Below are 72089 nucleotides of genomic sequence, written 5' to 3' on the forward strand. Positions count from 1 at the left end.
AATTTGAACTACAGCTTCATGTCACAGTGGCTACTGAACAGCTGTGAGATGGCAGCAATTTTTGGTCACCACCAGTCTTGGCCAGTTTTGAGCTAGTGCCCTAGAGTTAAAAGTCCTGTATCCCATAACCAATTTATTATATCATTCAGGCTTTTTGTGAGTATAATTGAATGCCTTATTGCTTTTTAAATATAGACACCAAAAATCACTAGTCACTTTTGAAAATTTAGCTCTACATGTTTACCTTTTTTTTTTTTTTTAAATTTTTTCCAGACCAAGGAAACCGCATTCAGTCTAACATGCTGCCAGGTCATCCGGTTTATATTAATCCCAACTTCCTGCTCTGTTACCATCTATGCTCTTTATTTTACCATTTGTTTTTCCCTGTGGGATACATGGTGGGTATAGTGCTGCTTCCAGTGTTTTGGGCACTTATACTTCAGGGTCTGTTCCATCCCTCTTCTTACATTCTGCCCATGACTGTGGTCCCTGAGAGTCTATGCTACGCACCTAGAACTCTGTTTAAAAGAAATTCACAGGAAACAGACCCCCGCTACTGCTTGAAACTGATAGGCTGTGGGGTATATCTAGCTCACAAACCATTCATATAATATAGTTAATACTTACCAGCTAGAAGAGAGGGAAAGGCAGCAAACAACAGCCAGTTATAAAATGGCCACTTTAGGGCTAAAGCTGCCTGACTCTGCCAAATTTAAAGAGCCAGCTACAGAAAGGCATACTGGGAAAAATGTTACTAATGTAGGAATTCCTTCCTAGAGTGAGCATTAGGAAGACAGAAAAGAAGATGCATCTAGTAGAGAAGCTATTTATGTATTGCAAGCTATCATATTACTATCATTGCAAATAATGTATATTTTAGTTTATGCATACTTCTACAATGTGCTTGGCAGTGGGAGAAGCAGCACTGATGTCACCAATTAATATTAAAGAAGATGAGGTGAAAAATACATTACTTTTCTCCAGAGAGTTAATATAGCTTTTAGCCTCCCTGGCTGCCTTTATCAAATGTACATAAGACTCTTCCACTCTCCAAAAGCAGTTGAGTTGGTTGGGTAGAGATTAAGGACAGAAATGATGCTCTAAAAAGGCTAAAGTAAATGCAGTCCTGGCTCCAGAGTATCTGTCAGTTACTTCAGGGGCTGAATACCCAGTTCACTCACTGCTGCAGGCAAACATCACCTTTCTATAGCCAAAGTAAAATCCCCAATTTTCCGTCTCAGCACTTTACCCTAACTAACTTTAAAACTCACTCTAGAGTTCCACAATATCCATATATATTCTGGTTTCTAGAGTGTTACCTGGTGATCTGTAACACCATCTACACAATGGTATGCGGCATTAGAGTCCACTGCATTTATACCTAAGCAGAGTCAGGATGAGCTCTACTCTGACATCTGGTGGCGAGTCATGGTGGGTTGTGGAAAAGAACTTCAGGGGCTGATCTCATTTGCAGAGACACACCCACCCCGCCTAGATGGTCACTTTGGCTGCTGTAGGAGCCCCAGTTTCTCTGTTATTGGGGCAGGAATAACCTGTTATTATCCTGATTATGTGAATCAAGGACAGTGGAACTGTACTTGGCCTTTTGTTATGATGGAGGAACTCACCATCAACTAAGCAGCACTCACTAGTCAAGGGTCATGGGTTCCAAAACCCAGTGAATGGAGAGAGGCTGGGGACAGGTATTGATACCTGGTGGTATGGGTCCCCTTACATGCTAATTACACTTCCTTCTCTCTCCACTGTGGAATATCAGAACTAATTTTGATTCCATTAGGAGTTTAGTTACGGGCTGCTGAGCTGAATTCACATTGGGCTGATGGTGCACCAACACTGAGGCTCCCCTACTACAAGCTGAAATCACAAGAACTAAACTTACTAAGAGCTGAAATCACTGAGTGTTGTGTTAAGTAGTGGGGGAGCCTGAAGATATAGTGCGGAGCAGTTTGCGGGATGGCTGGCGGAGCAGAGCAGTTCGCAGGATGGCTGGAGCGGCTCATAGGATGGCTGGCAGAGCAGAGCGGCTGGTGGAGTGGAGCAGTTTGTCGGATGCCTGGAGCAACTCATGGAGGCGGCTGGCAGAGCGGAGCGATTCGTGGGACGGCTGGTGGAGCGGAGCGGAGCGGAGCGGAGCCCCGCCCTGCCCCAGGGAGAGGTGGGGCAATTGGCTTTGGACCATGTAAGGTGCCCCTTTACCCCCCCATCTCCACCCAGGTTGGGAGGTAAAACTCTGCAGATAAACTTTCAAACTCTGGAGCTGCACTGACCAGGGGCAGAGACTTTTGGGACTTTGGGTTGCTGGACTCAAGAACCAAAGGGAAAGGACACGCCCCAATTTGCTTGGGGTGGGGTTTTTGCTCATGGGTTGTGTTATGAATCCTGTTGGTGGTGTTTCCCCAACATAATGCCACATTGTTTCTCTCTGTTATTAAAAGGCTTTTGCTACACTCAGACTCTGTGCTTGCGAGAGGGGAAGTATTGCCTCGTGGAGGCACCCAGCTGGGTTGGTATATATTTGTCCCAGGTCACTGGGTGTGGGCTCGAGCCGGTTTTGCATTGTGTTATTGGAATGGAACCCCTAGATACTGAACCCGGCCCTTGTTGCTGCCAATTCTGATGGGCAGAAGGGTTACATATAACTACATCAAAACATAGTCAATGCTGTCTGATGCTATGATGTCATTTATTGATAGCATTTTAAGCAATTCTGGTGCTCCCAACTTTAGAAGTAGGCTCGAAAGACAAAATACCCAAAGTATCTGTGAGCTGGGTGAAACAATCTTTAAATAGTTATAATTTCTCAAACAACAGCCAATAAATACAGTGAAATGAAAAACATATTTCCCTCTTTAAAATTATATCAAATTATGTAAAAATTAAAACATAGAAAACAACTATCAAAGTCTATAACTTTTCAATAGACTGAGCCTATTGACTGCATAAACCAGAGTTCATCTCCCATAAAACAAAGAAACTAATATGATTTGCTCATCTGAATTAGACAGTAATTGCTGGAAGGCTCCCAGGAAAAAAACAAAAATCTAGAAAATTAGAAAATCTAAAAATACGTTAGACATTTGGAAGTTCACTATTTTGTCTGTCTAAAGTTCAAGTCTAGTAGGGCTGTAATTAATGAACACACTAGTTCACTGACAAATTAAGGTATATCAAATACCGTCCCATCTCTCTATATTCTTATTTTCTTCGCCGAGTCATCCAAAGGCTTAACAGTGAAAATGACTGTGAATTTCAGCAGTCCTTGGAAATTGGAGAAGGATAAAGAGAAATGCTTAATGTGCTTAAAAAAATAAAAAATAAAGAAACCAAAAGTATTTAAAGACAAATACCCTGAAAACTTAGTTTCTGTGGTAGCGCCTGAGTCTGCTTTCTACTGGGCAATTTGGAACAATTGCAGCAGTCTCATATGGAAGTTAGCCGGGTGCTGCTCTGAAACAAGCTGTGCTAGAGCTGTGTACCATACCTGCAAACGCTTCCAACCTGATTTAGTTAAGATAATGTAGAGAATCTTTCTGACTCTGAAACTTTTGGAGTCTATTCTCAGAACATTATACAATGCATTTTCTACTTAACTTGAACACAGGACATTAATTTCCGTTCCTCTTGGGTAGAATAATAGATCAGGTATGCCTTCTGGTCCATATTCTAGAGGACAGTGTCACAGTTTCAAGGCAATTTCACCTATAGTCCCCCTCTGAGGTCCACCAAAGGCACTCACTTAAGGCTTCTGGCTCCTACCCGGCCGTCACCTCTCTTGGGTGGCAACCTGTGTCTCACTCAATCCTGATTGAGATTTTAAGGCTGCACAGCTCCCTGCCTTACACTATGATATCCCCAGTAAGCCAGACTGCCTACAGGCCAGCACCTGTGTTTTGCTTTCTCTCCAATGTTTATGACCAACATATTGCTGGCAGTTATGAGTGACACACAGCTCCTTCTAAGTAAGCACATTTATTCTTAAGGTAAAAACATTACAAAGGAAACATATTACAACAATAAAAGAAACTACACACATGGTAAAAATCAGAGGTCATCCCCAACTCCAACCTAGGGCTCCGGTAGGTTTTAGTCCTTCAAAACCCACAACAGTTTTTTCCCCATGGTCACAAGTTCATCCATCTTAGATCCAGAACCAGATAAACGGATGGGCAGATCAGCCATTTCTTTGCACAGCTTGGGCCTTTGATCTAGCCTTCTGTAACAGGTAATCAGCAGACAATGATCCGTTCCCCAGGGCATAGCTTTGAAAGGCTGGGGTTTTGCATAACCAGCGTTGGGGAAATTGCATTAACTTTTCCCTAGGGATTCCCAGGAAACCCACTTAACATTTATTGTCCCCAAAGTCCCTACTTGTCTGGCAAATTTTCAATATAGTCTTCTGAATTCCCAGGTCTTACATCTCTCACATCTGCCCCCTAGAGAGGTTACATAAAATCCCAGCCCACAATAATACATAAACATAATACAATAAACTCTTTCAAGGATATTGCAGGAAATTGTCATATCTGTCATAGATGGTTTATATCTGTGGGAGATGGCATAGCATGGTATGTACCTCTGGCTGCATCTAATAACTGGAGCAAGGAGATGGAAATAAGTTCTTGTGGGGCTTTGGAATTTCTATGTAATACTCTTTAGCTATGGTCTGCAGGACAACTTGATGTATGGTTTTGTGCACATATGCTAATAAATGCTGCTGAGCTTTTTTTGACAGTGAAAGAGGTGCCCCTCTGAATCCTCCTCTTTGGTCACGTAAGGAAATACAATGGCTATAGTTTATTGTCAGTCGGAAGGTAGAATCATCTAGAGGTAGGTAAGTGAAGCATTCCCGATCTGTTGCATGGAGGAGAGAAGCTTGTTCTGGGCAGTTTGTGTTGGGGTAGCCCTGTATCTGATATTTAACAGCTTCTTACAGAGTAAAAAAATGTAAAAAAATGTTAGTGATCAGCCAAACATTGCCTGAGGCATATTAGAGACCCCAGAGCCATACAGTGCATGCACTTGCAAAATTTTCAAATACTCTTTAAAGGGAAGTATCGACTTTTCTTTCTGGGAACTCTTTTAGAAAAGTGCAGGTACACCACTGTCTGCTGTGACTATGCTTCATCTCTCAAGCAATGCCAGGCTATGTATTTTTACAACATCTAGCATAAGAGCTCTCCTCATGGATGCTACAGTAATACAAATAATATGTAAGATGCTGGGTTGGGTCAGTACCTGGAGAGGAAACCACGCAGGATGTGATGCTGATGACCCAGTAGGCTATAGTGCTCCTGCATGTGTCCTGAATGTTTTATGGCTGCTAAACCTATTCATCAATATTATGCTCACAGTTTTGAATTATTCCTGGCTGTTTGTTTGTTATTGATGGCTTAGCTAAAAAAATTGACAAAGTTAGAAATTTACAAAATGACTTTTAACTAGAGCTGGTTGGTGATTATTCAGTGAAATGTTTTGGGGTTTTTTTGTTTGTTTTTTTACTGAAAAATGTTACAGCACTCACCTGTGATCTGGGAAATCTACGTTCAAGTTCCTGTGCCTAACAGGGAACAGGCAGTTAAACCTGGGTCTCTTACAGCCTCGGGGAGTAGCTGAATCTGGCTATAGAATCTCTCCTTGGCTTTCTGTTGAAGCTGTTCCACTTTGAATAAATAAAATATTCACTGGGCCAAGGTGACTGAGAGTAACTCTTTTGCCTAATGGTTAGTGCATGCCCTTAGGGAGCTAGAAGATCTAGGTTCAAGTCCCTGGTTTGACATCTGGGCTCCTAGCTGAGTGCTTTAACCCATTATCTTTTCTGGGGTGCAAGTCTTGGTTTCTTTTGTTTTGTTGTTTCTTACCCCCACCGCCACCTCCACCCCCCAAAAAATAATCTAAAGCTCTTGTTTTGTTTCTGTTGCAGGATGAAAACAAATTTTGAAACATCAACATTTTCCCCCACATGGAATTCTTGTTTTCTGGCCAGCCCTAATCTTAATACATTGAGAACATGTGAAACCAGGTAATTAAACTTCCCCCTTTTTAAACAGAAGATGGATTCTCCATTGCTCTTCACCACGCGACAAAATTCACACTGCTGCAAAGTGAGTGCAATGTGTATTACAGTTCTGATTTGTCACCATCTTACCCTCACTTTCACTGATGTACCTGAGTAGACACAGTGCAGGACAACAGAGAATCCGGCCCAACATCAGGCAGGCTACCAAAGGTATTTTGCAAAGAGTTTCCTAACAATGTCAAAGCCTCATACATGAAGGGACTCATCCAATGAAAACTGAAGTCAATGGGAGTCTTTCGATCAACTTAATATTACTATTATTAATCAAGTTTATTACAGTGGTGCTTAAGGACGAACTAAGAATAAGGCTCCATTGTGTTAGGCACTGTACAAACAGAGTGGCAGACAGTCCCTTCATTGAGAGGTGCCAGAACAGGCCCTAAACAGGCAGTTGAGATAAATATAAAATCAGCTGTTTTTAAATGTTGAATTCTTCCATTTAGAGTGCAGATGTTTCCTTACAAAACAGACAATATTCTAAAACCCCCAGCCTGATCTTAAAACTTTTATTTTGAAACTTCAGTGAGGAATTGAGATTTAATCTTGTCCAAATTGAATTAAGCTCCTTAAATTAGCAATACAGATTCAGTATTCCTGAGCCGTCATGAATCTAAGTGACAGGTAAAGAAAGACCTCCAGCTCAGACACACAGAGCACTTGATCAAGACAGAAGTGAACACAGCTCACTCATATTTAAAACATTCTTTCATATATTTTTAATAAAACAACTGATACAAATTCAAAACCAACTTCATAAATCAAACATTATTCAATGTATGAAGCTTCAAGGTTTCCCCAGCTATGGCTGCAAGCGTGCCTGTCTCTGAGACAAGGGTTTTGCACTTGAATGCTTGAGGTTTTATGAAAGGTTTATTGGATTTCATAGTCCCTTAAGGGGAAACCCTTTAAATGCCTTTGCAATTATAAGTCTAATAACACTTTCAGCTCTTGGACAGAGCCTTGACTTGACAAAGATAAGGAACTGGAAGTTGCTCAGTCAATACAAAGCTATTAATCTCTGTCACCCCACTGTCATTGTGGCTCAGGGAAACAATGTAGTTTCTTGACCTACGTGAAGTCATGTAGTGATTTTATTCAGGATGTCAGCATTCATCAGTGCAGATTTTGTCACACCTCGACTCACTTGAAGAACTCCCAGTTCTTTATCTTGACTGTGTTGACACCCTTCAGATAGCAGTAGTTTGTTTCAGTCTCTGCTTATAATTATTATTTAGCACTTATTCATGTGTAAAAACCTTTAAGAATAAATTTTAAGCAATAAAAAGACTTGGCACATAAGCAGTTTCATCCCTGCCTCCAGTGACCTGAGACAAGGGCAGTTTTAAATTACCAAATGTTACATTTGTTTACATATTCAAATCAAGGTTAATTTTGATCATCTTAGGCACAATTTGATTAGTATTTTTCCTTGATGGTGTAGGGTTTTTTAATATCATCCTTCCATGACCTTGAAACAACAGAAGAGTAAAGTTGATCAAACTCTAACTAGAATATTCAGACAACATTGCAGTTCACCAGCTAGAAACACATTGCTGCTATGGATTTGGACACTACATTATACTAAATGCAGCTTTTTTTACTGTCTAACATCCCATTATTAGCATGTACTTTGTAAAGATGTTACAATACACCATTAATGGGCCTGATCCAAAGCCCTTTGAAATCGGTGGAAAGATTCCCATTGACTTCAGTGGCCTTTGCATCAGACTCTGAGTTCCCAGTGTAATATATATCCATTAAACAAGGCATACAAACAACAAACTGAAGGTAAATTAACTGTAATCAATCCATACAGAATGACGCTAGCACAGAAATGTTTTAATTAAATACCTACTAAAATAATTAAATAATAAAGAAAATGTAGCAACACAGACATCTAATTAAATGACTGATTATTAATGTAAATAATTTATTAATGATGATCAGACCTGGTTAAATTTCACAAATCTGCCAACCACCAGTTTACAGCACTATGCTGCGCAAATTGTACGGTTACTAGAAAAAACTGCAGCAGGAAACAATCTTGTTAAAGGAATATTTGATAGAAAAAAGGACCACAGGTATTCTCACACTTTTGTCAATCTGGAATAATTTGTTTCACTTCAGTGGAGTTCTGCTAGATTTACAGTGGTGTAAGTGAGCAAAATAATGCATTGGAAAAGAATGAAATTGTATCCTTCCAAGTTCACATTGTTGTTCAGATTATATTATACTATTAATATGAGTGCTTAAATATATAATTATGGGGGATTTGTCTTTAAAGAGCAATTGGGTGAAAGGGACTTCGAGGGAAAACTGAAAAGGTTTGAAGAGGACTTAGGCTCCTTAGGACCTGTTGAAAATTTTACACTAAATGACTTACTCAGCTTCACCCAGTGAGTCTGTGACCATGTCAGGAATAAAACACAGATCTCCTGCCTCCCAATTCTACGCTGAAACCACAGAGTAATTTGTATACATTTCAGAGGCCTGTATTTCTTGCTCTGTGCTTGCTCACCCTGCTGCTCAATGCCAATATTTTTCAGGAACTTCAGTGGGGGGATGGAGTCATTCCATGGTGGCCAGGTGTACCACATCCACTGAAACCCACAGCAGCAAGTGCTGCATCCAGCACTACAGCAGCTGCACTGTGCATATTATGGAGTGTCTGCACCGTGTCAGACAGCTAAAACATTATTGACAAGACTTCATTCTATCAGTTCCTAAAGACCAGCTGCCCTTGCCTGATGTGTTTGATGTATTAACTGTTTTGTCTGTCCAGTTTCAATTGTAATCTTCTCTGGGCAGGAACTATGTCTTCCTCTATGTTTTGAAGAGTACGGGCATTGTACTTAAATAATACAGACCCTAGTAGATGTATTGGAGATGATATAGTTCCCGTCGGAGGATTATCAGAAATGAAAAGTAAACTATCCGGTATTTTCAGCTATTCTGAGACTCTCTCATGAGCTTTCCTCTTCCCTATATCTCTTCTTCCTCATTTCCCATTCCCCTATTTGTTACTTTCTGCTATACTCTTCTTTACCCTACTGTCCTTGAATTCTCACTCTTTTTGTCCTTGGATCTCCCCTCCATTGTCCATCTGTCTCACTGAACAGCCTGCAGAAGCAAGTTATAGAATCATTTTTGAATCCTATTCGTGCACCTACTGAGCAAGCCTGCCCTTCTAGATATAGTGTTTCTTGTGTGCTAGATTGATGGGAGGTACTGCTCATTCGGCAGAGTGTGGACCAACAGAGATGAGGCTGAGCAGCTGCAATAATCATTTAAGAACTAGTTTGAAACTCCAGGTTATGGACTTTTTAGTGGGCTTGCAAGTTAGTGAGTTTTGTCAGTTTATATCAGATGACGCTAAAACGGGTGGGCAAACTACAGCCCAGGGGCCGCATCTGGCCCTCCAGACGTTTTAATCCAGCCCTCGAGTTCCCACCGGGGAGTGGGGTCTGAGGCTTGCCCTGTGCCGCACGGCTCCTCTCTGGCTCCTATGCGTAGGGGCAGCCAGGGGGCTCTGGACACTGCCCCTGCCCCAGGCGCCACCCCGCAGCTCCCATCGGCCAGGAACCGCAGCCAATGGGAGCTACAGGGATGGTGCCTGTGGATGGGGTAGTGCGCAAAGGTGCATGGCCACACCTCTCTGTAGGAGCCAGAGGAGGGACATGCCACTGCTTCTGGGAGCTGTTTGAGGTAAGCGCCGTCTGGAGCCTGCACCCCTGACTGCCTCCCATGCCCCAACTGCCTGCCCCAGCCCTGATCCCTCTCCCGCCCTCTGAACCCCTCCGTCTCAGCCCAGAGCACCATCCTGCACCCCCAATCCCTCATCCCCAGCCCCACCCCCGAGCCCACACCCCCAGCCGGAGCCCTCACCCCCTCCCGCACCTCAACCCCCAATTTCATGAGCATTCATGGCCCACCATACAATTTCCATACCCAGATGTTGCCCTCGGGGTCAAAACGTTTGCCCACCCCTGCATTAAAAAACTCAACTTGCTTAGGAGACATCTATTGATGCAGCTTCCAGTGCATCCAAAAATTGAAGTGAATGAGGAAACTGAATATCATACCAATTTCTCCTGCAGATTCTTTTATTTTAGTCTTTTTTTACTTAACCTATTCAGGGCTCATACCTGCCCCTATTGAAGTCAATGGTGCTGGTCCCAGTGATGCAGGATCTGGACCTGTAAGTGTACCTTGAATTTTTATTTCCTCCCAACTAATCCTTCATAACTGCTATTTTTTTATCCAGTCACTATTGGTTCTTTTGAGCTTACATTTTCTTTCTGCTTCACCCTGACCTTCCCCCAGACACACCCCCGTCATCATTTCCAGCCAGTACCTTTTTTGGAATTATAGTTGTTCATTTTCCACATACCTCTACATAGAAGAAATAATAATCCTTACTTTACCACACATTTTTCTTACACCTTGTATGCTTGCATCTCCTCATTTTTATAACTCTTGTGGGATAGAGACCATATTTTTGTTGTATGTGTATGTACAGTGTCTACCATAATAAGGCCTCAAACACTGGAAGCTCTAGTCATTAGACGCTCTACCTCAATACATATTATAATAATAATATAAACTCTATCTCTCTATATATATCAATCTATCAGATTATAGGGCCAGTTACTGTCCTGTTCCTTCCTCTACCTTATGTTATTTAATTTACACTTTATCAACTTTAGCCAGTAATTTTTATACATCTGGATCAGTGCCAGTGCCACACTGCAGTCTGACAAAATATACTGCAAAGTCTCTCTCGCATGCACTGATATACTGTGCACAGCTGTCATCTTCTCTTAACCCCTCTCATTGCAAATTAGATGGGATTGGCAGGAGAGCATGGACTGATTATAGGCAGTAACACATTTTGGTACAGTCTGTGCTTCCATTTTCACAGATCTGGACAAAAACATTTCCCTTTCAGGACCCATTCCCTCATCTTCACCCTGTCTATTTTCTCCCATCCACTCCCCAGTGCTATTTCTCATTTTATCTAACATCTACTTAATCTCCTTTTTCTCTGTCTTTGTTCAGCTTCTTATCTAGGACTCATCATCAATACTTTTCAGATGGTCTAAATAGATTTGCCTGTGATCCTCAAGATGGGATGTTAGATGGGGTGGGATCTGAGTTACTACAGAGAATTCTTTCCTGGGTATCTGGCTGGTGAATCTGCCCATATGCTCAGGGTTTAGCTGATCACCATATTTGGGGTCAGGAAGGAATTTTCCTCCAGGGCAGATTGGAAGAGGCCCTGGAGGTTTTTCGCCTTCCTCTGTAGCATGGGGCACGGGTCACTTGCTGGAGGATTCTCTGCTCCTTGAAGTCTTTAAACCACGATTTGAGGACTTCAATAGCTCAGACATAGGTGAGAGGTTTTTCGCAGGAGTGGGTGGGTGAGATTCTGTGGCCTGCGTTGTGCAGGAGGTCGGACTAGATTATCATAATGGTCCCTTCTGACCTTAATATCTATGAATCTGTGAATCTCTTGAGCAACTCACTGTTACTACCATGTATGATACATATGCAATTATAAAGGAGAATATTTGCTCAACTGGATGGCCCCTTTGGTGTGCAGTGATGATATGCCAAATATTTTCCGTATGATTTTTTCCTATTCTTTGCAATTTCCATCATCTTATAATGCCTGACTCAATACTATTAAAATCAATACTAAAATTCCAATTTACTACAATGGTGCCAGACTGGGAGCCTACCTGTGCCACGTCAGTATCAAGAAAACAGTTGTCATGTCACAAGATACCAACATTCTACCTAAAATCTACGTCAATAAATAAGCTCTGGACAATGTGGATCACTTCTGCTATCTCAGCTCAATTCTTACCAGCTCACTTAACCTTGACAGGGAACTTGATGCTAGAATCCACAAAGCTTCTGTTACTTTTGGCAAACTTATCTCACAAGTTTGGAACAAGAAGCTGCTAACCCTGAACACAAAAGTGCCTGTTTATCAGGCTTGTGTCTTTAGTACCCTCCTTTATGGTGGTGAAAGCTGGGTTACGTACACCAAGCAGGAGCATAGACTGAACAGTTCCCACCGCTGCTGTCTTAGAAAAATCCTTGGAGTCACTTGGGACCAACGGATCACCAATAATGAGATCCTTGAGAGAACTGGCCTACAGTCTATGCAGACTACATTGGACGTTCACAGGCTTTGCTGGTTGGGATACATGGCGCACATGCCTCAAGATGTCTGCTGAAGGCTGTGTTCTATGGCCAGCTTAAGAACCGCCAGCGAGGCAGAGAAATGCCAAAGCTCTGATACAGCGACAAGATTAAGCAAGGCCTCAAGAAATTCAGCATTCCCACTGACAACTGGGAAAATCCTGCCCACAATCGCTCAGTTTGGAGAAGCTGGGTTATGAATGGTGCAGTCACCACGGAGAGTCATCAGAAAGCCGAGGGCTGAGGCCTACAGGTGAGCCAGGAAGCAGAGTATGCTTCAACTTCCATCTGGCCAGTGGACCTGTAGCCACTGTGGGAAGATTTGCCGCTCATGCATCTGGCTCTTTCCCCATACCATTGCTAAGCACCACTCACTGACTGAATTTGTGGTGTCTCCTTTCATTTGTCAACATGGTAGACGGCCTTATAACCATATAAGCCAGACTGGAATCTTGGATTCAAGGATCTCAAAGCAATTTACTCCTCTAGTTAAAGGAGTTATTTCATTCAACACTGAAATACCAGCTACAGCTGGGTAACAATGCACTATAATGCTACAAATAGATTTAGGACAGGATATAAAAAAAAAATACCTTATCCATTTGAAATGGCCAGAGGAATTTTAGGTTGTGGAATTATAAAAGCTGTGCAAACCTGGTGAACATTTTTTCTTAAGATTTCACTTCAAATGATTCCTGTTTTGTTTCAGATGTTTTTGCCTTTGCATGTATTTTTCCAGAGTGGCAACATTTGCATCATAAAAAGATTGAAATTTGTATTTCAAACATTGAACATTTCAAATCTGGAATCTAAAAGGAACCTATCATGCCCAGTTTTACTGGAAATGGGAGTCAGGATTTCCTGAATTTGAATCTCCACTCTGCCACTGCCTCATTGTATGAACTAAGATTTCACCTTTCTGCCTCAGTTTCTTCATCCTATCCACCTACCCCACAGGGGGCTTTTGAGGATTAACTAGTTAAGGCCTGTACAGTGCTTTGAATGTCTAAACTGCTATATAAAAGTTATGCATTATTATTGTGTCAGAATCCTTTAAATTTTGAGGTGGCTGCCTGAAAATTCAATAGTAAGTGTCATCTTAGGTAAAAATGGGTCCACATAATAATCTCTAAGTAGCACTGCTGAGATGCTCTCCAAATACTCATATGATTAAAGATATGATTTTTTTCCTTTGGCACTATGAAATTGCCTTTGTTTAAATGGACATTTAATCTCTCATCCTCTCTTGGGTTAGATCATATTTAAAGATACAGTGAGAAAATCTCAAATGCATAGCTTCTGTAAAACTGCAATATCACTGCATTTAAATTTGAGTATATGTTAATGATTTTGCCATGATAATATTTCACTTTGTAATGTGTTAATTTAGAAGCAATGTCATAAAAGTGAGATCCTATTGAAACCATTTTCACATTTTATTGAATGGAACAACAGAAGCAGATCTGGGGATGCTTCCTATGTCATGGAAGCTATAAATCAGTGGAGTAGCAGTATGTAGAATAGCAATGTGTCTCTTTCAAACTGCTTCAAGGAAAAATTGCTCCATCTGCTTGCTACTCAGTAATAAATAAAGTGGAATCAGAATAAAATGGATTTTAAAATAATCAGGGATGCATTTTAAACAATGATTTTGTAAATCAGAGGATTTCCATTCTGTTCAGGCACAAATATTATGAATTAGCAATTCCAGTAATCACAAAAGCAATCTGATGTCATATTGACTGTATATTTCCCATTACATTTTAATATGTTTTATTTATTTCACTTTTGCTTTTTGGATGTGTTTATTGTTCTGAGCTTGCTATTTTAGGACATACTCTAGCCATGGGCCTGATTCTAGTCTCTCTTATACCAGATTTTCATGAGTGTAACTCCAGAGATTTCAAGGGAGTTACTCTGGATTCATACCAATGTAAAGGAGAATCAGACTGTTTATTTCTCACTGTATCTAACACTCAGTTTGGGCTCAGTCTTTGTTCAATCTTAAACGGGACTCATCAGCATTTTTGGAACAATCTAAATATTTTGGCCCATTGTCCTCAAGACCTTTTCCGCAACTCACTGTATTATAGAAAGGGAACTGTAAAGCACAACATATCCTCTAATGGATTTCTTATTTAGTTTTCAGCTACATGATACCTCAACAAACATTTTCTTTACAATCAAGAGGCTGAAGCTCACTAGGCACAAGAGCTCTGGGGAGGATGGAAACAACAGTTGGGGAAGGATTTCAAGATTTCAAAATTTGGTTTTGTTCTGAATCAGAATGATTTTATTTTTTAGAATTCTCTATGAAGTGAAATTAAAAATAATAATGATTTGGGGTTGATTGAAATATTTTGTTTCAGTTTTGACTTATTGAAATTTTGTATTACATTATAACCATGTGTATATTATAATACAAAATGAAAAAGAATTTGAAATGAGAAGTCATTCCAAAATGAACAATGCAAACATTTTGCTACAATAATGTCAAAACTGGCCTTCCTCCTCCTCCTCCCCGTTTTGTTCTGAAACAAAATTCCAGCAAAATCAACCAAATTTTGGGAAATGTTTAAATTTTGATGGAACCTCATATGCTGATGGAATTTGGTTTCAACAAGTTTCTTCAACCCGCTCTTTCCATACACAATTTCTATTGGCTATTTTTACCATCCTGCATCATTTGAAAGAGAATAATATATTTTATAGGAGCTTGAACTAGGGTGTCTAATTCTATAGAATTTATTTCATGAAGGGAAACATATCTGTAATTATTTCTAGTGATGCTGTTATTACTATTGCTTTTTATTTCTATTATGGTAGCACATAAAGGCTTCAGTTTGGGTCTGAGGCCCCATTGTGCTAGGCACTGTACAAACTAATAGGAAGACATGCTCCCTGCCCCAGAGAGATTAAAATCTTGGTTGATGACAAAATGCAACAGGTAGAGGAAGGGAAGATGATGTAACAGGAATGCCAGTATGCTTTTGTACAGACTACCTGTGTTATTTTGGCAGAATGACTAGGAACCTAGGAATATAGAATTTTTCCTACCAGAACAGACTAAGGACCAATTCCTGGTGGCCTTGAAATCAGTTGAAGTTTTACCAGTGACTTCAGTAGAATCATGATTTGACCCGAATATTCCACCTAGACCCATAGCTTGTTTCTGGCTATGGCCAATGCTGAGTGCTTTAGGAGAAAGTAAAAGTCCCCATAACAGACATAACTTTGCAATATCAGGAAATATTTTATTAGCCACAGCTGGAAATCACCCCATGCCTTAAAGATTAGGATTTATATACGTAGTAATTTTATCTTAGTTAGTGTACTATTACTATTCATATAGGGCATCATCTAAACACTGAAGCCATTGGCTTCCATGACATGCCCATAGTTATTCATACTCAACAGTTAATATTTACCTAATCTAGATTAAGGGGAAGTGGGAATTTTGGATATTGAAAGGCAGAATGGAATTTGATTTACAAAGCAGTAATGTGGACTTGGACCTAACAAGTTACCCTCTAGCTTGGAGAGTGGTGGTGGCAACAGGGACAAACAAAAGTCAGCTCTTTGTACATTTGGAGATTCTTGCATTTCTCAGATCTCATGAGGTAGGAGGGGTTTCTTATTTTGGGGGTGGGGTTGTGTTTTGTTTTGTTTTGGGAGGAGTTGTTGGGTTGTTTGTTTCTTTACCCACAAGTTATACTTATTTACATGTTACAGTACGGATCTGATCTCATTCCGGATTATAGTAAACCATTCCAGGATGAATAGTTACTATACACTAACTCCCTTTGTATAGCAGTTGAAAGCATTTGGCTTTCACCTCATGTCTTATTATTATTTTTACTGTAAGTCTGGGGAAATAATTACCACACAATAATCCCACAGCCTACTGTGTCTCATTGCTAAAACTTAGTATCACTAGTGGGGCTTTTTCACATTTAATTCACTCCTTGACCACAGCAGGTCTGGAAGCTACCACTGTAAACACTAATGCATTTTACATTTATGCATCAGGAAATCTCGGCTCCTGAGTTCAGAATTTAAAACAAGGTTTTACAGCTTAGTAAGGGTTGCCAGGCATGAAAAGAGAATTTCTTCCTTCAAATATATGTTATCCATGCAATACCTCTATCTCTGGAAGGTGTAATTAAAGTGCTGTACTGAGTGTATGGTGCCCTTATTATACCTGGTCAGTGAAAACTGAGAACAGCTTTTGAACCCTTTGATGCAGAGCAGACAGTGATAGTTCATGAAAAGACAAAGGAGATCATTGTATTATGTTAACTTAAAAAAAATGAAACTGGAAAGTTCAAAAATGCTGTCAAAGATGGGATGTAACTATTGAGTATGAAATTATTTCACTGATTCTGTAGCCTGGTGGATGCCTCATGTTGTTCTCTGAAAGTCTTTCTTTTTGTTTACCCCTACAGCTTACATACTGTATGAAGAACTCCAGCCAGGAGGTATGATGGATTCATCTCTTTTCTCCTCTATCTGATCATCTTACTATTACCTTTGACCTCTGGGTAAATTGGATTTGATTTTAAATTGCACATATCCCGTGTCTTCATATTTACTCCTAAAGTGCACCTAGTTTGAAATTTTGATGTTTGCATTGCAAGGAAAATGCTACTCTTAGAAAGTCTTTGGGAATTATTTCATTTAAATATAAGAATTTATGTTGCCATTTTGGAAAAGGGGAAAGCAGAGGAAACGGAAGGAGAGATTGTGATATATTTGTACATTTTTAACAAAATAAAGTCATCCACCTTCAATTCAGTAAAATCACCCAAAAGATCTTACTCTGATTAACTCACTGAGGTCAATAAGAATTTTGTTTTAGTGAAAATTGCAGGGTTTGGCCAATAAGACCTGGTCTAAAGCCCACTGAATTCAGTGGAAAGGTAACCATTGATTTCAGTGTGTTTGGCCCAGACCCATAATGAGCAACCTCTGTCTATCTGAAAATGTTTTAATGTGGCATTCATAAATTTTGAATGAGTTTATAAATACTAACTGTGAACCTGGCCTGGTAGTGTTATTAATACATGAAAAGTTTGTTGTGAAGAAGTCAAGGTTGCTATACATATAAGATACCTAAAGCAAACCCACAGAAGCAAGGAAATGAAAAGGGAAACTATCTAGCAGTACAAGCCTTCTATTCCTGCAGCCAGAAGCACACACCTTAACAATATCACAACTTCTGTACATCATGACCATGCACTGCAACCTGCCCTTCTGCAGGCACTCCTTTACCAAAATACCTTTTCCTAATACTATTAGTTGTGATTCTTTGGAGTAGCAATGTGTGGTGTTGGGAAGGGGTAGTTTTGCAGTGCATGGTATATGGCAGTTGTGATGTTAAAGAATGTGCCTGTGGGTGGAAAAGAAGAGGGTATGTACTGCTAGGTGTTTCATTTTTCTTTTCCTTACCTTTGTGGATTTGCTAGAGGTGCAAAAACCCTAACTGCCTGACAACAAAGTTTTCTGTATGTTAATTTACTAGAGTTTATTTTTAATGCTTACATGGAGAGTAGAAGGTTAGGTAAGAGGGGTGGATCTGTGGGAGTGTATAAGTGCAGCTCCCGCCTGTACACACGTAAGTGCCCAGCTGTTGAATTGTAGTGTAAAATCTGACAGAAATGTGTTGCTGCTGATGGAGAAGGCTTTGTCCAACAAATATTTTATCCATTGGAAACTGCTGGAACATAAACTTTCAACTATGATTGATAACAGCTCAAAATTATTCCAAATCCATTTTTTTTCTTCATTAAAAAATCTTACATGTTGCACCTAATCTACTCAGGATACTCCTGTGAGCGATATGACAATTTCCTTCAATATCCTTGAAGAAAAAAAATTATTGAATTAAGTTTAAGTATCTCTGAAGTCTATTGTATTAAATACAAAGGTTATGTAGCATTGTGGGCCAGGGATTATATGTAATTCCATGGCGAAGGGTGACCACAGTTCCTTCAGACACTAAGAAGAGTGGGGGGTGATTAAGCAAATTCACTCAGGTTGTAACACCTCCAGAGAACCACCACAAGAAGAACTCACATAAACTAGTTCAAATTGGATTCTCCAGAGACCAACAGACATAGCAAGAACTTCTGGATAAGCAGCCTGAGTTTAAACTGACTCAGGGCCTTCTTTCTGATCCAGCAAATGGACAGGATCTTTTGTCCGAGGAGGTCCCCAGTCCTTCCTGGGAAAGGTTGGAATGACTTGGCCTGCTGAGGCCCCAAAAGATTGATAGGTGCTTTTAGCATGCATATAGGAAATATTGTTTTTATGTTTTCTCTGTAATGCTTTTACTTTAAGAACATATATTTTTGCTTATGAGGGGATGTGTGGTCACATAACTTTTAGCAATAACAGCTGTTTATAGCTTTTGGAAAGAAAGCAAAGTGTAGACACTTGCCTGTTTAGGTAGTCTGGCTTGCTAGGAATATCACAGTGTAGGCAAGAAACTGCAGCTTGAAAAAACCCAGTCATGAGGGAGAGAGATGCAGTGCTCTGCATTAGACAAGTGACAGTTGAAGAGCATAGAAAATTCAAAGGACATAAGAACTAGCACTATGCAAAATTTCACACAGATAAGCCAGCTACTTTAGAGAAAAACAAGAATTTATGCTCCATTTTAAACCTGTTGTACTCCATGCAATTTTAATAAGAGTCATTATTGTATTTGTTTTGAAGGCTCCCATCCCCACGCACAATTACACACATTTAGAATTATATGAAATTTGTTCAAGAGAAGAAATCATTTCTCCCTCTACTCTCCATTTTAAGCCACTTATTCATGAATAGTTGTATCTAGGAGATTTATACCATGGGCCACATTCCAGGCCATTCAACAACTTTGCTGTTATGGAAATGCCTGCCAAGATAGAGGAGTCTTGTATGAAGGTTGCAAAGCTTGGGCTCAGCCGCATCTCCAGTGGTAGGGAATACCACAGCCATGGGTATGTCACTGAGTGTGCCCTAGCCTGGGTTACATTAGCCATAATGTCACCAGTGAATGCAGCTGCCACAGGGAGATGTTGGCCTCAGATATCTTCAAAGCCCTAAATGGACTAAGACCTAGATAAGCACCAGGGGCAAAATCTTGACTCTACTGAAGTCAATGGGAATTTTGCCATTTCCTTCAACAAAGCCAGGATTTCACCCTTTGACTTTGAAATGGACCTTCCTTTGTAGTCAGTGGAGCTGCACCACACCCACTCACCCCAAATCTGCATTTGGGCTCCACATTCTCTAGAAATTCATTGATTTAAAGCAAATATGTATCAATGTAAACAAAAAGATATGGCTGTAATACTTATGGCTTAATACATCTTTGCATAAGAAGCATGGTCCCGAGGAACTCCTGAATTTAGTCTTAGCTCTGACACGGATTTCTTTTTGATCATTAGGTAAGTTATGTTAGTCTTTATGGGCCAAATTCAGAGATGATATAAGCAGGATTGATCCCACTGACTTCACTGGACTTGTCCCCTGCTTACACTAGCTATAAATTTGGCACTGCCTATCTCAGTTTCCCCATCTATAAAATGGGGATAATAATGTTTATCTGCCTCACAGAGGTGTGGGGAAGATTATTTAGTGGGCCAATTCCTTTGCTGGCACAGTTCCAGTGAGCCCAACCATCGGCGAATTTGACCAATGGGTCCAATTCAGCTCCCATTAAAGTCAATAGGAGCAGGTTCCAAGATGAAAAGCATTAAGTTCTAAATAGTAGTACTGTTAGACCTGCCTGCTTATATTTTTTTCCAAGGTACTCACTCTAACTGTCCCTTCAGGCTTTTATTTACAAACAGAAAATGAAACACAGGTCATTCAGAGAAGATGTGGTCAGTTATATGCAGTTACTCCTCCTTTCCCCATAAGTGGTTACAGTAGCACTGTAGAGTCTGGCAGGAGCAGTATCAGAAAACAGCCTATTACTTAAAACCTAGGTTAATCAGGCAATCAATCATATAGTTAATTTTGGGAGCAATCTGCTCTTTCATTTGGAATTTGATGCAAATGCCATATGAGCAGATGCTGGGGGCAGTCAGAGTAGAAGTTCAGCTCATTGCTTCAGTGACCTGGTGAGCTGTAATTTAAAGGGTCAAAAGCCTACTGTTATTTTCTTACAGTGCTTTTCTCTTTTGATTATTGCACTAACAGACCTTGTTCTATTTATTCAACTAAATTTATGTTTATATTCCATAGGAGAGGCTCGTCTATCTGCCAACCTGTGTCAGCAGAATTATAAACCTGTCAGTGACACAGTATTTTAGTAGTGACCTATGTTGGCTGTAAAAACAAATGCAAATGCACAGATAATGAATTATATGCAATAAAACAAGTAATTCCTAACAAATAATGCTATCAAATAAAATAGTGACATATTTTCTCATCTTTAAAATAATGAAGAACTTATATTATCTATCCTGAATCATTCAGGCATTTTAAAAAGTGTTTATATTGTCTGCTATTCTAGATTAAGGGGTATGTATCTATTTTAAATTATTATGTTTTTTAATTTACTGAACAAAATGTAAAAGTGCTGTAAAACAAGAAACAATAATTAATAAACAATTGGGCTGGAAGCTCAAGACTATTTATTAAACTTTAATAAAGACAAGAGCAGCAGGATGGTGTTAAGAACGTGGGGCAAGGTTGGAAACAGGGGAGAAAGGCCACACAGACTGTGGTTGCATAAATGAAGGATGCAGGGTGCCATAGCGTAGAGTGTTCTTGTGATTTATTATCATTGTTATAACAGAGTAAGATTGTGGTTTATAAGCCTCCTTGAAAGTGTGTTTTGAGAAGGTGGTGACATGATGGGTGGGATCAAAAAAGGGGGCTGCAGGTTTAGATCCCGATTCTCCACCATTGAAGACACTGGGAACCTTCTCATTAACTTCAGTGCATGTGGGCTCTAGCCCATAGTAAGCAACATGGAATAGGGCACAGACGTGAGCATGGAAGGAGATAAAGGAGCATGGTCATGCAAGTGTCTTGGATGTGGTGGATGTGCTAGGCAGTATCTCTATTTCCCTTTATTGCATAGACTATTAGATGCATAGAGAAGATTGGTCCCTAAAGACTATCATGGTCAGGGCCGTCCCTAGGAGGGTGTGAGGCCCACGACAAATCAGCCCCCTCCAGCTCAGAGTCCCTGCTCTGCATCAGTGGCTGGGCCAGCGGGCCGGATCCCCAGGTGCAGGGTGGCCTCAGAGCACAGGGCGGTAGCTGTGACCCCAGGCATGGGGTGGCAGCAGAGCCCCGGGCGTGGGGCTGGCAGACGGGAGCCTGGGGGTGCTGCAGCACCCTTTGCACCCCTAGTTCCTGGGCTTATGTCTTCTATGACCCCCCAAAGCGCTGGGCCCAGAGCGGTTGCCCAGATCTGCCCTACCCAAGGGACGGCTCTGACCCTGGTTTACTAAGTGTCTGATTTGAAAAGTTCCCCACTTCCTGCTGGACTGCAGTCATGTGGACTGAGTCAAGCAGACTTTCAGTAGCAGAGTGAAGGTCTCCAATGTCTTTCTATAACTATAATTATCTGATTATTTTGTTCGTTTCCAGAGCCCACCAGGAACTATCGCACATCTTTTGAATCTGAAAAAAATCCATGCGGAAGATCCCTATATTTCCCTTACAGGGGTTCTGTGGCAGCAACAATCTCAACTTTGCACATCTGTTCCAGAATGCTGTCCTGTTTGGCAGCCCCGCATGGAATAGAATTTATTACACCCCTGTTTCTCTCATGCTGAATAAAACAGGCAAGATGTGCAGAGAAAATTAATGATTGCAAAAATGCCTGACTCTCTCTCCATCCATGTCACTAATATATTAGAGTTTCTATTTCATGTCCCTTCTCACACCCAAACTTTTCTGTGATCTCCCACTAAAGTATATTGTAATTAAGGAATTTTGAGTTCACCATTTTGTAACTAACACATGTTTACTTCCCTTCAATGAAGATAATAATAAAAATGCACATATACACAAACAGTATTAGTGTGTGCACATGGCCATTTAGGTACCAACTATAAGTGGACTTTTGTGCATGTACACAACCATTTTCCATGTGCACTTTGGGTTAAGCACATACAGTTACTTGCATCTAGCTATGAAAAATGTGACTCCCGAAGCTTTCTAACGTTGTAGCATTACTAAAAAAGATGGGCAATATTTTTCAGACAATTTTTTCAGCAAAAAATGAGGATTCAGATTGATTGAAACGTTTGGTGAATTCATATTAAATTAATTGAACTGTTTTGATTAAAACAAAATCTGAAAAACTCTAAACATTTTATTTCAACATTTTCTAAATAAGACATTTTGATTTCGTGATTCAATGCAAATTTTTGTTTCAATGTTTGTTTCAATTTAGTTAAAAAATATTTTGTAAAACACCAAAAACTAAACAAAATAGAACATTTCATTACAAGTTGAATGAAACTTTTTATTCAATCAAAATGGTATTTAAAAAAAATTGATTCACCAAACTGAAAAATCAGGTATTCACAGTGCTGTAGTTACTAATTGCCATTGAAATTTTTGTCCAGGTGTCATAGTTACAGGCAAGCTGCACTTTAAACCCCTTTCAGTCCCTCTTGAGTGCACCTCTGATTTCCTGCACCTCATTCTGGGTGGAACCACATGGTCTGTCACTCTGAGACTGAATCTCTGCACTGCTGTTTACCGTCCATGTTAACCCAACAGGCCCAAGTGGGTTTGGCACCTGTATCCCCTTTTCACAAAGGAGCCCGTGACTAAAGTGACTCAGAAACAGCTGTTCCAAACAAAGCATTATTTATTCTTTCACCCAAAGGTATAAAGCACACAGAGCAAAGGTGTAAAACTAAAAAGGCCTATACACATCTCCCCTTACTTACACCTTAATCTTTCCCTGTAAGCTTTAGGAATTTCCATTCAGCCTAGTTACATCTATCTCTAGGTTTGGCGGTGTCTCGCTTAATCCACGTGTCTCTTTGTTAAAGACTTACCTCTAGTCTCTGCTGATAGCCGGTTCACCCTCTTTTTCCTGCCTTGGCTACTTTTAGGGGATTTAGTACACACTTTAATCCTAGGCTGGGCCTGGGAAGATCCTAGTAGGCATCAGACCAGGGATATTTCCCACTTAATAGCTTTCCCATTGCTTCCCCCTTGGTATTCCTTATGATAGCAGTCTATCTTTGCCATTAGAACGAGGAGTACTTGTGGCACCTTAGAGGCTAACAAATTTATTTGAGCATAAGCTTTCGTGGGCTAAAACCCACTTCATTGGATACATGCAGTGGAAAATACAGTAGGAAGATATAGATATAGATCTATACACACATAGATCTATACACACACACACACACACACACACACACACACAGAGAGAACATGAAAAAATGGGTGTTGCCGTACCCACTATAACAAGAGTGATCAGTTAAGGTGAGCTATTATCAGCGGGGGGGACAAAAAAAAACCTTTTGTAATGATAATCAGGATGGCCCATTTCCTACAGTTGACAAGAAAGTGTGAGTTGCCTGTTGCCAACTCTGTCCACATATCTATTCAGGGGACACCATCATAGGACCTAATCACATCAGCCACACTATCAGAGGCTCGTTTACCTGCACATCTACCAATGTGATATATGCCATCATATGCCAGCAATGCCCCTCTGCATGTGCATTGGCCAAACTGGACAGTCTCTACGTAAAAGAATAAATGGACACAAATCAGACGCCAAGAATTATAACATTTAAAAACCAGTCGGAGAACACTTCAACCTCCCTGGTCACTTGATTACAGACATAAAAGTGGCAAAACTACAACAAAAAAACTTCAGAAACAGACTCCAACGAGAAACTGCTGAATTGGAATTAATTTTCAAACTGGACACCATTAAATTAGGCTTGAATAAAGACTGGGAGTGGATGGGTTATTACACAAAGTAAAACTATTTCCACACGTTTATTTTTTCCTACTACTGTTACTCACACCTTCTTGTCAACTGTTGGAAATGGGCCATCCTGATCATCATTACAAAAGGTTTGTTTGTTTTTTCTTCCCCTCCCCGTTGCTGGTAATAGCTCACCTTAACTGATCACTCTCTTACAGTGGGTATGGCAACACCCATTTTTTCATGTTCTCTGTGTATATATATATATATCTTCCTACTGTATTTTCCATTTCATGCACCCAATGAAGTGGGTTTTAGCCCACGAAAACTTATGCTCAAATAAATTTTTAGTCTCTAAGGTGTCACAAGTACTCCTCGTTCTTTTTGCTGATACAGACTAACATGGCTACCACTCTGAAACCTGTTATCTTTGCCATTGTTTCTCTTCCTGTTTGCTTCTTTCTTTCAACCTCCTTTGGTTTCACTCTATGCAATCAGGCATAAGAATATCACAAAGATAAGATGAGGGGCATATAATATTTATAAAAAATAATACACATAACTCCCTCTATTCTCCACACCAGGTTTTACCATTTCCACTTCTATTTCAGGCTTTATTATGTTCAACCAGCACCATTTGCCATACAACGTTAACACAATAGATTATTTTTTATTTTATTCTGGATGACTTTTTTCGTAGTAAGGCTAACTCAGATCAGCAAGCAATGACCATGTGATACTGGAAAAAAATAAACCACAGAGATATCACACAGTGAACATATACAATGGAGACAACTCTCTCGAGAACTAAACACTTAGCACTATCCCTGTATTTATGGCAGGAGATAGACTAACATTTATGTGGCACTTTGAGCTAATGAAGTAAAAAATACATATAGTCAGTGAAGCTTTAGTTTCTGACAGTGCATTTGTGGCCAGAGTCTACCCTTTGTTACACCCGTGCAATCTTTAGAATGCATATTAAGTTATATAAGTGCCTTTTCAAAGGCAATGCCATTTTTTCATATAATAATCAATTAGTACTTCAGTTTCTAATTAGCTGTAACTGTAAATTAATTGCAACATATTAAAACTATAAACCAACACTTGTAATATGGGCTCATTTTACAGATAAGTCAAGTTAGTGTAATCGTTGCAAATTCTCTTTACTTCAGGAGTCACAAAGACAAACAAATCAGATCTTTCAGTTGCTGTATGTACTAGGCTTATGAAGGATTTGGTTTATAATAGCTAGACTAATTATATTTACACATTTAGGTCATTCTTTCCTGTGAGTTCTAGTTAACATTCAAGGACTGAAGCATTTTATTAAATGTACTGAGTCATGCAACTGTATTCTGCTAAATAGTAAAAAGGAAAAGACCACAATCATAGTGGATTTTTAAAACGAAATTTAAATGTTAAATTATTCACTTACTTTCACCAATAATTCTGTTACTGAGAATTAAACTGCTTTTCATGCAGTGTTTCTTCCCTATAAGAAGTGATTTACCAGGTTGTTCCACAAAGATTTTGTTGAGTTTTTATCTTTTGCGTTTTGGGTTTTTGTTGCCATTGTTGTTTGGTTTGGGGGGAAGGTTGTTGTTTTGAGGGAGGAGGTTCAGACATTTTTTACACTTGTAAAAATGTTGAAAATTTTGCTGGTAACTATCCCTTGAAAACAGCCTTCTTGACCATTTCATTGAAAAATGTCTGGGTTTTCAATTAACAACCTTCCCCCCTCCCCATTTTGGGGGGAATTTTTGGAGGGGGGGGGGTCATCAAATAACTTTAAAAAATTGTAAGAATTTTTAAATGAAAATTTTTCATTATAAACAATTTACACTTTTCAACCAGCAGCTCTAGTAATTATTTTTTGCTTTGCCATAAATAAAGCCCAATCCTGCTTTTTTTCCCCCCCAGACAAAATTTCCATTGGTGCAAATGTGGTCTTATTAACTTAAATTGGACTTTTACTTTGTCATTAATGGAAGCATAACTGGCCCAATGGGAGTTTTGTTTGAGTAAGGACTACAGAATGAGGCTCATCAACTCTTTGGATTGATGACTATGCCTTCAACTCCCTGAATAAATGCACACCGGAGAGCATCACACATATGAGGTGGCTCTAGCTTGGTCTGCAGTACTATCCCCTGGTTCCCAGTGCCCATGGAGAGCTCTCTGTGGTGTTGGGGTCCCGTGTGAGGAAAGGGGGGAGTAAGAAAAGTGCATCAGCCCCATGGGGAATCCACTGAGAAATTAACAAAGCTTCAGGCTGTGTGTTAACTTTGAAACTCAGACTGTCCATGCTGTGAAACCCATTTTAGGAAGGATTCAAGGGGAATTGGTGCATGGAGAAATCCCTGGCAGATGGTTTCACTGGAGCTGCACAGTCGAGGAGCTTCAAGGGGCACAGAGGTCTTCCAATGGATCCATATATATCTTGGGGCATCTCTAGATTCTGGAGGAAAGCCTTCTACTCATTTCATATAGGAATAATCTGGGGGGGAATGTTGCTAGTGGAACCATATGAAATTTCCCTCACTCCTGGATCTAAATACTATACCTCAAAGAAGTTCAGTTAAATTACACAGTTAGGGCAAGATTTTCAAAAGAGCTGAGCTGAGCATGATGAGATCTTTTGAAAACTCTGGTCATAGGTGTCACAGAGGGAGCTGCTGGCTGATGAGCACATTAGAAATTCTGGCCCTTCTTTAGGTGCATAAATGGGAGCTAAGCTCTTTTAAAAATCTGGCCCCACTAATGAAGGCTGAGCACTGGAGAAGTGTCACATTTTAGGCTGATTTTCAGGGGGGCTAAACATCTACAGCTCATATTGAAGTTCACATGAGCTGTGTTGGTCCTCAGCATCCCTCAATATCAGGCTCTTACTCAATCTCAAAATAGAGTAACTATAAGTGAAAAAGAGAGAAATAAGATGTCTCCTTAAATGCCCCCACATTTCTAGATCACATTATTTTACAGTGACTTCTGCAAAATATCTTCAAACCATTTTTGTTCCTTAGGTTCCCCTTTATTGGCGTTTTTTATTTGTTTGGATTTTGGTTTTTTGTCACTTCCCAAATTATTTCTGCATGTTGCAAAAATTCTCTAAAAGAGATGATAAGCCTCTGAAAGGCTTAGGCAAGCTAGACAGCCAAGGGACTCTAAGGTGATTGTCTTCTGTCATTTTTGACTTATGTATCTACCAAAAATCATGGACTTATGGAGGCTTGACCTTGTACAGAGAGTGATCTGTCTTCATGGAAACTGACTGTTATATGCACACGTCCCAATTTCACAGAGGAAGAACTGCAACTGTAAAACAAGAGAACCTTGGACATCTCTAAAGAGAAAAAATGTGTAAAGATTTCAGGGTCTCACCAATAGCTAAAATTAACCCTGAAAGACTCAAGTGTATGTTCTGAAACAAATTTCCCACAAGCCATACTGATAATGAATAAAACCAGTCTTCAGTGGCAACTTAAAACTGCAAATGAAGCGTCCTTTGCCTCTACCATATCTAAAATGCTACTAAGTCTTCATTAGAGCAGAACCTTTCTATTTGACTGCAAGGACAAATAAGTTGCACATGGTTTTGGAAGGCTGAGGAAGCATTCAGCATAACAAAAATGCTTTTCTGAAGAAGGTCAAGATTGTGTTATGCAATTGTCCTGGGCGGAGCAGATCTGTTCAGTTTTCCATCACTTTCATAGCACCTATATACGGCAGTAATGAGAAAAAAGGTTAAAGTAAATGTGATGTTTTAATTGCCCTATCTTTGAAATGTTGTGTACACTGTTTTTGCACAGTGCACTTGCTGACAGTTCAAAAGGAGATTTATCTGAGAATTTTGAATGTGCTTTAAAAGGATCATACACATGAACCTGACAGAAATCATTGACTGAAGTCCAATATTAGCTTATTAAAGAATATAAATGAAGCAAGGAAAGGTTCATACTTGATTTGGTATGTCCATCTGGGATCATTTTAGGATGACAGGAATAGTGGTATATTATTGGGTGCCAGAATTCAGTTATTTTGAGAAATGCAAGATTAATCAGTATTGTTCTAGGCAGAAAATAAAGAGTATATTTATTGCCGGGATCTTTCATTTATTAAATATTGAGAGCAATCTGCAATCATTGTGTTTGAAATTTAGGTAATTTTTATTTGATGAAAAGCAAGTCATATAGTTCACAGTTGAGCTTCAACTAGACACTTTTATACTAAGATTATAGCATTTCAGTGCAGGAACTGTGTTTTTATTTGTACATGGCTTGCACAATGGAGCCCAGATCTCTGATAGAGGCTCCTAGACACTATAAATAAATAAATAATAATAATAATTAATGTGGTGCTATATTATTACCAGTGAAATATATAGATTTCAGTTCATGTTACCACATTTTTAGTGTTGCAACAGATATGCATTTTTCAAAGCACTCCAAGCAAGTTGACATATAATAAAACAACAATATCACATTTCAATCTAACAAATATAGATGAGGAAAAAAACATTAAATATTTCACCATCCACTAAATAGCTGTGTTTCTATATGCTATAAAGTAAACTTCATTTTAAAATGGTAAAATTAATTACCATGATTATGGAACTGACAAATGAAATTAAAATGGAACCAGTCACATACTCAAAATGATAGTTTTTATATACCAAGTGAAAATAAATGTTTTGGTCACATCTCAGTTTTGCCTACTCTTGTGGTTTTCTTGTGAGTCCTGTGAGATTGCGTGTTTTTCTTAAAGCCCCAGCTGCTGGAATAAAGAGACCGCATAAGCAGCTCAGCTTTCATTTATTTTTAAAAAACAGAATGTTTCTAGCCCTCCTTGTTGCAGAGAAAAGTTTGAAATGTGAAGTTAATATAACCCCAAAGGCTCAGCAACCAGAAGGTAACGGAAAAAATATATTATGTTTAAAAATCTTGTGATGTGACTCTTCAGCCAATCTCATGATTTTGGGAGGCCTGAGTTACGATTTTTAAATGGTTGAAGGTGGCAATATGGCTTCTCAGGATTCCTTCCAGATCAAATCACCTCCACAACCGTTGTCCTATGCAAGCTTTATAAGTGTCCCTATTACAGAAGTTACTGCTGATTCAGGTAGCTCTGCCTAAGAAACAGCTACTTATTGCTGATTTAATACTTACATCGTTGCCCAAGACTCCACTGGGCTGGTTCTCATTCACATTAAGGCCCCTTGACACAACTCTGGCAATGTAAAGGGGCCTAAGGCCAATGTAAATGTATTTTTCTTCTACTAAAGATTTAATGTACATTAGCTACGTTTGGCTATCTTTTCAGATAACTGGCATGATCATACCATCTGTTGGGCTCAGTACCAACTCTAGATGATTAAAAGGATAACATCATCTTTTAATCTAATCAACTAAAAAAATTTCAGGTCCTACACAGCTCCCATAGTCCCTCCTGCCAATTTTATAATCATATTTTTCTGATTTTTTAAAAATATTTGCCTCCATTGTTGCATGAAAAGACCTACACAGACAAAAGGAGAAACTAGCTAATTACCTGACCATAAAGAGGGAGTGCTATCAAATGCACAAAGAGTAAGCATTTAGAAAACTATTTGTTTTCTCCAATCTCTTTCAATTTTAGGCAGCCTGGTCATTATTTGTAACAACAGTAGGTAAAATACCAGGCAGAAGTGAGATTTAACTGGACAGAGACCATTTAATGTAGTCTTGGTACCAGATTCTATAATGGAGTTCTCATCTGAGTTACTCTGGATTTATAATGGTGGAAGGGTCTGATTGAGCTACTATTAAAGCCAAGGAAAAGAAGATTCCCACTGAGCTGTCTTGTGCGCTAAATGAAATTAGAATCAATCCCTTTAACTCACCAAAACCACCTTACTCTTAGCTGCTATACTCTCATTAATAACTGTCAGTCCTTTGATTCTAATAAAGCCATTACCAATACTTGAAATAGAAAAGAACTGGTTTAATTAACATCAGTGTATCAATTTTAATATATATGGATGCCATTAAAATTAATACACTGAGGTTAATTAAGCCTCTGTGTCAGGGGTGAAAATAAGTCCAGTGACTTACCGGTACGCTGGGACCAGCTCTGGCCCCCGGAAGGGGCAGGGTTGAGGGGGTCAGAGCCAGCCCCAGCCCACCATGTAAGGTAAGTGCCCCCTCCCCACCGGGGTAGCAGCAGCGGCCCGGGGCTCCGGAGGCTATTTAAAGGGCCTGGGGCTCCCCTCTTCTACTGCCCCGACCCTTTAAATAGCCGCCAGAGCCCTGGGGAAGTGGCAGGGCTCTAACGGCTATTTAAAGGACTGGGGCAGCAGAGGCAGCTAGAGTTCCCGCTACCCCAGGACTCCGGAGGCTATTTAAAAGGCCCGCGGCTCCCCTGCCTCTGCCGTCCCAGTCCTTTAAATAGCCGCTGGAGCCCCGCCACTTCCCCAGGGCTCCGGCGGCTATTTAAAGGGCCGGGGCAGTAGAAGAGGGGAGCCCCAGGCTCTTTAAATAGCTGCCGGAGCCCTGCAGCCGCTACCCCGGGCTCCAGCAGCAGGGCTCTGGAGGCAATTTAAAGGGCCTGGGGCTCCAGCCACTACTGGGAGCCCCGGCCCCTTTAAACTGCTCCCTGGGGAAGCCAGGCTGCCCCAGTATGGTGCACCGGCTCTTGCAGGTACGCCATACCGTGGCGTACCGGCTTACTTTCACCTCCGCTCTGTGTGTGTTTCTCTCTCTCTCTCTCTCTCATATATACACATATATACTATATATGTGTGTTGTGACAAAGTTCTGAGCCTGTAATTGTGGGTCCCGCGCTTCCTGGTGGATCCAGGGGCCTCAGAAACTCACTAAGGCCCCAATGTGACCTTCCTTTCACAGTCTAGTGGCCAGAGTCACAGCCTATTGAGTTACTTACATCACAGGCCAGTATGGGAGATGGAAAGGGGAAATACCCCACAGTCTTTGTTGCTCCATAGAGCTCAGTAGGCACAGTTGGCTCTCCTGAATGGACCAAGTCTTGCTTCCCCTCTCAAGGGGATCTCTGTAGAGTATGTGGGGGGAACCCGGGCCTGTCCTCTACTCCAGATTCCAGCCCAGGGACCCTAAGGGTAGCAGCTCTTGGTGGCTTTCCCTCCACCACTAACTGCTGCTTGGATTCCCTGAGCCACTTCCCCCGTGGTCCCCTGTTCCTAGCTTCACCCTTACCTCAGAATACAGCAACGCTTCCTCCTCCAGCTCCTTTCACCTGGGCTCTCCCGAGGAAACTGGAAAGGACAGCTTTTAAGCAGTCTGAGTGAGACCTTGATTGGTTCCACCTGTCTCCATTAGCCTAATGACCTTAATTGGTTAACTGGCATCCGGTGTCTTGAATGGCCTGGAGTAGCCTTTGTTTGGCTATCCAGGGAACAGGGACCTGTTCATCCTGAGGCTGACATACCTGCCTTCCACCACTCTCTTATATCCTTAGATGTCCTCGGCCCAGACCTAGTCACCGTCTGGGCCGAGTCTTTGCGGAGCGGGGTCCTCCCTCTTTCGTGCAGGCGAGCCATGCTCGCCTTATTGCCGAAGAAGGGGGACCTCTGCGATTTACAAAACTGGCGTCCCGTCTCACTCCTCAGCACGGACTACAAAGTCATGGCAAAAGCAATCTCGCTGCGGCTAGAATCCGTGCTGGCAGACGTGGTCCACCCAGACCAGACCTACACCGTCCCAGGCCACAGCATCTTTGACAACCTATATCTGGTCCAGGACCTTTTGGAACTTGGGTGTAGGGATGGTCTGTCATTCGCCCTCCTGTCCTTGGATCAGGAGAAGGCATTCGACAGGGTGGATCACAGGTATATCCTGAGCACTCTGCAAGCATCTGGCTTCGGACCCCAGTTTGTGGGTTTTCTCCGGGCACTGTACGCCTCCACAGAGTGTCTGGTCAGGCTCAACTGGACCCTGACTAAACTGGTCAGCTTCGGGCGAGGAGTACGGCAGCGGTGCCCCCTCTCGGGCCAGCTGTATGCTCTGGCAATCGATCCCTTCCTCTTTTTCCTCCGAAGGAGGTTGACAGGGTTGGTGCTGCGGGAGCCGGAGCTGCGGCTGGTCCTGTCGGCGTACGCTGATGACGTGCTCCTCGTGGTCCAGGACCCAGGCGACTTGGCGCGGGTGGAGGCTTGCCAGGCCATCTATTCGGCAGCCTCCTCCACCCGGGTCAACTGGGTCAAGAGCTCTGGCCTGGTGGTTCGGGACGGCTGGTAGGCAAGCTCCCTCCCACCCGCGCTTCAGGCCATCCAGTGGAGCGCGGGTCCGCTGCTCTATCTCGGTGTTTACCTTTCTGCCACACATCCCTCTCCGCCGGAGAACTGGCAAAATTTAGAGGGCGGGGTGATAGAGCGGCTCCGGAAATGGACAGGACTACTCCGGTGCCTCTCCCTTCGAGGGAGAGCACTGGTGCTTAATCAACTAGTCCTGTCCATGCTCTGGTACCGGCTCAACACCCTAGTCCCGGCCCCGGGTTTCCTGGCCAACCTCCGGACATCAATTCTGGAATTCTTTTGGTCAGGACTGCACTGGGTCCCTGCAGGGGTTCTCCATCTACCCCTGGAGGAGGGAGGGCAGGGCCTGAAATGTCTGCACACTCAGGTCCATGTCTTCTGCCTCCAGGCCCTGCAGAGGTTCCTTTATGGTGCAGGTAGTCCGGCGTGGAGCATACTGGCACACGCCTTCCTGCGCTGCTTCCGAGGGCTCCGATACGACCGGCAGCTCCTTTATCTCCATCCGAGAGGTCTTCCGGTCTTCTACCAAGACCTCCTCCGGACCTGGAAAACTGTTTTCAACGACCAGGTCTGTGGCGGCCACTGAGGGGGCAGATCTCCTCGCGGAGCCCCTGCTACACAACCCCCAGCTCTGCGTGCAGGTGGCGGAGTCCCGCTCGGTGCGCCACAGGTTGGTCCTGGCAGAAGTCACAAGAGTCGGAGACCTCCTGGGCTACGACCGGGGAGACTGGCTGGATCCCCTGACGCTCGCTCAGCGCATGGGGCTCTACAGACCTCGTACTCCCCAGCGCGTACTTCAGGAGGTGAAGGCCGCTTTGCTGCCCGCTGCTCGGGTTTATCTCGACCGGGTCCTGCACGAGGGTGCGTCCCACCCACCCTCTACCCCAGGCCCGCCGGACCTTTTAATTGAGCCCCTGCCCCGTGGACCCAACCGACCCCCTCAGCCCTTCACCGTGAGCTGGCTGCACGAGATGCAGCCGGTCTGCTTCCAAACCGCACCAAGGAAACATCTATACATGCTCATGCTCCACACCCTTCACGCCCTCACCCTCGTGTCCCACCCCGATACAAAATGGCGGGACCTCCTGCCACCTTCGGAGGGTGAGGAGCCCTGGTGGGCCAGCCTATATTCCACCTTGGTCCTGAGGCCCGCCGGGGATAGCAGTTGGTGGCTCCTTCGTGGAGCCGTGAGCACGGGCGTGTTCTTGGCGTGGTTCACCTCCATCCTAGACACCTGCCCCTTTTGCGGCGTGAGGGAAACCCTGGCACACATATATCTGGACTGTGCCAGGCTGCAGCCCCTATTCTGGCTCCTCACCAATATTTTATTATGTTTTTGGCTGCACTTTTCCCCTCACCTTCTTATTTATGCACTCCCTATCCGTGGCTCCACAAAGTCACAGGATCTCCTGGTCAGCCTCCTCCTGGCCCTAGCTAAAACGGCCATCTATAAAACCAGAGTGAGGAGGTTGGCTGATGGAGTCTCCTGTGTCTGTGGGGCCTATTTCCAATCCTCGGTCCGTTCACGTATCCGGGCAGAGTTCCTCTGGGCGGCATCCACTGTCTCCCTTGACGCCTTTGTCCAGGGTTCTCTGCTCGGTGTCCCCGTCAGGTTCCCTTCATTTGACCCTTTGACCGCACTCCTGTCCCTGTTATTTCATTAGTTGTCCCCTGGATTTATTTGGTATCCAGGTCCTGTGGATCCCCCTCTTAGGCTGGGGGGGATCCTTTAGCAGTGGACGGGCTTCGCCCGCCCATTTCCTGGATCCCAATAGGACCACTCTCTTATATCCTTCTGGTCTGACTCCATCACAGTGTATATATACATACACACACACATATATACTACCTCTTGCCCATCGCCATAGTACCTTAGTGCCTCACACTATTAATGGATTCAGCCTCACAATACCCCTGTGCAGTGGGGAAATATTATCCTTATTTTATAGAAAGTTAGAATTGAGGCATAGAGAGATCAAATGATTTGCCAAGGTTACAGAGGAAGTCTGTGGCAAAGCTGGGAACTATACCCAGATCCTCTGAGTCCCAATCCAATGTCTTAACCACAAGACCATTCTTCCTTTGATAAAGACTGATCTTTATTTCTTGGTGCTGGTTGCAAGACATGGGTCAACATTACAAAAGGTTAGAGGTTTGCCACATGTCAGGGGCCAGTCTCCACTGATTCCAGTGCTTACACAATATCCATGCTTCACTAACCCACTCAGGATTAAACTAAGTACTACTGCTTAACCAATTATGTAGCTGCACTATTCACTCCACCAGGTGTATTGTGCAATTTACAAAATGTAAAATTATTTAAGATTCCAGTACTTTGCTTGTTGCTGAGATCCTGCCAATAAGGACTATTTGCTAAATGAAGGTGGACTCTTCACTGACTGTTCCATTAGAAGAGTGATTTATTTCCATATTGCCCCTCATCAGAGATAAATATCTCTTTAAGCTTCACAGGCAAAAAAAAAAGGGGGGAGGGGGAAACTGCCTTGTTTGTTTTCTCAGTGAAAGGTAGGAAAGAACCTACATAAGGTCACAGCCTGTTCTTCAGAAGGAACAGCTGTGCTCACACTACATCTCAAAGGTGAGCAAGTGAAATGTCATTAACTGTGGTTTAAGAAAATTAATTTTAGATTCTGTAGCATCAAAGCATCAACTCAACTTTTGTGAATTATCTATCCATGCTTCAGATGAGGTGTCCATTATGTATGTTAATAGATAAAGGGTCTGTCTTTTTGTAGCCTTTTATTAGGAAAAATCATGGGGTGGCTGTGATGAAAAGGGCAACATTTCTAGTTATTTTGTTGAAAATAGTATACATATCCCATATATAACCCAAAGTAACCTTTGTTTTCCAGTTTTTCTGGGAATAACTGGAACTGAGTTAACTAGAATGTGCTTGTGCTGTGAGAACAGTTGACATACACTATATATGAACAAAGTAATTGCCATACCTCAGGTGACCATTGTAAGGCCAGACTAAAGTGATGATCCCAAAAATACTTATGCACATGAGTAGTCCCAGAAGTTAAGTGTGTGCATAAGTTTTTGCAGGATCTGGGCTTAAGTCCACATTTTTAAAAGTCTTTTTTCTTCACCTTATGGAAGAAGAAACCTCACTCCTAGAGGAATTGAATCTCTTACAGAGTTCTTTGATCTGATCCTCTGAATCACTTTTTTTTTTTTTTTTGGAGCTCCTGTTTTGTATTATTGTCCTATGGAGCCTTGTGGTTTGTCATAGCAGCTTTCAAGGTCTTTAATGAAACTGATTCAGTTGTTCCTATCACATCCAGGGCTCACACATCCACTGACCCAAGAAAACAAAATCACAGAATAGCTTAAATCATAGGTTTTTTAAAAGCATGAAAATCATGGAATCCATTACCTACATGACAGCCATGACAAAAATGAAGCAATTTTAATGGGGAGTATCCAGATGAATAAAAAGTTAGTTATTCTTTAAAATATTCAGGCTATGCTAGTTTTATTACATTCTATCTGCCTATAATATAATTTATTGCACAAAATGAGTGTTCATTATTAGACGGATTACTTTGTTAAACCTATCAGAAAAGAAAGTCTAATCAGAAGGCCTTATGGTTACATTATAAGTATCATTAGCTATTTTTTTCATAAACGCCAGCATTACTTTCCACTAATATACTTTCCGCTCCTTTCAGCATAGCATCATCTCAAAGTATTTTACAAACACAAACACAAATTAAGCTGCACAATACTCCGCAGTGCAAGATTGTAACCACTACTTTGTTTGGAAATCACCTAGCACATCAAGAATATTACTGGAAAAAAATAATGAGGTGTTATAGTACATATATTGCAGATGAATAAACTGAAGCAATGTGAAGTCATAGCAGAGTTGAGAATAAAATCAAGGAATATTGACCCCTATTATTACTACTAGACAGTCTTATCTTCCTCTGTATTTAAAACTCCTGTAAGTAAACATAATTAGATGCATGACTTCACAGTGGTCTTAAACATTTTGAGTACATTAATATGATTGTCATACTATTGTTGCTCAATTTTAGGATGTTATATAATTGCTACAACTTTCTCATTTATATAAGATAAAGATGGCACTGATTTTACTAATATTTATCTGATTGATTTTGTTCATCATGGTTATTTTCAGTTGGCATTGTGCATCTAAAACTGCAATTACACTTTGAGAGGCAATCATGAAAGATAGTATTTAGGGATGTTCTCAGACAAGACAATTAGAACTAACAATGGTTACTCCAGCTAGGTTTGTGAATGATAAAGAAATGAAGAAATACAAGCCAGCATAGATATGTTGCACTGTGTCTCCTTCATGCAGAACTGTAGCAACCTAGTTAAATTCAATAATCTGATCCCAGATATGCCTTTAGTTACACAGATGACTCACATTACAGTTAATTGAATTCAATTTTTGGCCTTTCTGCTGAGACAGCAAACAAGCATGCTAGTTCTGGTGGAGTGTTTTGTCACATGGAAATCTGTCTATGGAGACTGATTCATTTCACATAACTAGGAGTAAAGGGATGAAATTAATCAAAGAGAATGTAGGCTGAACAACAGGAAATATTCCTTAACTCTGAGGAATATCAGACTATGGAGCAGTTGCCCAAAGGAAGCAGTGAAGGTCCAATTGGTTGAGTCATTTGAAGCTTAAACAAAGCACATTCATAACTACCCTCATCTCCAGGAAGTGCCCCATTGGGGGACACCATAGATATAACAGCTCTTAGCAGCAGCAGCAGCAGGAGGAGGAGGACAACTGATCCTAGCTGGCCCACCAGAAGTATAGGGTGTCTTTGTCTGGCTATACCAGAAGAAGGACCAGTTCTTTGTCTGGCTATACCAGAAGAAGGACCATGAGACACAGGATGTGGTTTAATTAAGCTGCAACTTTATTCCTAAACGTCGGGGAGTACCCAGCAGATAAAAGTGTACAGTGCAGGAAATTCCATAATATTTTACACAACCATCCCCGTTTATCCATTCTGGTCCCCAGCCAACTCGCTGCTGGGACCTCACCACCCCACATCTTGAATGAGGGATAAGGAGGACTATAAAGGAGAAGATTAAAGGAGACTACAAACATTCTCCATTTCCACTCCTTTAAAGAATGCCTCCTTTAAATTCTTTACTAATCCATTTTATCTGATCGCTGTATCCCTTCCCTACAGAGTATCTGCACTCAACAGCTGCCCCACACTTACATAATGAGTTGCGATATCATAGCCTAACCCCCATTTTATGTTTGGCCACACTAAGTCACAATCCTACTGTGGGGAAGACAAAAAACCCTACCTCACCTTGCCCAATCTGGCAATGAAGGAAAAAATTCCTTCCCAGCCCCCTAAGAAAGGAGCAACTAGCATATTGCCCACAGCGGCTCATGACAAAACCTGGTATTTAACTATTTCCATGGTTGAGAGGGTGGGTGCTGCTCTGCCTGGTCCAGGTAAAGAGGGCTTTTCCTGCACTGGTGTGGACCTAAAGAGTCTCCCTTCTTCCTGCAGGGGATGGGTCAGCATCCCCACGCTAACCTGGTCTGAAGCTGCTGCAACAAGTCATTCTGGCTATCTAGACTTTATAGAGTATGTCTACACTGGGACTCTCCAGAGTCCAGGATCCAGCCCAAGCCTAAACATCTACACCACAATTAAAGAGCCCCTTAGCCCAAGCCCTGCAAGCCTGAGTCAACCGCGGATGTTCATCTGCAGTGTAGACATATCCGAAGTGTCCACACTCTTCCCAATCCAGCCATGCCAAAACCCAGAAATCATGCTTGGTAGGAATACAATGGTTGCTGAAAGTCTATTCCTAGCCTAGATGATCTCACCTTTTCATTGCTTCTCATTTGTTTGTTGTTTTGTTTTAAATTGGTTTGATTATTCTCTCTTAGTTTTCAACCTAACTCCTCCGCATACACTTTCACACCCCAAAGTATAAATACTTCCAGGGCAAATTTAAAAATTGCTGTTCACAAATACCCAGCATGTGAGCTGAATGCTCACTTGCATAAGCATGCATGCCAATAACACTTAATCATGTCAGTGCTCACAGAATCTGAACACAAAAAGGGTGCAGGCTTGACCAAGGCAAATGCTTTTTAAATTTAAGTGAATAATCATGGGGAAATGGGGAAATGTTTGCTGTGATCACCCAGGTCCAGTAATTGCTCACACTGGAATCTGCTCACACAGGACCACAAGGTTAGCACCCTTATTCTCACAAATAGTCTGATGGGATCTTTTAATAGCCCCAAAGTTCAGGATTTCATCAGTATGTCCCATCCAAAAGATGGCACTTGAGGAAAAAAGAGCACCATTTTACACTATGCTGAGTGATTAGTTCAGTAATGACTCAGGGGGAATAGTGCTACCTTCTGAATTAACAATACATTTTTGGTTGCTCATCCTAATAGAACCATCTATCATTAGCTGGTTGTTGTACATGGTCAAGCTGCTCTCCAGTTAATTTAATAGTTAATTGTTGCAGCACAGACACTTCAAATTCCTTGGCACTAACTGTTATTCAATCCTTTACTATGAATGGATCTGAAAGGCTGATTCACAGAGCTAAAGAAATAACATTATGCCTTTCAAATATTTGCAACTATAATTTAAAGGAGCCTTACAAAAGCACAGAATACTTGGGATAACCCAAAGGGGAACTGTTAAATGTTAGAACAAAGAAAGAATAAAGGAGGAGAATGCAAGCAACTAGACAAATCAGGGAAAATAACGTCATTTCACTGCTTCTACAAATACCCAAGGAAATCCAAAATCCAGCAGTGCAAGCATATGACGTTAAAAGAAATGCGATAAAACAGATTACCAAAAGTACCTACAACCAACAAAATGACTTGCATACAAAAGCAAAGTATTTCAAAAACACAGGAGAGTGAGCAGGATGGAAGGAAGCTATGGTGATATTAAGTGAACAGATTGAGATAAATAAGGTAGGATTTAGCCACATGAATCTCATAAATAACATTGACATGGTTGTCACCAGGCCTCCCACTGAAAGCTCAGCCAATATGTCCAGAGAAGGGAGTATGATATGAAGATCAACTACCAAAATTGATACTCTGCGTTGAGATGAAAAGTAGACATGGGGAAAGCATTAACAATAAGCTATTGTAGACCATGCAAACTTAGACAATATCAATAGATTTAGTACTACTTATGTAGATAAATGAAGCCACTATGAAAGCTTGACCATTAGTCATGTCATGGGGAGATTTAGTGATACTGATTGCCATAAAAATTGCCAAATGGTTAAGGAAATGTGCATGTTCCTTTTTCTTTCACTTGGCTAAACAACCAATATGATCAGAGGCTATTCTAAAGTTAGTCACTGAAAATAAAACACTAAGGAAAATATGTTACAAATTCATAAACAACTATGAAGAATCTAATGATCATAACATCATCAGATTCAGAAATACCCTCAGGCATTTCTTAGCTTTGATAGTACCAGAAGATTGGAAGAAACACACTGTTTTCTAAAAGGATAATCTCTAAAGAAAATAAGGAATATGTTGAGAGATTTCACTTTAGGTAAAATTATCCATACATTATAGTGTTCTAGGAAAAATGAGGGACATCAAGTTGTAATTGTTGACAAGTTGTAACACACTCTTCTGGAACCTGAATCCCTTCTGTTTCTCCTGTATCCTTTCTGAGATGGGGCTACCAGAACTGAACACATTACTTTACTTAATGGCATTATGATATTTTCAGTATTACTTCCTACACCATTCCTTATTAATCCTAATACAATTTACTTATTTGGACAACTCCTGTATGCTCCTCTACATTCTGAAACCTATCTCATTAGATTCTATGGAATCTTTTAAGCACAATTGTACTCTCCCATCCAAACGGTCCTTCCTATATAGTGCATAGATGGATATTACAGTATCCCATCAATTCATCTTTCCACCTTGTATCAGTAACACTTACTATGTTGAAGGCACTGTGCTCCAAAAAATTTGCAAAACTGAGGTTCATTTCTGTAAGTCACTTGTTGCTTTGTAGGTGGAATTTAAAGATCCCATAGCAGTTTTCAAGAGGAGAAAGGAATAATCAGTGTCCTGGCCAGGAGTCCTTCACCAGTGTTCAAGGCTTCATGTTAGCACACAGGGGCTGCCATATTTATTTTTACAATCATTTCGCTATTGGTTTCTAACATAATACTGTAAAGTACTTTGAGAAGCAATGGCATATGAGAGGTAAATAAACAAAGTTTTATTCTACGCAATCAATAACAGTCTGACAAAGAGTACTCTACTGTCATATGGGTCTCCAGTACTGGGATACTGAGCTGGAGGAAATTAGCCAGTCCACACAGAAATCATAGAAATTATAGAAATGTAGGGCTGGAAAGGACCTCAAGAGGTCATCTAGTCCAGTCCCCTGTGCTAAGACAGGATCAAGTATACCTAGACCATCCCCGACAGGTGTTTGTCTAACTTGTTCTTTAAAACCTCAAATAATGGGGAAGCCTTGGAAGCCTATTCCAGAGCCTACTATCCTTAGAGTTAGAAGATTTTCCTAATATCTCCTAATATTTCCTAAATTTCCCTAAACTTATTATTTCTTGTCCTACCTTCATCGTCTTTGCAACAGCCTGCAGCAGGTTTCACTCAGAGGCCAGCAGGCCTAATGGGCAGGCTGTGGTTCAACAGTCCTCCCACCCCCAAATCCTGCGATGGGTTTGCCAAGCAGTCAGCCAGCCTCGAGGTCAAACTGCACTCCATCATTCCCCAGTGCTCCAGAATTGTCCTGGCCAGATAGGTGGGTGCGGGGATGCTACAAGAAAGCAGAGGAACCCAGGCCCTCCTCTCCACTGGGTCCTGGCCCAGGGCCTAACGGGGAGAGGTGTGGAGTGTCTCAGTTGCCTCTTCCTGGTGCATCTGACCAGCCTCCCCATGTCCACTTCCTGCCTTCTCTCTCTCTCTCTTTGCTTTGGGGTGTTATCACTGCCCCTTCCTAATAAGGAGCTTCCAATCTAGCACGTGGCAATTCTCCAAAAAAGGTCCATATTTTTGGAGCTTAATGTATCCATGCTACACACACCTACATCATATATCATTTGAAAGGTTATTTTATGCACATTTAGATGAGGAATGATGTAGAGCTATGTGTATGCCTACAGGCGAGGTGAAACAACGGTAACCAAAATGTGTCATTTTTTGCACAGTTCCAGAAACACTGCAGCATGACTATAGTTCAGTGGTTCTCAAACTAGGGCCGCCGCTTGTTCAGAGAAAGCCCCTGGCGAGCTGGGCCAGTTTGTTTACCTGCCGCGTCCACATGTTCGGCCATTCACGACTCCCACTGGCTGTGGTTCGCCGCTGCAGGCCAATGGGGGCTGCGGGAAGCGGCTCGGGCTGAGGAATGTGCTGGCTGCCCTTCCTGCAGCCGCCATTGGCCTGGAGCGGTGAACCGCAGCCAGTGGGAGCCGCAATTGGCCGAACCTGCAGACGCGGCAGGTAAATAAACTGGCCCGGCCCGCCAGGGGCTTTCCCTGAACAAGCGGCGGCCCTAGTTTGAGAACCACTGCTATAATTTTTACTGTTTAAGTAAATCTCAACACTTTAATGTGGTTCTTGGTCAAAGCTACCAGACAATGTATTAAAAGATTTTTATTGGTTTTGCTATTGGGCAAGTATTTTTTTTCCACAAATGATTAAGCTGGTCAAAATTGCAAATATCAACATTTTGCAATATACTAATACTAAATGTTTTCACATCACATGTTCTTAATTATCAAAGTATCTCACAAGTGATTATAATAGTTTTCTGTATTTCAGCAAACTGAAATTTGCTGACCAGATAAATCTCAGACTGAAAGTTGTGCACCAATAGCAATAGATTGCATGCCCACAGTTTGTACTGTATAGTGGGTAGAAATAAATGTACATGAATTTCTCATGTAATGCTTCAGGACATACAATGTAGCATCTTGTACACCTGGCAGAAGGTTTTAATTTTTAATTGCTTGTGCATGCATTACTAGCCTTTGAAATATTCTAGAAACTACCTTTTAAATTCAATTACACTTATGCACAGCTCAGTATTAGTGTTAGAGATGACAATACACAGCTTCATATTGGGCTTCAAGCAAAGAGTTCACAAAAAATGGCAATGTATAGATTTAACGTATATCTAATTCTGTAAACTTGTACATGAAAAATGGTGGTAATGGTGGTATTAATGCTAACAATATACTTTGGGAATTTTACCTCTACAGGTAAGTTACAGTATATGAAGACATAGAGGCTACAAGCCCCTTAAAGCTTACATCAAAGAGAAAAAGACTCTCTACAAATTTCAAAATAATGTATTATTTGTCAAGAAAATCATAAGAATGAAAAACTGTCAAAAGCCACCAGTGCTGGACAGATTTCTAGGATGATAGCAGCAGAAGCCATGAGAGATGAATTGTATTGGCAGCAACTGGATGAGGTTTCTAGTTTACATGATGTTCCACCAATACTCTATCACAGAAGTTGCTTTCAGAAATATACAGCTAAGCTGAATTTGGCACATATCAGAGTTGTATTGAAACCAAGAAAGCAAACAGACACTGAATCGGATAAGACAGTATCATGTTCACCTGCTTCTATAGCCACCAGAGAAAGTGCATCTTCCAGCAATTGGTGCTGTTGCACTGTTTGCTTGAGAAAAACACACAAGAAAAGACAAGAAATTTTATAAAATTGAAACACTTGAGAGAGCAACCAATCTAAGGAAAGTTGCACTTCAAAGAGGAGATGATGACATTGTACAGAATATCTGTGGAAGACTTGATTGCTAAGGATGCAGTTTATCACTCCAACATGCCTTTCTTCCTATTTGAGTAAAACAAATCTTAAAGCAAAATCATCTAGTTATACTGCACTTGATGTCATTGCATTTTATCAGCTAATTGAAGAGAGAGAGAGAGAGAATGATCTTACGTACAACAAAAAGGCTGCAGTCTAAGCTGTTACAAAGATATAAAGCCCTACTTCCCTCAGATGTAGAAACTGCAACTTATTCCAGTACAAAATCATAGCCAAGATTAGAAAAATACCACGGTTCTGGCATTTCATTCCATGCACAGCAAGGCCAGTCTACTATTGTTCTATGCAGTGCAATAACATTAGCTGATGCTATCCAAGCTGCGAGTAATCAGAAGCAGGAACTTAAGTCATCCAAATGTTTTGTAGATGTTCTTCTGGCAAGTGAGCCTGATGATCAGCTTTCAAATCAACAAGTGGTTTGGTATAAGGCCACTTCAATCCTTTGGTCTGAAATAGCCAAAATGAGAGCCTCAGAATATTATCCAAAGCCAGGTAACTGTAGTTTACAGAGGTCAGCTCCTTTTGTGCCCCAAGTGGTGCAGGAGTTTGTCCTTTGGTTGATAGATAAAGAGGCATATCATTCAGCTAGCATTTAGTTTCAGAATAGCAGCCGTGTTAGTCTGTATCCACAAAAAGAACAGGAGTACTTGTGGTACCTTAAAGACTAACAAATTTATTTGAGCATGAGCTTTCGTGGGCTACAGCCCACTTCATCGGATGCATGCAGTGGAAAATACAGTAGGACGATTTTATATACACAGAGAACATGAAACAACGGGTATTACCAAGTACACTATAATGAGAGTAATCAGTTAAGGTGAGCTATTACGAGCAGGAGAGAAAAAAAACCCTTTTGTAGTGATAATCACGGTGGGCCATTTCCAGCAGTTGACAAGAACGTGTGAGGAACAGTGGGGGGGGGGGGAAATAAACATGGGGAAATAGTTTTACTTTGTGTAATGACACATCCACTCCCAGTCTTTATTCAAGCCTAATTTAATGGTGTCCAGTGTGCAAATTAATTCCAATTCAGCAGTCTCTCCTTGGAGTCTGTTTTTGAAGTCCTTTTGTTGTAATATTGCAACTTTTAGGTCTGTAATCAAGTGACCAGAGAGACTGAAGTGTTCCCCGATTGGTTTTTGAACGTTATAATTCTTGACGTCTGATTTGTGTCCATTTATTCTTTTACGTAGAAACTGTCCGATTTGGCCAATGTACATGGCAGAGAGGCGTTGCTGGCACATGATGGCATATATCACATTGGTAGATGTGCAGGTAAACGAGCCTCTGATAGTGTGGCTGATGTGATTAGGCCCTATGATGGTGTCCCCTGAATAGATATGTGGACACAGTTGGCAATGGGCTTTGTTGCAAGGATAGGTTCCTGGGTTAGTGTTTTTGTTGTGTGGTTGCTGGTGAGTATTTGCTTCAGGCTGGGGGGCTGTCTGTAAGCAAGGACTGGCCTGTCTCCCAAGATCTGTGAGAGTGATGGGTCATCCTTCAGGATAGGTATACCTGTATACTTTCAAATCAGCGGCACTACTACGGGTACCCGCATGGCCCCACAGTATGCCAACATTTTTATGGCTGACTTAGAACAACGCTTCCTCAGCTCTCGTCCCCTAATGTCCCTACTCTACTTGCGCTACATTGATGACATCTTCATCATCTGGACCCACGGAAAAGAAGCCCTTGAGGAATTCCACCACGATTTCAAAAATTTCCATCCCACCATCAACCTCAGCCTGGACCAGTCCACACAAGAGATCCACTTCCTGGACACTACAGTGCTAATAAGCGACGGTCACATAAACACCACCCTATACCAGAAACCTACTGACCACTATACTTACCTGCATGCCTCCAGCTTTCATCCAGACCACACCACACAATCCATTGTCTACAGCCAAGCTCTACAATACAACCGCATTTGCTCCAACCCCTCAGTCAGAGACAAACACCTACAAGATCTCTATCAAGCATTCTTACAACTACAATACCCACCTGCTGAAGTGAAGAAACAGACTGACAGAGCCAGAAGAGTACCCAGAAGTCACCTACTACAGGACAGGCCCAACAAAGAAAGTAACAGAATACCAGTAGTCGTCACCTTCAGCCCACAACTAAAACCTCTCCAGCGCATCATCAAGGATCTACAACCTATCCTGAAGGACGACCCATCACTCTCACAGATCTTGGGAGACAGGCCAGTCCTTGCTTACAGACAGCCCCACAACCTGAAGCAAATGCTCACCAGCAACCACACACCACACAACAAAAACACTAACCCAGGAACCTATCCTTGCAACAAACCCCGCTGCCAACTGTGTCCACGTATCTATTCAGGGAACACCATCATAGGGCCTAATCACATCAGCCACACTATCAGAGGCTCGTTTACCTGCACATCTACCAATGGGATATATGCCAGCAATGCCCCTCTGCCATGTACATTGGCCAAACCGAACAGTCTCTACATAAAAGAATAAATGGACACAAATCAGACGTCAAGAATTATAACATTCAAAAACCAGCCGGGGAACATTTCAATCTCTCTGGTCACTTAATTACAGACCTAAAAGTCACAATATTACAACAAAAAAACTTCAAAAACAGACTCCAAGGAGAGACTGCTGAATTGGAATTAATTTGCACACTGGACACCATTAAATTAGGCTTGAATAAAGACTGGGAGTGGATGTGTCATTACACAAAGTAAAACTATTTCCCCATGTTTATTTCCCCCCCCCTACTGTTCCTCACACGTTCTTGTCAACTGCTGGAAATGGCCCACCATGATTATCACTACAAAAGGTTTTTTTTCTCTCCTGCTGGTAATAGCTCACCTTACCTGATCACTCTCGTTACAGTGTACATGGTAATTCCCTCTATTTCATGTTCTCTGTGTATATAAAATCGTCCTACTGTATTTTCCACTGTACGCATCCGATGAAGTGGGCTGTAGCCCACAAAAGCTTATGCTCAAATAAATTTGTTAGTCTCTAAGATGCCACAAGTACTCCTGTTCTTCTAGCATTTAGTATCATCCTTCAAAAGACATTCAAAGAAGGTGCCTCTCAATTGTGGAGTCCGTAGTATTTAACAGTTCCACAATTATCACACCACTGCACATAAGCCTTGCTACACAGCTACACCATGAGTTTGGGTCTCACAATTTAATTGACAAACTACACCTTCATGGATTCTGTATCAGTTGTTATGAGCTGAAGCAGTTAATCACTAGTGCTGCAAAAACTGAACAGAAAGAATCCAGGAAGATGTGTTCATTCCCTAATGGAATTGTACCACTTCATGCTGGGGGAAATCTTGTCCATGAAGGAGATAATAATATATAAATCAATGTAGAGACCACTGATTAAAAGAATGCTTTCCATTCAATGACTATAGTGGTATTTCAAGTACAGTCCACAGCTAGACTAGCATCCCAAGAAATATCACTGAAGCATGGGAAAGAAAAGTCATTTACTTTCCCTGGACAACCAGAGTCCATTATGCAGTGTGCAGCATTTGAAAACCCTAGAACACATCCAGAACCAAATCATCGTGAAAAAGTACTTGAGAAAATAAACTCTTGTGACCTACAAATGAATGCTGTCCAAGATCTCTTCTGGTGTCTTCCCTGCACAGAACTGTGTATGTGCAAAGGCAATTAAGATTGTGGTAACCCACACACTCTTGACAGAGATCATAATGATGAATAAGATGATGTTGACTAGAAATGTGAGCAGCATTATACATTTCAGTGATTCCTGTACCAATTTATTATTAGATTTTGTTTTACCCTTTAGATAGTTGTTGTGGTGCTTTGAGGTCAGAAAGAAAGCCAGAGTTAGTCTTGAAATAATACACAGAGTCATTAAACTAACAGAAACAAATGCAGTTATTTCAAAGTGGTCATTTTAACATGTTGATGGTATCATTGTTTATCCCCATTTCTATGTAATGGCACCACTTGACAGTTCCACATCATACCGCATCTTAAATGGACACAATAAGTTTTCAAAAGATGTATGATGTGTGTGCATGTGTACAGAGGATGCATTAAATTGACCAAATCGGTGGTGTCTGCCTAATCAGTCTCAGCCGTTCAGTTTGTCAAATAAGTATTCCCCAGCTCTCTCACCAGTGTTCCAGTTATTCTCCCTCAGTAGAGGGTGATGGGGAAGGTCAGGCTCCTACCCTCCCAGTCGGGATCTTACCCGCAGTCCAGACCCTTCTCCTGTGGGTTGCTCCATCCACAGATGCTGCAAAGTGACTTCCTCCCTTTGGACAGCCTTGCCTTCACTCTCTCGCCCCACATAACTGTCAAAGATCACTTTTGAACAGATCCTCCATTTAGAGGATGCTCTGTACCTGCTATGGGGTGGGGGCCCTTTGGGCCCAGTACTGCTCCTTCACTCCCTTTATCGCTGTGTGGAGTCTGTAAACTCCATCAGACAGCCCTTACCATATTGGAACACTGTTATTGGGTCCACCATCAGTCTTCTTTTCTCAAGACTGAATATGTCCCATTTTTTAATCTTTCTTCATAGGTTAGGAATTTTTTTTTTTTTTTACCATTTTTGTTGTTCTCCTCTGGACTCGCTCCAATTTGTCCACATCTTTCTTAAAGTGTGGGACCCAAAATTGGACAGAGCTGAGGCCTCACCACTGCGGAGTAGTGGGAAAATTAACTCTCGTCTTATATACAAATTCCCATTACTACACCTGTCATAAAAATAAAAGGAAAGATAACCACCTTTCTGTATACAATCCTATAAAATCCCTCCTGACCAGAGGCAAAACCCTTTCACCTGTAAAGGGTTAAGAAGCTAAGATAACCTTGCTGACACCTGACCAAAATGACCAATGAGGAGACAAGATACTTTCAAAGCTGGAGGGTGGGAAATAAAGGGTCTGTCTGTCTGTGTGATGCTTTTGCCGGGAACAGGAACGCAGACTCAGAACTTCTGTAAAGTTAGTAAGTAATCTAGCTAGAAATGCGTTAGATTTCCTTTTGTTTAATGGCTGGTAAAATATGCTGTGCTGGATGGAATGTATATTCCTGTTTTTGTGTCTTTTTGTAACTTAAGGTTTTGTCTAGAGGGATTCTTTATGTTTTGAATCTGATTACCCTGTAAGGTATTTACCATCCTGATTTTACAGAGGTGATTCTTTTACCTTTTCTTTAATTAAAATTCTTCTTCTAAGAACCTGATTGATTTTTCATTGTTCTTAAGATCTAAGGGTTTGGGTCTGTGTTCACCTGTACAAATTGGTGAGGATTTTTATCAAGCCTTCTCCAGGAAAGGGGGTGTAGGGCTTGGGGGGATATTTTGGGGGAAGACGTCTCCAAGTGGGCTCTTTTCCCGTTCTTTGTTTAACATGCTTGGTGGTGGCAGCATAGGGTTCAAGGACAATGCAAAGTTTGTACCTTGGGGAAGTTTTTAACCTAAGCTGGTAAGAATAAGCTTAGGGGGTCTTTCATGCAGGTCCCCACATCTGTACCCTAGAGTTCAGAGTGGGGAAGGAATCTTGACAACACCCCAGAATGATATTTGCCTTTTCTTCAACTACATCACGTTGTTGGCTCATGTTTAAATTTGTGATCCAATATAATCCCCAAATCCTTTTCAGCAGAACTCCCGGCTAGCCAATTGTTCCCCATTTGTAGCTGTGCATTTGATTTTTCCTTCCTATGTGTAGTACTTTGCACTTGTCGTTATTGAATTTCATGTTGTTGATTTCAAACCAATTCGCCAATTTGTAAAGGTCATTTTGAATACTAATCCAGTCCTCCAAAGTGCTTGCAACTCCTCCCATCGGCAAATTTTAAAACCATGCTCTCCATTCCATTATCCAAGTCATTAATGAAAATGTTGACAAGTACTAGACCTATTTTGACAACAAACCACTGATAACCAGTCTCTGAGTAGAGTTTTTCAATCAGATATGCACTCACTTTATAGTAATTTCATCTAGACCACATGTCCCTCATTTGCTTATGAGACTGTCATTGGGATTGCATCAAAAGTCTTACTAAAATCAAGATATATCATGTCTACTGCTTACTCCCATCCATTAGGCCAGTATGCCTGTCAAAGAAGGAAATTACGTTGGTTTGGCATGATTTTTTCTTAAGAAATCCATGTAGGCTGTTACTTATTACCTATTATTCTCTAGGTTGTTACAAATGGATTGTTTAATAATTTGTTTCAGTATCTTTCAAAGTACTGAAGTTAAGTTGGCTGGTCTATAATTCCCTGCGTCCACTTTGTTCCAATTTTTAAAGATAGATACTATATTTGCCTTTCTCCAGTCTCTAGAGTAGGACTCTGCATTAGCATTGTGGGGTAATGGAATGTGAAACTACTGAACAATGAAGGAATGGAAGAGGAATTGTCAAGTGAAGTGATACTGTCCAAAGATCAGTGAAATCAGTAACAAAAGATGAAGTGGCACTACTGAACCAAATACTTTATTTTAAGAGAGATGAGCAATTTAATTACAATCCAGGGGATAAAAATTAATTGTATGTTTTATAGTACTTGAAACTGAATCCTGCTATCTTGTTGTAGCTGAAGTAAAAGACAAATGCATAAGGCAAAACCACAACGTGGACATAATACAGACTTTCAAACATTAATGCAGTCAATAGTCAACTATTCTACACTAATTAATAGTACTTCCTGACCTCAGGAGGCTGAGACCTGGTCTACCATACAAAGCTAGGTCACAGAAGCCACCTAGTTGTTGACCTAGTTGTGCATGTGTCTACATTAAAATTTGTCTTCCACTAATGTAAGTGCCATGTTACACTGACATAGTAACCTCACCTCCCTGAACAGCATGGAGCCACAGTCGACATACTGAGGTCAACAGAGCACAAGTGTGGACACTGCGTTACCTATGTCGGCCCTAACAATCCTCCAGCAACTGTCCTACAAAGCCTGACATGGACTGCTCTGGTCACAGTTGTGAATTCCACTAACCAGGGGTCATGGAGACTGGAAACGCCCCACCCCCACCCCCCCACGTGCGCGCGCGCGCGCACACACACACACTTTAAGTCTGACAAATTTTTGAAGTGCTTTTTTTTTTATGGTCATACTTGGCAAGCACACCTAGCAGTTCTCCATTGTTGTATGAAACTTCCCAGCTGACACACTCCAGCCTGGAGAGGAGATAATGGATCTCTTGGCCCTGTGGGGAGAAGAGGCTGTGCAGGCCCAGCTACAGACAAGCTGTAGAAATGTAGACATTTCTGAGCAAATTGGACGGGGGATGCAGAAAAAAGGGTACAACGGGGATCAGCAGCAGTGCCACATGAAAACAAAAGGAACCGTGGCAGGCATATCAGAAGGCCCAGGAGGCCAATAATCATTACGGTGCCAAGCCACAGGCCTGCAGCTTTTACAAAGAGCTGCATGCCATACTTGGCAGAAAGTCCCCCCACTTCCCACACATCACTGTGGACACCTCCAAGCTGCCCACATCACAGGCTCCTGCCATGAACAGCAAGGAAGAGAAGGAGGAGGTTGGGGAACATGGAAATGGGGGGTCCAACTATGCCATGAGCAAGGACCTGTTTGACACTCCACCACAGTCCAAATAGTCCCCGCAGTCAAGCACAGACAAGCCCGATGAAGGGGAAGGAACATGGGATAAGTGTGTAAATGTATTTCCCATTATAGTAATGGCACCCCCAACTTAACAGGACACAACTATTGACTTTTCATTAATTTACGCATACTAAAAGAGATAGCAGCACAACAAAGAGAGGTAGATTAGTTATCTGATTTCATTTCCCTGTACAGTTAGGCGGGAAGGGGCCATGGTGGATTCTCTGTAACATGAAGTTTTTAAATCATGATTTGAGGACTTCAGTAACTCAGCCAGAGATTAAGGGTGTATTACAGGAGTGGCTGGGTGATGCTCTGTGGCCTGCAATGTGCAGGAGGTCAGACTAGATCAGTGGTTTTCAACCTGTGGTCCACAGACCTGTGAAGGTCCGCACTCTATGTCTCAGGGGTCCACAAAAGGTTATCATTACCATAGAACAGTGGTTTTCAACCTGTGGTCCGTGGACCGTTGGGGGTCCACAGACTATGTCTAAGATTTCCAAAGGGATCCAAACCATTTGAAATTTTTTAACGGTCCACAAATGAAAAAAGGTTGAAAACCATTGGACTAGATATCATGATGGTCCCTTCTGACCATAAAGCCTATGCAGAACATTTTGTTTATGAACACTGGGATGTCCCTTGACTCCTCCTGAGATATGTCAATGAAACTTTCATGGAGGTTTTCTACAGTCCTCTCCTGAAGGTTTCCAGATTGGCAGCCTCATTTCTCCCTCCCCAGTAGGACACTTTCCCATGCCAGTCAGCAATAACTTCAGAAGGCACCATTAAACAGGCTAGAGGCATATGGGTGGCTTCGGAACACCAAGAGCAGCTGTGCTCTCTGTGCCTTTGTTACCCTTAGGAGTGAGAAATTAGCCAAAATCACTATTGCCTGTGGAAAGTGGTGCCAGTATTCAGTACTATTACCCTATACCCATAGTTTCATGCAACTGAGCAATTCCCTCCTCATTTCCCTCACCCCTGGCAGGCCATACTCACCAAGGCTGGTGCTGTCAGTGGTGCCATGGCACAAACACACCAAAGCATGTCTTGTTTAACACTTTAGGGCGGCAAGGGAAGGGAGTTCTGAATCTTAACTTTCACTTTCCATTATTACTACCCTGACAATGGTACCTCTGTGTGTTTTACCTGTAGATGCTGCCACTTCACCCTTGAGGGATCCCCCTCCACACCAGCGGAATGCCTGAGCCTGATAAGGAGGAGAAGGAAGAGGTCTTGGGATGACATGCTCTGCAAGATCCTGCAAGCCAGTGCTGCATCAAACCATGAGCAAAGAGCTTGGAAGATGAATACTGCAGACAGTATGAAGAAGGAAAGAGTGGACAGGTGAAAGGCCAAGGAGTCCCAACAGCAAAAGGAGAGGGAGATGCACCAGGACATAATGGGGCCTCTCTGGCAGCAAACACAGATACAGCAGACTCTTGTGGACCTACAGGTTCAACAGTCATGGGCTTGCCTCCTTTTGCAGTCAAGGGAGATCTCCATTATAGCACCCTCTCAACATTCCACTTGGCATCAGGGATCACGTCCCTTCCACAAAACACTAGGGGACAGTAAGGACAACCACAGCTTCACATACACTGACCTGTGAGAGCCATGATTGCTGTATGTGTAACTTCTTCTTAAGCTCTGTTCCATAAATGTATTAAGTTTTTAATGTATTTGCTTTTAACTTGCACAGAACTTTTTAAAAGTATTTTCATTACTCAATAAAATTCTATTGTTTGGAAAATTATTCATTTTTATTAGTTCCCAACATATGCTGCAGAATGCCTACCGATACTGAAAAGCACCTACTTATTTGTTATTGTACAGTGTGACAACTCACAGGATCAGTGATAAATACAGTGTAATGATCATAAATGTACAGCAAGCACCACAAAATTAATAGGTGAATTGACAGTGTTATATTCATAGATATACACCAGGCACCACACAATTCCTAACAGGCCCCCAGACTGCTGGGTCAAGTAGAGCACAGTACACCACAATGCATTACTGTGGGGGCACTGTTAAAGTTCACAGTATTCATCCTCCAAGCTCTCTGCTCATGATCTGATGCAGCATTGTTTTGCAGGATCTTGCTATGTCCCACAGCAATTTGTCCTCCTTGAAATCACTATGTTCCCTGTAGCTCTTCTTGCAGCTCTGCAAACAACAGAGGATAGTGCATCCTGTACTTGCAATGCTCATGACAGTAGTGCAGAGCTGGACAGGCTCCATGCTTCTCTCAGAGACGACAGACAGTGACAAGTCTCATGCAGGTTCATGGGATTTTAAAAATAGACATTCAAATTATGGGATAGGGATGGTATTATGGGATGGAGAAAGTTGCATGATGGGAACTTGACCCCACAGGCCAAGTCATCCCTGTGCTACTCGTTTTTGCCCCCATGCATTGCCAAAACTTCCCAAAAGACAGTGTGCTGGAAGGGGGCAAGTGGCACACTGGGATACCTATCCATAGTGCACTGCACTGTGCATTGACACATGCACTCCTGGTGAGTGTGTGCAGCACCAACACAAGGAGTTAAGAATACACATACACAAGCAACATACTAACTGTGGTGGCTTTATGGCAGGGGTAGTCAATAGGGGGAACGCGGGTCAAATCTGGACTACCACACACTTTTGAACAGATGTTGAAATCTTTTTATTTACTTATTATCATTACTGTTATATTTTTTATTATTATTTTCTCTGAAGGCTGGACCTTGGCTATACCTTGATCAAGAAATTTGGACCTTGACAAAAAACAACTGACTACCCCTGCTTTATGGTAATGTAACTTGCATCGGCAAAAGTTTGTAGCATAGACATGGCCTGAGAGAGACTGCAGATAGTGAAGATGCATAAGACTCCTGGGATGATATCCATTTCAAAGTTAAGGAAGAGGAGCGATTCATGCTAGAATAGAAAAAGTCAAACAATTATGAAAATGATTGAAAACCAGTGAGACAGGCTGCAGGACGTAGCAACTGAGAATTGGATTTCCAGGAGAAGAGACTTCAGAGAAAAAAACATAACAGCGAGAGAGAGAGAGAGACACACACATATACAACAAAGTTGAAAATCCAAAACTTGGTTTATGCAGATCAGCTAAGTTGAAAGAGAAATAGGAAAATCACTAAAGTGAAACCAACAAGGGATAAGGGCCATAAAACAGAGTGTGACAAGGATCAGCCTGCTAATACGTCTGACCTGCACATTCATTGCCACGATGGTAGGGGCAAGATAAAACATTTATAGTTAGAAGCAAGGAACATCAAGGGAGCAGATAATTGTGTAGGGAGAGGGTTCCAAATCAGTGATTTTTTTTCCCCCTGGTTGCAATGGGGTGAGTTAAGGACAGAGTGACTGATGCAGCTTGTGTCAGCTAAAATCAGATCATTGTGTGTTTAATTTCTTTTCAGGGAGACAGAGACTAGTAAATAATAATGCTATCTGTCCTGTTTTTAAAAAATTTGTCTTGCAAAAATTTCAGCTGCCTATGAAAAGTAGTTTAAAAAGAAACAGTATTGAAAAATATGTGAAATATAAATGTAAAACCTGAAGAAATACACCAACCTCTGGGTAGTCTAGAGATGTTCCTGTATTTGTTACCAAAAATTTGTAACCTATCCTGTCCTATCACTTTTATATCACGTATTTCTGCATTTTTGTCCATTTTATTTTTAGAAAACATTTCACCAGAGAAGAACTAAATCGTAAATTAATGTTTATGGCTCCAGTACTGCTAAGACTTAAATATATGCTTAAATTTATACACACAAGCAGTCTATTGACTTCAATGGTACTACTTAGATGCATAAACTTAAGTACATACCAAATTCTTTGGAAGACTGGGGCCTTATTTATTAACATACATTTTGCAGACAAACTTTGTCCAAAATTTGTTTTAAGAAAAGTTACATAATGTAACTGCTGTACTAGATCAAACTGATTTAGATATCAATTGAGAAACAGGACTTTAATTCTTTAAAACCAGCTATTACGAAAAGCTGATACACCTACGATTCCAAGCAGGAACTGTGCTGATATCCTAACAACATTTTCTTCCAAAAATATTCCACATATTTTTCAATACATAACTGTCTGTAACCCAAAGTAACTACTATCAAAAATGGGTTCACGTGTTTAAGTAGTTTGAACAGGTTTCAAATCTAAAGCAAAAACCATTTGGCTCCTTTTGCATAGCCACTTGCTATTCTCTCTCATTTATTTTAAGTAAATTATTCAGCAGAGTTGACAAGCGTGAATAACACAAGCTACGCTGGGCTTCTCCAAAAGTTCTTACTCTACATGATTAATCGTGAGCTTTTTAAAAATTCTGTATTTGTTCTCAGTTTTTCTATGCCAGTTTGTGAAGGTCACTAAAATATTGGTGTTTGTTTATTTCCTTTGCTCCATTGTTTTTAATATCCGCTGATAAGCTGGGAAATAAGATCTCTCTCTCTCTCTCTTCTGAGTTTGTTGTTTTGATGGGAGCACCCGTACACATCTACGATGCCTATCTAAACCAACTGCCACAGATAAAATCAAAACTGGTGAACAAAATAACTTACCTTGGCTAACCATTACTTGGGTGGTTAGATGGCCCTCATTTCCCCAGTATCAGACCACTCTCTATTGCTTAACCTACCTATGCAACAAAAGCCTAAGAAAATTAAGGCACTATGCAGTACACCCTATCAGTTCAACTCTGAGATCCAGAGTTGAAGAAATCATATAGAATACACCCTTGCACATAGCCCCATTCCTTTTAAGCAGGGGGCTATTAGCATAGGTGCCCTGCTGATCACAGCTGCAGCAGTGTCACACAGGGAGAGACATGGTCTCTCAGGTAACCAAGTCCCAAAGCATTTAAGGCTTTACAGATCAAAATCAACAGCTTAAACTTAACCTGAAAACTAATTGGGAGCTAGTGGAGATTGTTAGTGGAGTTAGTGGAGAATGCTCTCTGTGTGATGCACCACTTAAAAAACAAGCAGACACATTTTGCACTAATTTACATAGCTATATCTGCTCCTCCTGCAGACAGATTTTGAGAAGAAATCTATCACTTATTTAGCTTCAAAGCAAAGCAGATCACACTCTTCCTGAAACATCTCTTGAAGGTGTGTCTACACTGCAGCTGGGAATGTGCCTAGCAGCCCAAGTAGACAAACATGCACTAGCTCGAACAGAACTAGTATGTTAAAAATAGCAGTGTGGATATTGTGGCCCAGCTGGCAGCACATTTGGACCCAACTTGGACCGAGGGGATCAGGAAGGATTGTGCTTGGGCAGCTAACCCATGCCACCACCCATGCCACAGTGTCCACACTGCTATTTTTAGCATGATAGTTCGAGCGGAGCTAGCGCATGTCTGTCTGCTCAGGCGGGGAGGCACACTCCTAGCTGCAGTGTAGACATAACCTTGGCAAAATTAAGTCTCCATTGTTTAGTGAAAAAACTGCATATGTCTGGAGCTCACTTTGAAGATGCTGCAGCAATAATATGCTGTGATAATGCCATCCCCTCCCTATTTTAGCACCGACTAAATGTAAAAGCTGACAAAGTGGTGGTAGCCCCTTAAAAGTAAAAAGCAGCCCCATGATGTAAGAAAACAGAAAAGCAGCACAAGTCAGCCAAGTGTGAATCCAAGATGATATTCAAAACTTAAAGCAGGAGTATCCACAAAGAGATGATGGGCTGATATTTAGCAATGCTGACCCCCCACAACTCCCACTGAACCTACCGGGAGCTGTGGGCATTCGACATCTCTGAAAATCAGGTTCCACTACTGAAGAGCTACAACATCAAGCCTGGGAGTAAGCTCCAGCTGCAGCATATTTTAAGCATGTTTCCATTTTGAGCACAGTACACATCTACCAGGCCTATACGTTCCCATACGCTAATCTGGACTTCAACCAACATCCTCAAGTGGCTCCTGGTCTCCTCATAATAATCAAACTCCTCCAGGCTTTCCCCCACACTCTACTTCACATTCTTTCCTGGCATCACTCAGTGAAGGCGTTTTATACGGGACAGAGAAAGAGGGCATGGGGAAAGGGCTCCATCACCACCACAGCTTTGTACAAGACTGAGCACACAGAAACTCACCAGCGGTCAATCATCTGGCACCAGTCATTACATCCAGGCTCTCCAATATGGGTAGAAAAAACGCTAGGTCCAAATCAATGAGCGCAAGAGAAACATGCAGAATAAGGAGACGTAGTACATGCCCAACTGCACATAAGACATATAGTACACACAGGGCCTGTTCTCCTGAGATGATGAGCACCCACAACTCCTCAAAATATACAGTGGCCAAAATATCAAATTTGGTAGCCTCAAGTTAGATGCCTAAATATAGATATAAGCACCTAAATAAGGGCCTGATCTTACTACCATTGACGTCAATGGCAAAACTCTCTTTGACTTTATTGCAGCAGGCTTGGGCCATAAGTGACGCAGTTTGGAGGTGTCTAAGTGTGGATTTAGTCAGTGAACACCTTTAGGCATCTACATTTGAAAATACTGGCCAATACCCATAAGAAGTTACAGCATAATAATCTTTCAGAGAAGTGCTTACCCTTTACATCCCTTTCCAGAGACTGTCCTTGACTTTAGTCCTTCGAGTGTTATTCCTAATTAGCATGATGGAGAATTAAGAGGCACAGGGGCAAAAGGCTGTAGCAGGAAAGTGACTTGTAAATGAGCACAAATTATTTTCCCTCTCTCTCCCCTCATCTCAGTCTGCAGCATCTTATAGAACAGGTTGAATTTTAAAAAAAAAAAAATCCTAAAAGGAAAACACAGTAGCTGCCAGTGCCAATCTGGCACCCACTGGGACTTCTGCCTTTGCCAAAATCTTTCATTAGAGCTGCTAGAGCAAAGTGTGCGGAGCATGCTGCTGATGCAGCTGCTGCTGTATTTGTTGAGTCCCATAAAGGTGAGGCTCCTCCAACCTGCTGATGCACATCCACCTTAGTAAACTGCTTTGAGACTGATGGACTGAAAAAACTACATAGCTGGCCAAATGTTATTACAAACTGTAAACTGACAAAAATCTGAGGTTAACGTAGATTCTCCAGCTGTGTATTCAGTGTCTGGGGATTCTTTGGGTGGTCACTTAAAACAAGAGATTGCCTAAGAATATCTCATTACTGTATAAAAATACTAATAAGAGTAATTGTCATTATTATTAAAGTCAAGCTGTCAACGGAAACTTTAAATGATACAAATACAAGAGCCCATGACAGTGTCTATGCTAAAAGGTAAATGCAGGAAACTAAGCTGTTTGCACTCAGGGTGAGCTGAGTCCCCCTAAAGTGTATCATGCCCTGGTAGGGACATAGAGATACTGCTCAAATGCCAAACTAGCAGCCAACACTGTTCTGTCCAGCAATGATATTGAGACACAAAGGACACATCATTTGGTTATAAGGCCAGGGAGCAAAAAGGGCCACAGTTACATGGTGTGAGGCAGCGCTATGAACACACAGTTGATGGTAAGAAGTAGTCCAGATCCAGAAGTGTGTGTGATAATACTCCCAAGCCAACACATGTGTAATGGCAATGGGGATGCACACTCACAGAGTAAGCTTGACAAAGACGGGTGATGAGCTGCAGGTGAGAAGTAGCAGTAACATCTATGGCCACTGGATGCAGCAGTAATAACAATCAGGGCTATGCAAGTTGTGTGTTATGGAAGCAAGCTGAAACTGCCAATAATAGCTACAGAATTCATTCGATGAGTACAGTTCTTTATCCAGCAGCTTATCGCATCAGGTAGAGAGATGAACCCTCCTAGCATTCATATTGTAAAACGGACACTACATTGGGCTCTTATTGTATTTGTGTCACATTTACCACTGGTAGCTTTCTTTTTATTTTCAGAGGTGCTGAGCATGTGCTGTTCCCATTGACTTCACTTGGAGTTGTAATTGCTCAGCAGCTCTGAAAATCAGGCCCTAGACCTTTCTCTAAACAGGATTTGAGCAAAGCTATTATGTAAATTTTAGTAACTTGCCTACTGATTTACACTCTGTCCAACAAAGTGTCTATTGAGTGTCACAGAAAACTCTGTCACTACTCAAATCAAAATTGAAATGGTGAATACCAGTTGACTTGCAGAAAAATGTATCCTGAAAATTCTTTAATCACACAACTACTTTTCAACTTAAAGAAAGGGAGAGAGAGAGAGAATGCAACAACAGCAATAATGGAGAATGAGTACATTGTCTTCTAAAGTGACATCCACAGAAAATGCTGAAAACTAGTCTCAACAAAATAACACCAAAATTCACAGAGTCTTGAATGGAGCATAGAATTTACATGTTAGGTAATATAGTTTGTGCTGGGATATTCAATTATCATTATTGTCCATTTCAACTAATGTCCTATTTTCTTTCAGAAAAGAAACATGCTGAAAGCATTTGGCAAATAGTACAATAATTTAGGTAAAGGACATCCAATCTAAATGTTTAGTGGGTAATTGGCAAATTGGAAATCCATGAAAAGAAAGTAATTTTTATTAACCACAGATAGTTTGCTGGGAGGTATTTCTCTGGCTTCCGGCTGTTGCATATAGTACATATGCATAAAATACTCAGTCTAAATGAGTTACACCCCTTTTATCATATGAAACTCCCAGCTATGCTGCAGATTAGAGATCAACTGCATGAATGAATTCAGAAAGAGATGTCCATTTGGTTGATTTGAATTCAAAAGCACATACTTTTTGATCTGGGCTTATTGTAGTGAGAAAACTGCTGCTTCCATAAAACTCAAACCAAATAAATGTAGATATGAATCTTTATTTAGTAGGGGCAGTAAAACATAGTTTAATATGCTGTTTTTGCCCAAAATGGAATTAGTCTCAGATAGTGCTGGATATACTTTACAGCAGATTTTATGGAATAATATTGTCTAGCCCAGAGGTGGGCAAACTACGGCTCGCGGGCCACATCTGGCCCGTGGGACCATCCTGCCTGGCCCCTGAGCTTCCAGCTGGGGAGGCTAGCCCCCGGCCCCTCCCCTGCTGTCCCTCCTCCCCCGCAGCCTCAGTGCACTGCGCCGCCAGTGCTCTGGCTCGTCGCTCCTGATGGGCAGGACGGTGGTGGGGCTGCGAGCTCCTGCTATTCTAAGCGGCGTGGTAAGGGGGCAGGGAGGGGTTGGATATGGGGCAGAGGTTCGGGGGGGGCAAGAGTGTGGATAGGGATCGGGGTGCAGTCAGGGAGCAGGGGTGTGGATAGGGGGCAGGGCAGTCATGTGGTTACCTGACAGAGCAGTAAAAGGCTATTCCTCCCATTTCCCACAATCCCTTGCTAAACCTACCTAGGAGCCTCACACAATCCTGGCACAGAGGACTTTGACAATATGTCTGCACTGTAATTAAACAGCCCCACGAGTCCAAGCCTCTCAAGCCCAAGTCAGCGGGCACAGGCCAGCCATGGGTATCTAAATGCAGCATAGATATACCCTGATCGTCTAATACCATTGATGGTCTAGATTCCACAGAGGGGTTCATATAGTTGATGCTGCTGCAGCCCTTTAGAAGATATTGGGAAAGATTCATCGCTGCAACAGTGCTTGTGTTGCACAGGGACAGAAGGCAGGCACAGCTTGTTCCCCAAATTGTGCCTCTTTTACGATGGCCCCCTACAGGCCATTACATGGGCAACTCCAAGGGGGGGAGAGCAGCATGGTCACAGAATTCATACATCCTGGTGATTCTGTACCTCTGCATTGGCCTCTATCTACTAAAGATTGCATAATAGTTTAAGCATCCTATTCCCTCCCAACTCTTAGTTCTCCACTGTTTCTCTCCCTCTCCCCAGTTTAGATAGTGAACGGTGCCATAGCTATAGGATTAATTTGTATACGTCTCAATTCACAGCTAGTACTACATTTCGGGGGGGTTTCCTATGCTCTCAAGCTCTAACTTCTCAATAATCACACATGATGTAACCCTCTAACTTTTATGCATTATGTACCACGGGGAAAATGTAAATTACAAAATCAGCTTTGTCTCTCACACTTCTCTTAAGTTATGATGGTAGTATTAATATGTTCATAATGGCAATATCACTAAGGTTATACTGACACCATTAAATAGGTTGCAGACAAAATGTTTTCAGCTCACTTGCACAGCTGTGAGTCTGTTAAATCTATTTTGCTCAAACAAACAGAGCCAAAGAAAAGATCCAAGAAGGGGAGGGGGGGAAGAAAAGAAAAGAAAAATGCTCTGCTATGGTCAGATGCATGTGGCTGGTTGTGGAGCTGTTACATCAGACCAAAATTGGCGCCCTCTCTCGGCAGGCAGGAACAAACATCCTCATTCAGAGAAGTTCAGTCTGGCTGGTAGCTATAGAGCTGGAGGCAGAGTCAGTTTAACAGGCAAAGGTTCCATCTCACTGCCAACAGCAGAATCAGCTGGGCAGCATCAGACAAGGACCACATCCAAGACAGCTAAGATCCATTGTCAAATCCCAAGTGACACCAAAGCCTGAGGCATAGTTGGCCGGACACCCATTAGACCCACAGCATAAAGCAAAAAATAAGAGCAAAGAAAAGGGATAAGATTAGAGTTGCAAAGAGAACAGCTCCATTTTAAGGAGGATTTTGAGATTTCAAATTTGGTTTTGTTCAGATTTGAAACAAAACCCAAAAATTTTGAAATTCTCTATGAAAAAATTCTGGGGGAAAAAATCAGTTTGGAAACAATGAAATATTTCATTTCAATAATTGTGAAAGTTTTCATGTCAAGAATATTAAAATGTTTTATGCACTGTTGGTCCGATATTAGAGAGACAATGTGCATGATGAGGTAACACCTATTAGACCAGACTTAAGAAGATCTTGGTGTAGCTCAAAAGCTTGTCTCTTTCACTAACAGATGTTGGTCCAATAAAAGATATTACCTCACCTATCTTATCTCTCTAAAATGTTTAGTATCGATTAAAGTAAAAATTAAACACTCTGACCATTTTTGACCTGGAAAAGGAGGTCAACTAGTGGTTGTTTCGTTTTCAATTTTCAGTGTATCATTTCATCAGGGTAGGAAAGGGGTTGAAGAGAAGGAGAGGAGTAGGACTGACCTAAAAAAAAAAAGGTTAGGATGGATAATGGGAAGGTCAGGTGGGTGTGAGGGCAGAAGGAGGTGGAGGACAGAGCCCTCACCAGGTCCCAGTACCACTCCAGTATATGGTAGCACTTTTCAGTGTTTGCAGAGCAAAAAAATATGGTTGCCTGCCATGACTGGGAAGGGTGGTCCCAATATATTCATTGGAGGAGGGAGTCTGGGACCAGTGCTCTCTGGTGCTATCTAAGGAGGTGGTACCTAAAGGTGATAGGGGTGTAGCCCTTCTGCCCATCAGAGTTGGCAGCAACAAGGGCCAGGTTCAGTATCTAGGGATTCCATTCCAATAACACAATGCAAAACCGGCTCGAGCCCCCACCCAGCAACCTGGGACAAATATATACCACCCCCGCTGGGCGCCTCCAAGAGGCAATATTTCCCCTCTCGCAAGCACAGAGTCTGAGTGTAGCAAAAAGCCTTTTAATAACAGAGAGAAACAATGTGGCATTATGTTGGGGAAACACCACCAACAGGATTCATAACACAAACCATGAGCAAAAAACCCACCCCAAGCAAATTGGGGCATGTCCTTTCCCTTTGGTTCTTGAGTCCAGCAACCCAAAATCACCCAAAGTCCCAAAAGTCCAACAACCCAAAAGTCTCTGTCCCTGGTCACGGCAGCCCCAGAGTTCAAAAGTTTATCTGCAGAGTTTTACCTCCCAACCCGGGTGGAGATTGGGGGGGGGGGTTTAAGGGGCACCTTACATGGTCCAAATCTGATGGCCCCACCTCTCCATGGGGCTCCGCTCTGCCAGCCGCCCCATGAGCTGCTCTCGCCATCCCGCAAACTGCTCTGCTCCACCAGCCGCTCCACTCGCCGTCCCGCAAACTGCTCCACCATATATCTTCAGGCTCCCCCACTACTTAACACAACACTCAGTGATTTCAGCTCTTAATAAGTTTAGCTCTTTTGTGATTTCAGCTTGTAGTAGGGGAGCCTCAGTGCTGGTGCACCATTAGCCCAAAGTGAATTCAGCTCAGCAGCCTGTAACTAGACTCCTAATAGAATCAAAATTAGCTCTGATATTCCATAGTGAAGAGAGGAGGAAGTGCAATTAGCATGTAAGGCCCTCACCAGGGGGCCCATGCCACCAAGTATCAATACCTGTTCCCAGCCTCTCTCAATTCACAGTTTTGGAACCCACGTCCCTTGCCTAGCAAGTGCTACTTAGTTGATGGCGAGTCCCTCCATCATAACAAAAGGCCAAGTACAGTTCCACTGTCCTTGATTCCCATAATCAGGGTAATAACAATTTATTCTTCCTGCCCCAATAACAGAGACATTGGGGATCCCACAGCAGCCAAAGTGACCATTTGGGCAGCTATGGCCCCATTCTAGGCGGGGTGGGTGTGCCTATGCAAATGAGATCAGCCCCTGAAGTTCTTTTCCACAACTTGCCACACCTCACCACCAGATGTCAGGGTGGAGCTCATCCTGACTCTGCTTACATCTGTGACCCGTGAGCCCCCTATCGGAGCTGCCTGCCCTGTACTGCCCACTGAGAGCCATACAACATTGGGCTTTCTCTTCAGCCCCCCATTCCCTTGTGGGCCCAGATGCAGCTGCCAACGCCTTATGTGGGTCCTGTCCTGGAGAAGTGGGACTGGGCATGGTGCACCTGCAAGTCACAAGGGAGAGGCAAGTGAGGTGCTTTCCTCAGTGTGGCAGGAGTGGGAGGAGTGGCAGGTTCTGTCTGAGGTGCTGCGGGAGTGGGCAGCTGCAGCTCAGGAAAAGGCAAGAGGCCCAGAAGTGCATCCACACCACCTTGCAGAAAGAGTGTGAGGGGTTCCTGAGGTGGCAAGCCAAGGCTAAATCCCTGCAGATTAGCCAGGCTGTCCCAGGGGACAAGTCTTCCACGGTCCCACCCTCTCCTCCATGACTGCATGCAGTTTGTCTAAGATGTTCCAGGAGACATGATCTTCTTCAATTCCGAACATGCAAAGCATGGTATGACACTAAGTAAGGGTATACATGTTGCCATGTTGGTCTTGCTGCTGCTACTCACCTAGAGGGCCATAACAGGCAAGTAGTCAGCTGTCTGACCACTGGTCCACATGCCAATACTCAGGTACACCCTCCCACCTTCAAGTTAGCCAAGACACCCAGAGCAGCACAGAAGTTCTGGTCTTTTTCACAAAATAGAAGTGTCTATGCATGTGCCACCTGAGAAGACCTCACCTTCCAGGTGAGAGAAAGGAAGCCCGTCCGTAGCCAGCATCGTTACATTCTGTGTCCAATTTCATGGCAGTAAGGTGCTTGTGATCAGTGTGCAGTAATTTGAGTTGCACCACTAACCTCCTCCTCCTTCTCACTATTAACACCACCTCCTGCATCTAACTGATCGATCATGCCTCAGGGCATATTTCTCTCCCAGAAGAGCCATCTGTCTCAGGCAAAATGGATTCTGCCTGTAGCAACCTGCATGGAACTTAGAGGGAGGAGCACAAGTTGCAGGAGGGAAAAGTTTGGAGGCAGCACTAGGAAGTCATCTGTGTGCACATGGCTTGAATACTAGCTGAAATTACAGCATCTCTGTAAATTTTTACTTCTCTTAATAAAGAGTCTGTTTATGTTATTACCCAGTATACGATGCATGAAACATTGCCAGTTACTCTTCACCAGGACAGGATTCTGGTTCCGAATTTTCTCCGGTCACTTCCTGGGGTTCATGCTGCAGAATTCATGCAACAGATTCTCCATTGAGCAAACTCAAGCCTCTAGAAGTGGTCTTTCTTTTTCCCACCATCCTAAACTGTTCCATAGAGGATTCCCACTTCGGAGCTGCCTTGCACTGGGGTCTGCTACTTTCACTGACACAGCTCTGAGACGGGGGTTCAGTGAAGGACGGTGCAAGCTCTTTGTTGCTTGTCCTAGCACTAGCATCAGAAAAAAAATTCCCCTCAGACAACTGCTACTTTAAAGTCCCTCTTTTCAGCTTGAAGAATGGGGATAGGGGCAGCCTTCACGAGGTGAAATAAATCAATGAATCATTGCTGCCTCACACAGCAGTGGTAGCCAGCAGCACAAGCTAGGACGAGCAACAAAGAGCTTGTACCTGCTTATATGCTGCTGGAATCCTGTCCTAACAGTCCAACTCCTCAGCCTGTTTCTTTCAGCAAAGAATAAGATGCTGCATCAGTGGCTCTGCAGCTTCAAACAAACCAAGTAAACACTCAGTCAGGCTGCAGCAGGTCACACTGTGGTGGGCAAATTGAATCAATCCAATTCAGTGGTGACTCATCCAATGAAAAAGCACACAGAGCAACATGTGACAAGAGTGACTGACACGACATTGAAATGGAATTTTACCTGCATCAAGTCAAAATGGAATGGGAAACTCTTAAAGAAAGTCAGAATGAAACAAAACAATAAAGTGAAAGTGAAATAAAATATGCAAATTTTTTTATTTTGCTTCATTCCAAATTGTCTTTGTCAAAATCAAAACAACCCTGTAAAACACTTATATTTCATTGAAATGGCACATTCCAATGAAAAAATGCTTCAGTAAATTTTTTCTGACCAGCTATTGACAATACAAGTTGACAGAAAGTCAAGTCTGTTGGGGTCTATAACTCTCCCTCATATTAAGATAATTGAGGAGCATCAAGCTCTCTCATCTTACAATTATAAAATTCTAGGTGAAGACCACTGAACTGAAATAAAAAGTGTAATAAATACTTAATCTAGAGGCATGCAAAATATTAGGAAGTGGAAGTTTTGTTCCTATTGATCTGTCCACTCTTCTGGTCTGTTCTAATCAGTTCTTCTGTCTTATATCATACCTTGTTTCCACCAATCCATTAGTGCAGTCTAAAAGAAATATGTAAGTACTGGCATTTTAATTACATTGTATACATTTAAAATTAAAAGTTCACATGAGATCTTTCAATCTTGATTTGTACCTTGAACATACTGGCTCTTTCATTACTGTGCAGCCAGCAGCCCACAGAAGACTAGAACTATTTATGATTGTTCGATCCTGTACACACAAAGCAGACGCAGCCCAGTAAGATTAGCCTGACTCTGAAAAAAAGAGATTTATAATAAAGTTGCTCTGAAGGGCTGAGGTTTGTTAAATGAATGAGATGTGTTAAATTAATAAGCAAAGTTGCAAACCAGGACTACTCAACAGTAGATATGTGAATATTTTTACATATCCATGTCCTCCTAGGATGTCACAGTTATCACTGGCTGCACATGATAGCCATTCAGAACTTCCTGGAGACAGGACAGAGCATAGATCTTCCTGCTCCAATGCCCCTACTTTTTAAGCTAAAAGACAATTAGGTAGTAGAAAGAAAACCAGTTAACAGTTCTGATTCTATCCAATACAGACTAGTTTTACACATACACACTACTCACTTAATTGTAATATCACATACGCAAAAAACAATGTAGTGGTGTAACTGACAAATAAGAAATTCACACAGTGAAGATGTTATTGGCCTCATAGTTTAATTGATGTATATTATTCTGCACTGATTTATATACCCCCTTTGCAAGTCTCTAGGTGCACTGCAGAGCTGCCTTAACTTTGTATTCCCTGGTTTTCAAACATTTAAGTTCAGGCACATGCCACATACTGGAAAAGCATGAGGACCTCTGGAAATTTTCTAAATCTTTAAATAAGAAACAATACACAACAGAATTATCTTATAAGTACAATGATTCCCTCCCAAATGCTTTATCACACTTCTGCCACACCAAGGATTCCATCACTGATCAGAAGGACTTTACTGGATGTCTGCAGTAAAGAAGACATCGATCAATATCAGACCCACTCTCTTCCTTAGCAAAGATTTTGCATTGAGCCAAACAGAAGTAGGGTGCATGGTGTAAGACAAAAGTACTGTCTTTATAGTGTGAATTCCAGTCTACTCAGAGCTCAGTTAAGATCAGCTAATTCATTTCACTAGAATATCCTTGGAAGCTGAACTGTATCCTCCAAGCTGAAAAACATACTTTCTACAGGAGAAACAAACTCTCTAAACTGTTTATCACAATAATCAAAGGCTGGAAATAGATTTAGGAAGAAGTTCTCTAGATTAAAAACAAATCAATGATAATTTGATTTAGATGATTAATTTCTGCACATATAGTCATTCTCCAAGAGTTAAGGCTGAAACTAGATGATGTAATATGATTAAAATATCACTGTAATGAATGTGGAATCAATACAAATTTCTTTATATATATATATATATATATATATATATATATATAAAATTCTAATACATTTATTATCACAATAATTTCACAAGTAACTGCTACTCATAGCAAAAATAAGCAAAGGCAGAGATATTTGTCACTGAGACACTTGGCTTTGATAGCCTCCATTTCCATGTGTTGACCTTAAAATATGAAAGCATTTTCAAAAAAACCCGGTGTGACACTTCCCAGAGGTACCTTTAGCATGAAGAAGCCTGTCTGTGCCTGTCAGGGTCAGCTCCCCAACCCTACCAGCCATGGGCAACACAAGCACTGCCCTCCATGCCTAGTCAGGCCCTGCTCTCTTTCTACAAATTAGTGATAGGCACATTCCAGCACTCAAGCCCTCTGAGCATCCCCTTGGAGTGACCATCCCCTGGTCCACTAGACACACATGATTCACAGACCCACTGCTCCCAAAATATCTGTACGCACCCGCTTACCAGTTTCTTTACAGATCACCACTCTGTTTAACAACAGCATTTAGATAAGTTTATATTGAAAACATGTGAAAGTTTATTTAACAAAGTATAGCGATTCCAGTCAAAATATTGGAAACAAACAGTTACATGTAAAATAAAATCATAGCATGTCTTCTAGAGCATATAATTAATTAACAAGATACTGTCTTGTCTAATTAAGTTTAGCTCACCCAAAGACTTTGCAGGTGTTTTCCAGCCAGGCTGGCTGGGACCCGCCTTTCATAAAATAAAACTGCTCACTGCCTGTCTCCTTGGTGAAGGGTGAAGCTTTGTAGCCTAAGTTAAACCCCCCAACAATCCATTGTTTTTACTCAAACAGGATTCTTCCCAACACCCCACTAGTTGGTTCCCCCCCCCACCCCCCATCTGCTCCTTCTGGTCAATTTTACACCCTCTTGATAAGCGTTCAGCTCAGACTGGAGATAGGCCACATAAGAACGTCCATACTGGGTCAGACCAAAGGTCCATCTTGCCCAGTATCCTATCTTCTGACAGTGGTCAATGCCAGATGCCCCAGAGGGGATGAACAGAACAGGTAATCAAGTGATCCATCCCCTATCGCCTATTCCCAGCTTTTGGCAAACAGAGGCTAGGGACACCATCCCTGCCCATCCTGGCTAATAGCCACTGATGGACCTATCCTCCCTGAACTTATCTAGTTCTTTTTTAAACCCCATTATTGCTTTGGCCTTCACAGCATCTCATGGCAATGAGTTCCACAGGTTGACTGTGTGTTGTGTGAAGAAATACTTCCTTTTGTTTGTTTTAAACTTGCTGCCTATTAATTTCATTTGGTGACCCCTAGTTTTTGTGTTAGGAGAAGGAGTAAATAACACTTCCTTATTTATTTTTCCCATACCAGTCACAATTTTATAGACCTCTATCATAACCTCCCTTAGCTGGCTCTTTTCCAAATTGAAAAGTCCCAATCTTATTAATCTCTCTTCATATGGAAGCTATTCCATACCCCTACTCATTTTTTTTCCCTTTTCTGAATCTTTTCCAAAACCAATATACTTTTTTTTAAAATGGGATGACCACATCTGCATGCAGCATTCAAGATGTGGGCATACCATGGATTTATAGAGAGGCAATATGATATTTTCTGTGTTATTATCTATCCCTTTCTTAATTATTCCCAATATTCTGTTAGCTTTTTTGACTGCCACTGCACATTGAGTGGATGTTTTCAGAGAACTATCCACAATGATGCCAAGATCTCACTCTTGAGTGATAACAGCTAATTTAGACTCCATCATTTTATATGTATATGTAACCCTTCTGCCCGTCAGAGTTGGCAGCAACAAGGGCCGGGTTCAGTATCTAGGGGTTCCATTCCAATAACACAAACGGCTCCCCCACTACTTAACACAACACTCAGTGATTTCAGCTCTTAGTAAGTTTAGCTCTTTTGTGATTTCAGCTTGTAGTAGGGGAGCCTCAGTGTTGGTTCACCATTGGCCCAAAGTGAATTCAGCTCTTGGTAGAGATCTTACATGCCGCCCTTTGGTGAATTACTGTGCATGTATCTGAACTAGGTATATGCATAGAAAAGCTGCATGCTTCCCTTCAGTGCCCTCTGTCAGGTGGCATCAAGAGGTATCTGGGTCACACTCAGCAGTCCACTGCTTCCACTTAAGCACCTAAGTAAGTGGGTAGATTTTCAGAAGAGTCTAGAAGTCAGCAGCTCCCACTGAGAACAAGGACACTGAGCATTTTTCACAATCTGGTCCATATCTTCTGAAAATAATAAGTCATGTCAATTTTTTTCCAGAGTTCCACCTTTTGAGGAATGTGAACTCAATGAATAATAAAACCCACACTCAGACTTTCATAGGTTGTTGTGAGTACTCAGGTTCTGGTAGAGAAGTGAAGACATCAAAATGTTCATAAAACGTTTATATATTCCTAAACAAATAAGGATCCAACCCTGCAGTGCCCAACAGATGGCCAAAAGGCAGCTATAAAGATGGGGATGGGATGTGCAGGGGGACAATAGCAGTAGAGACCCTGTGAAGGAGGCACCTGCATCCTCATGTGCCATGGAAGAGAGCACCAGGTGAGGGCTTCCCTGCATTGTGTGGGCTGCAGGCCTGTCTGGGGCACACTCAGTGAGTCTATTCACTGCACAGATCCACTGGTCCAATACCCACCTCTGACCAGGGAGAGAGAAGGAACACAGCAGGCCATGTCTGCTTCTTTGTCTTATGGCCTTAGGGTGATCATATAGCAAATGTGAAAAATCGGGAGACTTTTTTTTCCAGGGGGGGTATAGTTGCCTATATAAGAAAAAAAAACAATAATATCGGGATGGTCCCGATGATATCAGGAGGTCTGGTCCTCGTGTATGGCCTGTACTGGAGACCAGAGCTTGTTGCTTAATGCCATCAGAAGTTTTCCAACAGGAAGTTTTTCCATGGAAAAATGCCAATTCATTCAACTTGAAATGGTCCATGGGCTGTGTCAATTTCAGTTGAACTGTTGATGGAAACCAGGCAGGTTTCTTGCTGACAGGGTCACTGAGATCCCCCAGCTCCCTGGATGCCCAATTCCCTGGGCATGTGGCTGCCTGGGCAGCCAGCTCCCCAACTCCCCAAACACTAGCTTCCGGTGCTGACCAACTCCCCAGGGAGTCTTAGTTTCAGTCCCACTGTAGTGTGTGGGTTTTCCCTTATACTTGGCAGGGTCACCTGATCCTGGTAGCCAGAGGGTCTGAAAATCCCTTTGGTTCCTAAGTCTTTGAGGGGTCATTAGGGGAACCCAGACCTATCTATTCCACTGGGTTCCAGCTCAGAACCCTTAAAACAGGCAGGCAGAATCAGGCCTCAGCAGCTCCTGCTGCTGAGCCCTGATCTTCTTCCTACCTCCCTTGGTTTCTACAGGCTTCTCCAACCTGTAGATCTCGTCATCCTCTCTCAGGGTGCTCTCTTTGGGCAGCTTCTCAGCAGCTTGGTGGCAGGAGTTTCATTCTCCCAGCCTGCTTGCTCCTCTGGCCGCCAACCCACTCCTCCACTTCTCAGCTCTTTTATTCTCCCAGCTGTTATGAGGCTGCCAATCAGCACTGGATGGCAGTTCATACACTAACCCCTTGGTTATGAGGAATGCATGGGATATATACACCCCATGACAGAGTGCTGTATATTCAGTATGGATTGGGGTCTGCTGACACAAAAGGGACTCATTCTCAAAGTACCTCTGGTGCATCCACCCATGCATGCAAACAGGAATTTACACATGCAAACAGAGCAGTTATATACATAAATACCCACTCTGCCAAACGCACACATGTATTTGTGTGGTCAAATGCAAGTGTCTGCAGGTGCATTCATACAGGCCCGTAGAAAATTTGACTCAAGCATATTATCACATTTTTAATCAGACAGTTGCTATTAAAATGACTACTTAATCAAGCCAATATTTTATATAAGGTAATGTAACATGATACAGTGCACCATATGACTCAATGTGAAGCAACTTATACAAGACCAAAACAGGAAACGCTATGGAATATTCTGGTGGATCAGCAAGCAGTAATGACTGAGGCAGGGAGCATTTCCTCTGAGACTAATGGCTGATTATGAGAGTGGATCTTCCAATTCAATGCCAAGGGCCACTAATTTCCTCCGGTCGTTAGCTCTTTGGCAAAGAGAGTGTATGCACATGTAATGTGCATGTATGTTTGTTTAAAAATGCTTAATATTAACACTGTAGTTTTCCTTTCTATTCTCAGTGATGCAATATCTTGTATGTTGCTTCATGCTGCACTAAAGCATCTATCTAATTATATTTATAACTAATTTATCCCTAATTATTATCTTCTTACTCAAAATCATTTCAATAGAAACGTTGGAGTTTTCTTTTAAAAATAATTTTCATATCACTTGCCATGGGGCAAATCCTATTTAGACATTTAAAATGAATTTAGTACTGGGGCTAAATTCACAGATTGGGATAATTATGATCTTTATTTAATCACTGAATAGGTACAGTACTTACATCAGCAGTGCAAGCTTCCTACACACTACCTCTGCTTTGACTCAGGGGTAGTAGTCTCCAGCCCATTAATTTCTTGCCATCTGTGCTGAGATGGCCAACAGCTTTCTTTTTAAATGGACACCCATCTACTAGGGTAACAAATTTCTCTCTTTTCTGAGCTGGCTATATTTGAACTGGTGATAGACAGAAGAGTTCCACGTCTCATTACTAGTCCCCTGAGTCAAACAATTATCTTTCCATCATTTTGTACTGCTATGTT

The sequence above is a fragment of the Natator depressus genome, chromosome 12, assembly GCF_965152275.1.
Source record: "Natator depressus isolate rNatDep1 chromosome 12, rNatDep2.hap1, whole genome shotgun sequence".
Classification (NCBI taxonomy): Eukaryota; Metazoa; Chordata; order Testudines; family Cheloniidae; genus Natator; species Natator depressus.